General features: G+C 36.2%; 3 protein-coding genes across 3 annotated transcripts; 1 reads left to right on the top strand and 2 right to left on the bottom strand.

Moving 5' to 3' along the window:
- Window positions 1-13486: 13486 nt before the first annotated feature.
- LOC120185787 lies at window positions 13487-14755 on the bottom strand. The gene is made up of 4 exons (XM_039189902.1): window positions 14289-14755; window positions 13945-14169; window positions 13699-13812; window positions 13487-13505 (listed from the first exon to the last, which is right to left on the bottom strand). Exons 1-4 carry the CDS (start codon window positions 14753-14755, stop codon window positions 13487-13489), a joined length of 825 nt encoding a protein of 274 aa, XP_039045833.1.
- Window positions 14756-41854: 27099 nt separating this feature from the next.
- On the bottom strand, window positions 41855-43779 carry LOC120185786 (centromere protein C-like). Its single transcript, XM_039189901.1, has 5 exons — window positions 43718-43779; window positions 42916-43004; window positions 42712-42814; window positions 42476-42618; window positions 41855-42280 (listed from the first exon to the last, which is right to left on the bottom strand). Exons 1-5 carry the CDS (start codon window positions 43777-43779, stop codon window positions 41982-41984), a joined length of 696 nt encoding a protein of 231 aa, XP_039045832.1. The 3' UTR covers window positions 41855-41981.
- A 1439-nt stretch (window positions 43780-45218) lies between these two features.
- Window positions 45219-71443, top strand: LOC120185827 (N-terminal acetyltransferase A complex auxiliary subunit NAA15-like). Its single transcript, XM_039189934.1, has 26 exons — window positions 45219-45430; window positions 46256-46334; window positions 46802-46884; window positions 46973-47122; window positions 53587-53702; window positions 61352-61457; window positions 61987-62058; window positions 62160-62275; window positions 62864-62996; window positions 64961-65038; window positions 65140-65193; window positions 65330-65400; window positions 65639-65693; window positions 65849-65944; window positions 66457-66585; window positions 66689-66771; window positions 66878-67108; window positions 68214-68337; window positions 68410-68517; window positions 68636-68767; window positions 69417-69473; window positions 69607-69704; window positions 69829-69887; window positions 69976-70087; window positions 70180-70280; window positions 70816-71443. The coding sequence occupies exons 1-26, from the start codon at window positions 45380-45382 to the stop codon at window positions 71016-71018; spliced, it is 2697 nt and encodes an 898-aa protein (XP_039045865.1). The 5' UTR covers window positions 45219-45379; the 3' UTR covers window positions 71019-71443.
- Window positions 71444-72089: the final 646 nt, after the last annotated feature.

Raw genomic sequence — 72089 nt, 5'->3', positions numbered from 1 at the left:
GTAAGGTATTTATTATTATCTCTTTATTAGTCTTATTTTCGTTTTTTTATCTTTTTTTCATATGTTCTTGCATCTATTCCTCTTAACCAAGCTATATACACATCATCATATCACATATATAACTTCATACCATAAAGATTACAAACCAATCACATACTATCATGCAAGGTTCTTTTATATTATTTCCTTTATTAGCCCATGTACACATGTGAGAACCATAGATAAGTGAGTCTATAGAGGTTGTGCATTAAAGCTGTCACCACAGCTCATATAAATTGCACCGAAGTGTCGCATAGAGTTTTGCACCGAAGTGCCACGTAGAGTTTTGCACCGAAGTGTCGCGTAGAAATTTGTCCCGAAGGATCGCATAGAATTTGTCCCGAAGGACCACATAGAAAAATTCCTTTAGAATCATATACCTATTCCAATGACCAAATATGTGTCACAAAAGACCTCATAGATGTTCCAAAGGATACATATATGTCTCGAAGGACCGCGTAAACCCTCGACTCTTGGCATGCCAACTATACCCCTAGCTCTCAAGACACATAACATGAGCATTTTCTTTTATACTTATCATTTTACATAACACATAGTTCACTTTCACATATCACGTAGCTTATATAACTTTTTGTGTCATTTTACATTTCTTTACACCTTGCTTACATTCTATTATTATGACTTCTCATAATTACATATACATATAATCTTATAGTTCATTCACATAGCTCATCATAAATTTTCATAAGATCACACCCATTCACGTAGTTCATTTCCATATAATTCACCTGTACCTATTTTGTTTCTCATATAATCATATAGTCTTATAATATTTCATACGACCTCATACATCGCATCACCTAGATACATACTCAAATACTCATAGTTATATAATACTTAAATTATTCATATTCACATCATTCATATAGCTCATAAGTCATGGTTACTTTATATAATTTGTGATCCTATAACTTATATCCCATGTTCATATAGCTCATATAACAATTTTCCTATAATACATAAATCATTTTCATATAACACATATCATATAAATTCATACCACATAACATATAATACGAACAAAACATATTCACACAATATCAAACATAATCATACTTCTACTCCTACAATCATATTGGAAACAGACTTATTGCAAGTCCAATTTCCATATACAATACGTATATTATAATAATACGTACTCACCTGGCCTCACTAGTCAATACCGATCTCTTATCTTTTCCTTGGTCGATCTTACTTGCCAAATATTCCGGAATTGCTTTACACTTAGAATCTACATAAATGTACATTTTAAGGCAATTATTATATACCTATACATTGTAATTGGATACTAGCAACTTAAACGAACCTATTAAACCAATATTCACAACTTTCCTTTAGGGGGAATCGGTTCCCTACTGTGGGGGAATCGGTTCCCCTATGACATTCTGGAATTTCTGGTTCGGTTGAGGGGGTATCGGTTCCCCCTTGAATGGGTACCGATTCCCCTAGCCCAGAAATCACTGATCAACTACGAAAGTTCACTATTCCAACTTCAATTCTTCATATTTCAACCCCTTTATTCTAACAATTCATTTCTACACCCTTCATATAATTTCCTCTTTAATTAACTATTTGTGATGTTTAAAGCTTATATAAGCTTTCCTTAAGCTTATATAACACCCAAAGAATCAAAACCACTTATAAATCTAAGAATTAAACAACTGAATTATACTTACCTTTAACTGAGGCTTACGGGGAGAAGAAGAAGCTGAAGAAGAAGACTCTGGATACATCCCTCATTTCTCACGTTTTTATATCCCTTAAAAAGAGAATAAATATCTTCTCTTAGAAAAGACCATAATACCCTTGTTATTTCCAAACTTTACCATTAAATCCAACATCAAATTTCTTCAATAAAATCTATGAACTTTTAACTTATTTCGAAATCGAGCACATAATTTTCAAAATTTGCAATTTAGTCACTGACCCTGATTCAGGATGTTACAGATAAATCCCTCCATCTCTGTGCGTACTATCGGAAACTCTCGTTATACTTCTTCTCCAGGCTCTGCAGCATAACTCGGTCTGGTCTCATATCATTGATATGCTTGTACTGCTCTAAGAAAGACTTGGCTAAGTCTTTCCACGTCTTGATATGAGTTCGGCTAAGCTGGTTGTACCACCGGATAGCTGAACTGGACAGACTCTCCTGAAAGCAATGAATCATGAGTTGGTCATTTCCCCCGTATCCTGTCATCTTCCGACAGAACATAGTGATATGGGCTGAAGGGCAGCTATTCCCATCGAACTTCTCAAACTCTAAGATCTTAAACTTTGGTGAAAACACCAAATCTAGGACTAGACTCAGCTCTATTGCGTCTACTTCATAATAATCATGGTCTCCTTGGACCATCTTCATCTGATATTCGAGCATTCTGATATTCTCTTCCATCTTATTTGCCTTATTCTCATCTTCAAAATCTGGGATAGAGCAGTCATCCGGATGACTGTCAGGATTTACCGTAGAAGTCTGTAAATTTGCCACTGATACAACTTTCCCTTTGGCAGTAGATGAGTCACCTTGCAGTCCGGGTAAGATCCCGGATGAGACAACCACTTGTGGGGTCGGAGAAATGGTTACCCGGGTGCACTTGCTTGTGGTTGTAAACCAGAACACTTACCCACGATTTGGTCAACTAAGGATTCCTGGCTTTTCTTGATGGATTCCATAGTACTTTGACTGTTCTAAGCCATTTTGTCCTCCAATTCCTTCTGCAGTCTTGCCATGTTCTCTTCGATCTTCTCCATTCTGGCCTCTATTTGTTTCTTTTTTGCTCGAGTATTGTGCGGGTGATGCGTATCTAATGCTTGCGGTGGTAAGCTTGGTGTCTGAGACATGTTATGTTAGTTAATACGAATGTAAAAACATGGAAAAAAATAAACATGAAATATATCAAATGCAAAGTAAACATTGTATGATGTATGTAATTTGGAGGCATTGATCTAGAAAAGTGTTCATTATTATAAATAATCCTTATTCAGACAAAAATATTTTATCTTTTAAAGAGACATAAAAACAAATTAAAGGTACATTCGGACTAAATCCTCTAGACCCCGAACAGCTTCTAATAGGTTGACAAGTCTTCTGCCTTCATCTGTCACTGGTTGAATGCATTGTCGAACCACTCCAGCTTCCCTTGCTAGGCCATGAAGATGACGGGCTGCCTTCTGTACTTGATCTAAGAAATATCGGATGGTTGCGTCTCTGGCCCTCACCTTTCGCTGTGCTTGCTCCCAACGGAAACACCACTGTAATCCTCTGTCGAAGGGCATTATCTGAAGCTCGTTCGCTTGCCTCTTGAACTTATCTACAATAGCTTCTAACTCAGCTATTGTATTGCTATCCTTTTCATGTTGTTTCTCTAAGTCAGCCTCCCAAATTCTCAAGCGTTGGTTCTGATGTTGACTGTCTGCCAAGCGCCTTTGAGCAGTCTTCAGTTATTCCTTCCAAGTTCTTTCATCAGGCCCCTCGAACTTCCTTTTCAGACTGTGAGCTTCATCTTTCCAGTATTCAGAGGTTACTTTTAACTTGGAGTTATCATTGACTTTATCTTGATAGCCCTTTTTCAAGTATTCGAGCTCAAAACAGACTATTTTATGTTCCCTTTCCAATTTGTCTGCTTTATCTTTCTGAGATTCGGCATCGAGCTTCCATTGATAATGTTCAGCTTCAAGTTCCTTAACCCGCTGCTTCAGCTCATTATTCACAGCTTCAAACTCTGTCTTGGCTATCTCAAGTTCAGAAGGGACATGCCTGAGATGTTCCTCCATGGTCCGAGTGTCTTCACAGTCTGGCTCTGGAATGTTATCATTTTTCCTTAATCTTTGCCACTCCACATAATCTGGAGTAAGCATGTCTCTGGCAGCTACAACATCCATCCTGAATATTTTCTTCCATGAATCGACTGCTTCTTTGATCATTTTCTTATAACTATCACCGCTATACACAAACTCTGATTTAATTAGCCCGCACATTGCTGGGACAAACTGACGTGCCCCATACTGTCTAAGAGCTAACAACGGAGCATACCCAACTGCACCCCAAAGTCTGAGTAAGGTCATAGTGTCAGAATCGCCACACCGAGAAAGAACGTCACCGAGGAACAACCAAGGGGTTCTCCAAGTAATATCTCGATTCTGAAGATGTGTAAAGACTTTTATCCACTTTTCTTTTGAAATACCTTCATGCCATTTCCTAGTGATGAATTCTCCCAAAGGTGAATAGGTAGTGCTGAATCGGCGATAGGCCACCCCATTAGTCTTCCAAAATTGGATGTGAATCCAGACTTGAAGGAGCTGAGTACACCCAACGAACCTTCCTCCGACAGTTCTTCTGCAATGGTTGAGAGATCGAAAGGTTTCGGCTAAGATGGTTGGAGCTGGGTTGACTCACTTCGGGAGTTGTTCAAACAACTCTACCACATCAGCATCAATGTAACCCAAAGTCTTCGAGAATATAATCATACCATACAAACCCAGTGCAAACAGGTTTATTATCTTCCACTCATCGGGATGGTTCTTCATCAGTTGCTTGATATGAAGCCAAACAATTCCTTCCCCATTGCCTTTACATCGAGCCCGGTCAGTTACCCATTTTTGTCAACCCCGGTAACCTTGGCTAGTGCATTCTTGAAAGGCTGACTTTTGATGTGTTTAAGGTAGGCCCTCTCTAGTCTGATACTTTCATAGTGCAACAGTGTGGTGTACTCTTCAATAATGGGCACCATATCCTCCTGATTAAAAGTAAAGCAACTGTATCCCGAGTTCCAGAATTGAACCAGGGCTCTGATTAAGGGCTCATTAGTCTTGATATGAAGCAAAAGTGCAATGTCACCATACCGTTGTCTGAACTTCTATTTCTGATCATTCTTCCAATTATCCCAGATGTCTTGAAGCTCTTGCACGTCATTCTGTTTTAGGCTGATAGAGGCATAGCTGACCAGCTCTGACACATAGCTTCCTTGAAGACTGTCTCCCTTTTCCTTCCGAGTCTTCTCGGACCATAGTCGTACCTCAGGGTTTTTAATCTCTTGTATTACAACATCTTTGTTTATTTATTCAGATTATTTTGTGTAATATACACTTTTTTAGGGATCAATGGCCTCTTGTTATGATGCAAATGCTAAAAAAACATAGGCAAAAAGTTAGTACAATAAAAATAAATAAATAAATATAAAATGACGAAATGGAAAAAAACAAAAAAGAAACATGGTTAGGATAAAAATATTCTAGGTTTTGGAATGTGGTTTTGGGGTAGGCTCTAATTCTCCATAGTCTCTCGGTTTAGGTTCTAAAAAAAGGTACCCGAGTTCTCCTTACCGGCGCCCCCTTGGGCTTACCAGACCCTTAGTCCTAAACCCATCATAGGCTTGTGTGGACTAAGTTAAACTCTAGATGACACATTCCCTTATGTCTATGCGGAGAATAAATTTACACGAAGACATAAGGTATATGAATCCCGAAGGCTACTTGCTAGGCATATACAGTGAATAAATTCTCACGAATGTGTCGCTTTCACCCCCACTTAAAATGGGTTCGGGGCTCGGGTTTAGAGCCTTAAGTGAAAAATGAACTTTGATGCCTGAAATCATTAGAAAACGATTAATACAACTATTTATTCGAAAATATAATCAAAAGTAAGTAAAAAGGATCGAAATGTTACCTTAAAATTTAAACTTACATTTTCATTAAAAAAATAACTGGAAATTACCTTAGCCTGACTCACTTACCTGTATCCCCAGCAGAGTCGCCAAGCTTTCAGGGTCGTCTTTCGGGTGGACCCCGAATTTACCTTCGACTTGGGTTAAATGATTAGGAGTTACCACCGATAATTTATTTTATTAAAAATGGGTTGACCGGATACCTTATTTCTTACCTGATTTGCATCTTACCAGTGATGTGTCGGATTCGAGAGTCGCTTACAGTCAAGGAAGGGTTAGCACCCTTGAACTGCCCTTTCGGTACTACGTAATTTCCAGTTGTCTTAATTTAAGAAAATTATAAATTTAAGTTAAAAGGTAAAATGATGATCCAAATTACTTACCTCTAACGATTTTGAAAATGTACCCTTAAAGAATCAAGAAAAGTGTTAGAAATGAAAATAAAGTGAAAATAATGAAAACGAAATAAAGAAAAAAAGAAAAAAGATGAATAAATAATGAAAGATAAAATACATATGAAAAGTATATAGCATAATTAATGCGGAGATAATGAAGATGAAAGAAATAAAAATAAAGAAAAAACACATAAAATAAAATAAATAAGATGAATAAAATATATACATATATATGATGATAATAAAAAAATAAAGGAAGAAAAAGAAATCTTAAATATATATATATACATATAAACATTCATACGTTAATAGTAAGAAAAAATAATAATAATAGTGATAGCAATAGTTATAATAATAGTATATATATATATATATATATATATATATATATATATATATGTAATAACGTGTAGGGTAAAAAATAATAATAGTAAAAAGGCAAGTAATAATAAAAAACGAAATGAGCAAATACTTATATAAATAATAATAATAATAATGGGACTAAAATGAAAGGAATGAAAACGTGAGGTCAAATTTCAAATAAAAATATAAAGGGGAATTCGATTCGAGGGTCAAAGAAGTTCATTAAAATCGACGAGGGACCAAAAGGGTAGTTTACCCTATTGTAAAGCAAAACACGCGGGTCTGGAGTGTATCTGGGTCGGGCTAACGGGCCGTATAAAGACCAAAATTTGGCTAAAGATTTGGACATTTCCTTCATTCTGAACCGAGCCCCCCCTTTATTATATTTTCCTCTCAACTGTTCTTCCTCACGAAGAATAAGCGCTGGGTTCTTGAAGAACCCAGACTCCGACCGTCGCGCGTCGCCTCGTCTTCTCCGTTGATCGGCGACGACCACCGATCATCTGCGGCAAAAATTTTGTTTGATTTCAAAAAGCTTTTTCTTTGTTTTTTCGAAAATCAAAAGAATTTTTTTGATATTATGCCTCCGAGGTGTGTAGATCTAAGCAGATCTCTCGAAAGAAACACCCCCGTTCATCGGCCAAAAGGATTTTTTTGGGGTCCAAACTCAGAGAAGTATCAACATGCAGATCAGAGGGAATCGAAAGCAAGGTAAAAAAAGACTACCTTTATTTCTTTACGAACTGATTACAAATGCTTTGAAATCACTCACTTTTGTTGTTCGTGTTTCCCTGGTATTGTTCGTAATACTTGTGTGTATTCTCTCGGTAATCTCGTAGGATTTTTGTGGGTAATCTCTCCAATCTTGTGTAGTGTATTGCGTGTATCCCCAAATCGTGTGATTACATTGAATATTTATAGCCTAGAATTTTAAGTATTTGATTCCTATTATGACTCTAACTCAGGGATGTTTGTTGGTGATGGATGTTGCGTGTGTTTCTCTTGTGTCGGAGTATTCGGGGCTGACCAAAACAAATGGCCGATTGGAGAGTCCTCATACATGAGGGTTGCAGTGCTGGTGTGATAGAGTTAGGGTTCTAAAAAAGATGAAACCCTAAATAGGGTCTGGGTTACTTCACTGGGTCACGTAGGACTTAGGTTTGGTCCACTGTTTGTTGGGCTGCTGATTTTTATTTGTAAAGGGCTTGTATACAAACATAAAAAATATATATGTATGAGTATGTATATTATATAATATAGTTAGTAAATATTACATAATATAAGAAAATTATGTAAAACGGATGAAATTTAGTGTCTTCAAAATCGAAAGAAGGACCAACATGCTCTTTCGATAATTCAACAATGTTTGGATGACTCTACCTTTAAAAAGGTGGCCAATGCAACAACCTCAAATGAAGTGAATTTGAAGCATTTTGCATGAATAAATCATATTCCATATTTGATTATTTTTCTAGAGTACAAGTTGTTGTTAACCAATTAAAGAAGAATGTAGAAGAAATGCTCGACATTTGAGTAATTGAGAACATTCTTCGATCTTTAAATCCAAAATTTGAGCACATTGTTGTTACTATTGAAGAATCCAAGGACCTTGAAACTATGTCCATTGAACAATTAAGTGGTTCACTTCAAGCTCATGAGGAGAGGTTGAATAGAAATTAGACTGACTCTATATAGCAAGTTTTACAAGCGAAGTTATCCCTTCAGTCTAAGGGAGAAACAAGTGAACAAGGTGTGACGGTTCAAGAGGTCATGGAACAGGATATAGACGAAGTAAAGGACGCGAAAAAGGAACAAGGGGTGGTCAAAATTCATTCAAAAATCCCATGTACAACGTTACAATTGTTAGAAATTCGGTCACTACACTTCAGAATGTTGGGCGAGAAATGAAGAAACAAGTGAAAAGGCAAACCTAATTAATACAAAAAAAGACATCAACGAGGCTAGGCTTCTTTTAGCTCTGAAAAAGGAGGGCCAAAATGATGGTTATTGGTACCTAGATATTGGTTCTAGTAATTATATGTGTGGTGATAAAGAAAAATTTATAACATTAAAAGAGTACTATTGTGAAATCATATTTGGAGATTCTTCCAAAATTGAAATCAAAGACAAAAGTACTATCTTAATTTCCATAAAAACTGGTGACCAAATACTTATCACAAACATATATTATGTTCCAAAATTAAAATGTAATATTTTAAGTTTGGGACAACTCTTAGAAAAAGGCTATAAGATACAAAAGAAGACATCGACGAGTCTGAGGTATCACAATGACTTTTCAAACTTTGACTCTTGCCAAAATTCAAAAAAAATTTAAAACTTTCATTAAAATAAAAGCGGTTTATTTATATAAATTGACCAAAATAACCAAAATTGATCAAAATAACCAAAATTGATCATAGCATATTCAACTCAATCAATTAGTACATGCCAACTATATTAAAAAAACCAAACACATTTAAATCATCTATTTTCTGATCTGAAATTTTGTAAGGGAGATGCTGACTTGTCTTGCTTTTCTCGTTTCACTTCTCGCTTCTATAACCTACGTGTGAAACAATCACACGCTAAGTCTATGACTTAGTGCGTCATTAAACTTATAAAGGAAACTCTAAATGCTTAAACATGTATGAACATATCACTTCATGATATCACACAATCATTATATATAATATAATGTACACATATACACATCACACATTATTTCCATCATTAATCTTATTCTATTATCCATATTATTACCATTTATATCCTTTAATCATACCTTTTTATCAGCATATGACTCATTCAAACCATACACACATCATCATATCAATAATATAATACAGTTCATATCACAAAAGCATATACTTCACAAGTACTATCTTCATTGTTATCTCTTTGTTTAGCCCATGTACACTTTTGAGAACTATAGATATGTGAGTCTATTGAGGTTGTGCACTATGCTGTCACCACAGCTCGTATGGGATCCCACTAGGGGCTATGAAATTTGTCCTGAAGGACCACTATGAAATGTCCCGAAAGACCACTGTAAATCCCTCGACTCTTGGCATGCCAACTATACCTCTAGCTCTCTTTACACATAACATGGGCATTAGCAATATATCATGTCACATATTCATATAATCACATAGTTCACATTCACCTGTCTCTTATCTCTTGTGACCATATAATCACATCACTTTGTATCATATTCCACATATTCATATCACATAGTTCATGTCACTTGCATGGTTTCTCATAAACATATATATCATATCTTATTTACATATATTTCTCATATAACCTATATTATATGATTCATATCTTATTCTTATATAATCTTGCATATCATCTATGTTCATTCACTTAATCTCTTATATTCATATATCACATATGCATATTATTCATTATATAAACATATATTCATATAGCTTATGTAAATATATATATATATCACTTATATGGGTTTCTATATCTTATCACACTAACACATATTCATACCTACAACAACATATAATTCATAACAAACACATGTTCATGTTCATGAATTTATGCATAACACTATAGGAAATAGACTTGTCGCAAGTCTTATTTCCATTTTATATCATATACGATCTAATATGCACTCACCTTGGCCTCACTTGCTATTAATTACTCCTATGGCTTACTTTCTCTTCTGGATCAATTCTAATCTTTAAATCATTTCGGAACTTGCTCTCAATCGATATCTACACAATCATATATTTATACTATCAGTATCCAATCGATATACTATAATCTATCACTTCTTAGACTGAAAGAAAGATTTATTCCATTTCCCATTGAAGTGCATCGATACATTCTACAGTGTATCGATGCATCCCTTAACATGTGCATCGATGCACTACCCATGCATCGATACACAAATCACCTTCAATGTTTAATCTTAAGGGGGTGCATCGATGCACTAACTGTGCATCGGTACACTCAAGGCATTCGATGTTTCTTCTTTAAAGAGTGCATCGATACACATTGAATGTGCATCGATACACTTTGCCCAAAATTTATTTTTACGCCCGAAAATCATCAACTCTTCATTCAATTCTTCTATTCTAAGCCCCTATCATGTCATTAAACTGAACTACCATTACTTAAACCAACTTGTATTCATATAAACCATCTTTATCTTCAATATTTCATCATGATTCTTAAAATTAAGAATCTTACTAAACTTTCAACTTTGTTATTAATCCTTTCAAACTTTATAAATCTCTTATTCTTAGTGATGACAAGTCAAATTCCTTCTCAAATTTCACTTATTAACTCTTTTCCAGAAATTGATCTAAAAACTCATTTTCTTTAATCTCTTCTATATCTTTCATCTTGTTGTTTTAGAACAAATTAAGCTTTCCTTAAGCTTAATTATCATCTAATGATAATAACTCAACCTTAAAATCAACAATTAATCAACAAACAAAGAAACCCACCTTTGAGCTTGGAGATACGGGAGGAGGAAGAAGAAGAAAGAAAACTCTAGAGAATTCTCTCATTTCCCACGTGGTTCCCTTATCTTATAAAAGGAATATAAAAATTTTCCTTGTCAAATGACCATTTTATCCTTTAATTCCTTTAATAATTACTAAAAACTTTTAGAAAATATTTCCAGATAAATCATTGAACTATTCAATTATTCTACTTTAATCACCAAATTCTGAAATATTTCAATTTGGTCACTAACCCGGTATTGAGGATGTTACAAATCTCCCCTCCTTTAACGTCCTCAAATTTTCACTACATATCTTGATAAAAACATATCTTCTAATATTCTCATGTTGTTTTCTCAACTTTATTCCTTCGTAATTTATGATCAGTGATTTGACTTCAATTTCCCAAAAAACTTCATTCATTTCTGTCTTTTCTCTCCTTTGATTCTACATATTTCCTTTGTCCTTTTAAAAATCTATACAATGTCACTCATCATGTAGACAGTAACATCCTTTTTCATAACTCAACATCATAAATTCATCTCTAATTACTTCATAATAATAATCAAACTTTTATTCTATCATCATTTAACCAAGAACACAACCTTAAATCTTCTTCAAATGTGATTAAACATATACTTTACAAAATCAAACAATCTTTTCACATCACTTTGCACACTTTTCTTACTTTTATATTGAACATATCATCTACACTTCCATATAGTCTTTATCATATCTGATCCTTTAAACTTAACCCTTTTTCATTTCTTTATCTGTTTATCATTTTATAATCAAGATCTTATACATAACCAAACTATATATTGTCCTTCATACTCTCATACTCTTTTATATTATGTATACTCATCTCTGATTACCGATCTTCATCGTATCTTCTTAACTTTGATAATCCACTTTACTTATACAAAACCTTATTCTTTAACCTCCAATGTCACTTATCATATAAACAGTAACAAAAAATCTTTTTCCTTTCCCATCAAAATCATCTCAACAATAATTTACTTAACTTATCGAATCCCCATTCATTTTCATACACCATGTAATTTCCATTGTTCATACTTAACATTTTAACTTCCTTTTATCTTATAAACTGATCACTGATGTATCCATTCTTAAACTCTTTTTATCAATCCTTTTCTTTACTCAAACATATGAATCTTCACTTCCTTCACTATATCACATTACTATGATCAAAATATACAACTGTATCCAGATCCACTTTATATTTGGTTATCATAACCTAACAATATCTTGAAATCTTATAACTCCAATACATTTCATCACATAATCTTGTTAGCCAAAAATAACTCTTTCTTATAAGCAATACTATCCCTTTGTTTCAACCCATAAACTCTGGCTTCATACATCTTATACACTTGTCACTGATGCACTTATTCTTCAACTTTTTTACAAATTCTAACATAATCATTTGATCTCTTAACGTCCTTATGGTGACACTTGTTCACTATATTCTATCTTATCCACTTTATAACAAAACTTCCCCATATCACTTTTCCGATTCGAAACAGTGAAAACCTTTTATCACTATTTGGATATGATTTCAATTTTCTGAAATCAACCTTTGATCTTAAGAGGCACTTCCTGAGGTATTCGCTCTTCATCCTATCTGGCCAGGGAAGTTGAATTGCTATTACCATCAGTTTTGTCGCCTATCAATTCACTTCAACAATTCTTATAATCAAATTTCTACTATATCATACTAAACTTATTCTATCAGCAAGACAACATACTCCTTAAACTATCATATCAGAAATTTTTCACTCTATGTTGGCATGTATACTTTTTAAAACACTTTTGACTTCGATTTATGCCTAGAATCGGCTAAACTGTAGCTCTGATACCATTAAATTTAACATCCCAATCCGTACCCGACCCGAATACGAGTCTGAGGTGTCACATTAACTTTTCAAACTTTGACTCTTGCCAAAATTCAAAGAAAATTTAAAACTTTCATTAAAATAAAAGCGGTTTATTTACATAAATTGACCAAAATAACCAAAATCGATCAGAGCATATTCAACTCAATCAATTAGTACATGCCAACTATATTCAAAATAACCAAACACATTTAAATCATATATTTTCTGATCTGAAATTTTATAAGGGAGATGCTGACCTGTCTTGCTCTTCTTCGCTTCTCTTCTCGCTTCTATAACATACGTGTGAAATAATCACACACTAAGTCTATGACTTAGTGAGGCATTAAACTTATAAAGGAAACTCTAAATGTTTAAACATGTATGAACATATCACTTCATGATATCACACAATCATTATATATTATATAATGTACACATATACACATCACACATTATTTCCATCATTAATCTTATTATATTATCTATATTATTATCTTTTTTTATAAGAATTGAAGGCTTCGTTAAAAACCCCCTTCGTGATTAATGAAGCTTGGGTAAAGCTCCTTAATCATAGGAAGGAGGAAAAGAGTGCCTTAGGTATTTATTCAACAACATAAAATACATAAGAAACAACCAAGACAACACCCTCATCTAACACAAAGAAACCTACAACACCCATAAACAAATACAGACACTTAATCTAAACTGATAAAGCAGAACCCTAGATCAGAGGATGAGTCCTGTTTACCACATTACCAAAACTATTACAAGGATTTAACCATTACAAAACCCAAAGGAAAAATACAAAACCGTCCAACAATAAGCCTACAACACTCAACCAATCCCCTGCTTAGTTAACCTGTCAGCCTCCACATTACAACTCCTAGGAATCCATCTAAGAATGACACCCTTAGCAGTAACAAGAGCTCCAATTTCCTCTACCAAATTAGTGAAAAATAGGGGCAGGTTGCAGCTTTAAAATCCAATCCACAACACATTTGCAATCACTCTCAATAATAAGTCTTCCCTTCTTAGCCCAAACGGAAGAGTAGAAAAAAAAACAATCCTTCTTTAATAGCTTTCAGTTCAGTCAAAATAGGAAGACCAGGCCCTACTGCAGAAGAGAAAGAAGCTAAAGAGCTGTTGAAAGTCACTCAAAACACCACCAATACCACCATGCATCCCATCTCCAGTCACTGCCCCATCAACATTGAGTTTGAACATATCCGATGGTGGATGAGACCAACCAATAGCCTTCTTAGTACTAGTACTTATGTGAAATTGATCAGCCCGCGTAGGATCCCCTACTAGAGATCTGTCTGAATCCGAACTGAAGGGTGTTTAGCTAAGAACCATTTCGCTAATCTAAATCTAGTGATAAAGAACAAAACAATACTGTCACACTCTCCATTTTAAAAAACCACCAGATTCTTTGTATTCCAAATTGACCAGAAAATGATAGCCGCAATGAACCTCCAAATAATAGAATTATGTTTAAGATTCGACCACAAGCAAAGAATAGAAGAAGGATCATGAGACAAAACAATAGAGATATCCCATAACCTTAGAAATTTACACCACAATTCCGAAGCAACAGAGCACGATAAGAACAAGTGAGCTATAGATTCATCCTGGGAATGACATAAAGGACAAAGAACATCCGTTAAAGAAATCCTCCTTTTCTTCAATTCCACTATGACTGCTAACTTCTTATGACAAATCTGCCATAAAAATGTTTGAACCCTCGATGGGGCCAAACCATCCCAAGCCCACTTCTTCCACTCAAAACTCCCTTCAGAGTTACCATATAACGAATGTCTGCAAGATCTGACCGAGAATATGCCATCCCCCTTTCCCGACCATCCCAGAAAATCCTCCATAGAATATGACAACGAAATCTTGTCAATTAACGACATTAAAGCGATCCACTGGTCCAATTCCCAATCACACAAGTTTCTTCTAAGTTGTATGTTCCAAACCCAAACATTATCTTCATACCCACCAAACTCTGATATCTTCCCCCATTTATTCGTTGACAACACAAAAATTTTGGGGAACTTATTTTTTAAAGGCAAATTAGTAATCCAAAAAGCAATTGACTGACCATTTCCCACTTGGATCTTAGAATTGTCTCTTAAACAGTCACCAATCTGATCATTCTCGCATAATTACTAAGGATACCTCTCCGAATCCAAGAATCTGAAGGTGAAATCGCATTTGAAAGTGAAAGAGACAGGGTACATATTAACTGTTTCCATAAACTATTTTTCTCATTAGCATATTTCCACACCCATTTCCCAAGTAAGACTCTATTTATCAACCTTAAGTCAACGATTCCCAAACCACCCTCATCGAAAGATTGAAAAACCGATCTCCAATTAACCCAGTGAATTCGTTTCTTATCATGGTCTTCACCCCAAAGGAAGTTAGCCATCAAAGAGTTCAACTTCTGAGTCACTTTGAGAGGAATCTTGAAAATAGAGAGAAAAAAGATAGGCAAGGATGATAACACAGATTTAACCGAACCAGTCTACCCGCCAACGACAACGATTTAGCTTTCCAACCTGCTAGTCTCTTATTAAAATTCTGAAAAACAGGATCCCACATCCCCTCTGAATTTTTCCTAGTGCCAATCGGTAAACCAAGATAAGACATTGGAAACGATCCCACTCCACAGCTCGCTTTCATAGCCCAATCTTTAATCATGTCAACTTCTATATTAACCCCAAATAATGAACTCTTAGTCAGGTTTAAATGCAGCCCAGACATAACACCGAAAACCCTTAATACTCTCATAATGTTCAAAATTTGCATTGAAGAATCTCTGCAAAAAGGGATTAAATCATCTACAAACTGCAAATGTGTCAAATGAAAGGAATTCCCAATCCTACAAACGTTGAACCCTTGAAAAAGTCCTATACCGACAGCCTTAGTCAACATATGATTTAACAATTCCCCCACTAAATTGAACAGGAGAGGGGATAGACTGCACCCTTGCCTCAACCCTTTACTATTGCGGAATTCCTCAGTAGGAGAACCATTAACTAACACCGAAATAGAGGTAAAAGAAACACAATCCTCAATCCATGAGATCCATTTTTCCCCAAAACCCATAACCTTCAATATTCTGAATAAGATAGGCCATTCAACCGAATCATAAGCCTTACGGAAATCAACTTTGAATACAACTCCTTTTCTCCCTAATTTTCTCCAATAGTCAATGCCTTCATTTGCCAAAAGAGTACAATCTAGCAGTTGTCTACCCGAAATAAATGCAAACTGTGAAGGGCTTACCAAGCCATTAATAACAGAGACAAGCCTTTTGGAGAGCACTTTAGAAATAATATTGTAAAGGATGCCAACAAGACTAATAGGCCTGAAATCTTCAATTCTCTCTGGATTCACTATCTTAGGGATTATAGTAATAAAGGAATGGTTCACTCCATGCTCTTATTTTTTTCCTCTATGAAAATCTTGAACAAATTTCATAATATGTTCCTTCAATATAGTCCAGAATTTTTTAAAGAAACCTATAGTAAACCCATCCGGACCAGGTGCCTTAGCACTGTTCGAATAAAAGACTACTTCCCATACCTCCTGTTCAGAAAAGTCAACCTCTAAACCAACATTTTATTCCTCTATCAATTTAGCGAAATTCAGATTATATTTATCCACCTCCAGAGATGTTTTCCCATTGTAGTTGACTTTAAAAAAATCAGAGATAATTGATCTAATCTGACTTAGATCAGCAATATCTTCCCCAGCCACTTTCAAAGACGATATGGTATTCACTCTACTCCTATTAAGAGCACATATATGATAAAATCTGGTATTACTATCCCCACCCTTCATCCATTTTATTCTTGATTTTTGAAACCATATACTCTCCTCCTTCCTATGCAAACCCCACAATATTCCTCCAAGTCAATAGTTAACCCCAATCTTGTACAGAAATCCCCCCACCTTGACACCTCAATTCCAAATCATTTATCCTGTTTTCCAGATCAGAAATCTGTTCGAAAATCCCCAAATTATTATTGTTTGGCCACTTTTTAATCGCTTTCTTAGTTTCTTGAAGAATACTCAGCATACCCCTACAGGCATTCTCCATCTTTAAATCATACACATCATTCTGAACCACCCCAGCAAATCCATCATCCTCAAGTAAGTAGTTAAAAATCGAAAAAGTTTAGGACCCTAGTTATTGGATTCTTCTTCAAGTACTATAGGGTTATGATCAGATAAGGATTTTGGCAATAATTTCTGAATAACTTTTGGAAATACCTGAAAAAATGCACCACTTAATAGAGAACGATCTAATCTAATCCACGTGGAAACTTCTCTATTATTGCACCATGTAAATCTCCCTCTAACTAAAGGTAAATCCATAAGATTTAAATTTCAGACAAAGTTGGAAAATAAGTCCAATGAATGCCAATTCTGAGCCACTCCAATTTTCTCCTCGGGATCTATATAAGCGTTGAAATCCCCCCTAGAAATACAGGCAAGTCAAGATTTTGTATAAAACACATCAACTCTCCAAAAACCTCCTCTTTATCAGCCTCAACCGACGGACCGTACACATTAATAACAACACATTCGAAGTTAACCATAATAAACTTTCCTGATAAAGCAATGAATCTATTATGCTTAATTTCCCTGCTGGCTTCAAACAGATTTTCATTCAAAAGACAAATTAAACCCCCTGTTGAACCTGTAGCTGGATGAAAGCTAATACCTTTCATAAAATTACCCCCAACTTCCTCATTAATCCGATTTGACATTTATTCAATTTAGATTCCTGAAGAAACATAATTACCAGTTTGACTTTTGATGCTACTCTTGCAACTGCTCTTATTTTTTTCTTTCTTCCAAGCCCCCTAACATTCCAAGAAATCAATTTGATTTGTGACATAATTAACAATATCAACAAACCATTACCATCATGAAACCAGCACTCAAGAGCTCCTAAGAGGCCCTTTCAGCTCCATCTTCAAGACCTCCTCTTCCAAAACATGATTTCCCCCTTTGAAAGAGGTCCCCAACATATCACAAACTTCTCTCGTAGCAACAACTTCCAATCATGCTTCCATATATTTGTGTGGAGACTCAGAAGTAACATTGTTTTGCTCCAAAGGTTCCCTGACCAGACATCTATCTATCCTTTCATAAGCTCGGTCACGGAAAGTAATTGACACATCACCCTCCGAGCAAGCTGTAGATGCTCGTTTTTGTCCGAAGGCTTTGTATCTAGTACACGATATAAATTTGGACTAGGGAAAGCCCAAATCAGCCCAAACAACATGTTATCCTATCCTCTAGTCCACGTGAGTTCCTTCAAAACATAAACGAATATCCAGCAGGAAGGAGAGAAGCAGTTTTGATCGTGGGTGGGGTACTAAATCGTAAAGTATCGGTTTCTATTATCAATTAACTACCAGAAACATGGGGCACGGACAAAAAACAACAAAGGGAAAGACACGCAGAAAAGAGAGGGGAGAACGACTGAAAATGAAAAAAAAGGGGAGACATCATAAAAACACAACAGAGGGCTCTCGGTGGAAAAACCAGAAACCAACACAAAAATTCACCAACATATATAAAACAAAGTAGCCCTTCGAAACAGAAATCATCAATAACAGGGGAGGAAAACATTTGTAACGGAGGGTATTCGGGGATATCAAATAACAAAAAAAAAGAAGATTTGTAAAGGGCTTTAGATCTTTACCTTGTTTTCGATAAACCAAAGCAATCAATGTAAGGGTTCCTACCCATTTTTCGAAAAGAAAACAACAAGGAAATATCCAATTTTCAGAAGGTATTCTGTTTCTTTTTTATAGTCAAATTATTTTGCATGTAAATTTATATGAGTAAATAGAATAGAAATAGAGAGATAAGGAAGCATTTACCTTAGAAGAGGAGAGTTTAGAGACCCTTAGCTTGTGAACTATTGGGAAACGGTGACCCATGGTTTTGTGGGTTTGGTGGTCGTTTGACCCCTCGGGTCGTTATTAGCAGTGACTAGTGTGATGGTGTTTTGATTAGGATTATAGGCTTACCAGTCGGGTCTTGTGGCGGTCGGAGCAGGAGCGACCATCAGGGTGCGATGAGGGCCTCGCTCGTGAGTGGAGAAGAGAGTAGATCAAAGACTTGAGGGACTGTTGGAGGTCGTTTGGCTTGCTCAGTCGTCGTTGGTGTCCGGGGTTTTGAGTTTGAAGGCTCGGTTTTGTGTGGTGGTCTAGTTTGTTTTAGGTTTTGGTCTTACATTCAGGTTGGTTTTGGTCACCGACTTGCGGTGGCCTGTTGAGGTTGTGAGACCCTTGGAAGCTCTCGTTGGGGCTGTCTGCGTCGGGAGAGAGTGAAAGAATAAGAGAAACGGCTGGGGGGTTTGTTTAAGCTAAGATGAGAATGAATTAGGGCTATGAAATTTACCCTAATATCCTATATATTCGTATGCCAAAACGGCGTCGTTCCAGAGGGTCAAAACGGCAGCGTGTTGTTGTCTGGAGGAGATGAACCGCGTTTTAGAAGTTGGGGTAATATTTATATAGGTCCTCGCAGCTTTGAACCGTATCGTCTTGATCCCTAAATCGAGCTTTGCTAGTATATTAATGTTGTCTCTTAAATTTCTCCGTGTTTCATTTCAGTCCAGTGTTGTGTTGGGGCTATTTTCTTACTGTTTTTACATTTGATATGTAATTTTGGGAACTTGCATTTTGGTCCTATGTAGCACTTGGGTTATATTAGGTTTGAGGTGCCTAGAAATGAAATTTTTATGGAAAAGATCTGTTGTTTATTTTCTTTACACTTTGGACCTATGGCATGTTCGTTTAGTTTATTGTTAGATTTACATTTTTGCATGCCTATCTTTATTTTATTTTATTTTGGTCCTTCATGGTAATTTTGAATATGAAATCGAGTTATTAATAGTATGTTTTATTATATAATTTTTTGTATGTCACGTTGTATGATATTTTAAATTTTGTTTAATTAATTTTGACATGACATTTTTGCACGATTCGCATGGTAACCTCATTTGCATAACTCGACATATTACATAATCGGACTAAGGGTAATACCCTTTTAATTTAAAATTGTTTTAAGTGGGCAGTCATAACTGATTTAAGGTCCGCTTTTAATTATTTTAAAATAAAAGTGTATCCCGAAAGTGAAACCAAAAAAATCGATTCGTCACCTAAAATTTGGGAACGAGAGAAAAGGAAATGTTCGTTTATTTAAATATATCGAGAAAAGGTTGTTATATCTTTAAGATCTGGTCTCGATATTTGTAAATAATCGAATATTCTTTATCTTTCTAAAACGACTTGGTAATTTTAATTTAATTTGTTTGAGTGCTTTTGAATGTTTTTAAATTTACGTCATTGTTTTATGGGATCAAAAATTAAATTAAGTTCGAATTTGTAAAGTTCATTGCAAAGACGTTAATTAATCGACTAGGTACCGATTTAGGGCGTTATGGGGGTGCTAATCCTTCCCCACACGTAACCGACTCCCGAACTCGGATTTTGGTAACGCAGACCTCAATTTGTTGTTTTAATTAAAATTAATTTTTATTTGAAATGACAAAGCATTTTTGGGTGCCCAATCACACCCTAATCAAAGATTGGTGGCGACTCTTCGAACCGTATTTTTCGATCGTAAAGGAAATTCAAAATTTTTCGAAACGAAAGATCTTTTAAATCGCTTATGTTTTTAAAATAAAAAAGAGACAATTAAGAATTAATGTGGTTTTCGAAATCTCACATTTTTCACCTTTTGAGGGAAAAATCGTTTCAACAGCTTGGCGACTCCGCTGGGGACTTTTTTTAGAGAGTCAAGCCGATAGTCGATTAATTAATTGTCTTTACAATTGAAAATTACAAATTCATTTTAATTTGATTTTTGATCCCTTGTTTGGTTTTTAATAAGTTTTGTTTGTATTTTGATTTTTTTAATTTAATTCGATTAACAATTAAATAGTTATACTAATTTGTTTGTTAATGATTTCAGATTAATTGTGTGAATTTAGGAAATTTTGAGTGTTTTTATTGTGTTTTTTCGCTTTTCCTCACACACTGCACAGTTGCATTTTCATGACATGAGCTAAAACCCCGCTCCGTCCTAATTAAGTAGGAGTGAGAGACTATGCCCTCGTGTGGTTTTCACCTCCGCATGGGATAGTGGATCGCTCCTGGAGCTCACGCCTTATGGTCCTCGTGATGGTAATCACCTTCGCATGGACATAAGGAGGTGTGTTCCCTCGAAATTGAACTCGATCCCCTAAAGCCTGTGATGGGCCAGGATTGAGGGCTCGGCATCCCAAAGGGGCACCGACAAGGACAATTCGAGAACCTATTACTTTAGAACCTAACCCAGCATATAGTGAACGTAGAGCCTGAACTTAGGTTGAGCCAAACCCGAACCTTAAGAATCCCGTGAGGAGGGTACAAAAGGAAAAGCTTTTTTGAGTCATTTATTTTCGTTTTTTCGAATAAATGCATGCGAACTAGATATCATGCGGTTAGGTTTATTTTTTGAACAAGCATGCGAATTAGATATCATGCGGTTAGGATTTATTTTTGTGAATAACAAAGCATGGGGGTAGATATCATGTTGGGTAGGATCTGATAAAGCATGATTGGGTAGCTAGCATGTGTGGGTAGGATTCTTGAATAAATTATTATCCCGACTTAATTGCTTTATGTTTACTAACCGATCTTTTGTTATCTTTGCCTTGTTTCTTTTTTGTTTTGCATTGCACAATCCATTACATGGTGTTGATTTGGGATCGATGTCCATATAGAAGGCCAGTAATATGGAACGAATGGTTCAGAAAGAGGTTGAAGACAATGCAGATGTTTTGAGGTGGTCGGAACAGTCTCAACTGACCAATGGGGATAGCGTGATGCTTGTATACGTGTCGGAGTTATTTGGTTATACTCACATCAACGTGCGTCAGAATGATCTAAGTGAGCTAAAGGAGATATGGGGAAGATGGACAATAGCCGATAAGGAGATGTTTTATCAGTTGTACGACGATATTCCTTATCTTCTGGATGTTCCTATTGATCGAAATCTGTTTAGGGAATTGGCACAGTTCTGGAATCCTGCTTATAGCTGTTTCACATTTGGTAGAGTGGATATGACACCAACAATAGAGGAGTATCAAGCTTTGATCTGTTGTCCGAGGTCCCAGATAGATAGAATATATACCAAATTGCCAGTCACTCCTTCATTTAAGAAGAAATTATTATTGATGACCGGGATGAGTGAAGATTGGGTAGTTAGAAACATCAAGAAGAAGGGAGACAGTGAGTGTATCTCTTGGGCTGCTTTGAAAGAAGTAATTGATCATCACCCTGATAAGAGAAAGAAGCTTGACTTGTTTGCTTTAGGGATTTATGGGCTCGTTATTTTTCCAAAGGTGCTAGGATATGTAGACGTATCAGTCGTTGACCTGTTTGAAAGATTAGACAATCACGTGGATCCTGTTCCAGCCATTTTAGTTGAGACGTTCCGGTCTTTGAGTTCTTGTAGGCGCGAGGGAGAAGGATGCTTTATAGGATGTGCGCCTTTGCTGCTAGTGTGGATTCTGAGTCATTTCAAACATGTCGAAAGAGCACCAGGACGAGTGTTTCTAGAGGGGTTTTCGCCTTTGAAAGATTTTCTTTCTAAAGAATGGCCTGGGGGCTTCACCGAAGAAAAATGGATGGTCATCTTCAAGGATATCAGAGATGGAGATATTTTGTGGCGAGCTTCGTGGAATACCTCTTCGGATATACTTTAATGATGTGGAGAGCGAGATTGGGTTTCTTTACTAGGTATATGGGGTTCTGTTGGGTATGCACCGCTACTAGTTTCCAGACAGTATGGATCGAGGCAGTTCATTCCAGCCACGTGGGACTTGGTAGAATCAGATTTTGCATTCAAAGGAGATCAATATAAGGGTAAAGTTAAAGGGGTTGCTGAGGCCTGCAAACAAACTCGTCGCGTGAATTTGTTCACCTATGATCTCGAGTTATCTCAAGAGTACGAGCAGTGGAGAAGCGGTCGAGTAAACGACAACATCCCGATAGTGAATCCTGAAAATATTCAGCCGGTTGAGGAACAGTTGAGAGTGGTGCCATCTCTATTAGAGTTAGCCAAGCGCGATTTCGAAGAAGAACGAAGACAATGGAGAATGACTTTGCAGAAGCTAGAAGATGAAGTGTATCAAAAGGGATTGGAGATTGACATTAAGAAGAGTGGAGCAGATCGAATTGAAAAAGTAGAGAAGCAACTTCGGCTAGACTTTGACGATCTTCGGTCAACTTATCAGCGAATGGTAAAAGCTCAGGCAGGTTCTAGCTCAAGTAAGTCTGTCGAATTGAGGCAAGAGGTGACGAGCCTCAAAAGAGTAGCCGGAGAGAGTCAAGAAGAGCTCAAGCAAAGCAGGCACCAAGTGAAGATTTTATCGAAAGAAAAGGATTCTTTAGAGCAGCGGTTACAAAAGAGTCAAGCTCAGAATGAGAAATTGAAGGAGAAAATTTCAAGTTTAGAGACTGCATTACGACGATATCAAAACATGGAAGATAGCTCAAGCCATGGGGAAGTTAAAATTCTGAAAAAAAACAAGTGAGTGAGCTTGAAGCCATGGTTCAAGATTTTCAGAGGCAAGCAAGTGAGCTATCGATAGTTCCTTATGAGGGGGATATACAATGGTGTTTTCGATGGGAGCGAGCTCAGGCGAAAGTTAAGCAAAGAGAAGACCTTATTGCTTGTTACATAAGACACGCGCGGAGAATAGCTCAATATTTGGTCATTTTATCCGAGGAAGCTGCTGATGTGACTGAAGAACTGGATCCCGAGGCTGAAGAAAACCAGAAGATCGTGGAGTTGCTAGCACATGTACAGCAAATAGGAGAGATTGTGCAGATTTATTTGTGATATGTTTCAACTTTGTAATTGAACGTCGTTCTAATATAAAGAGTTGTTCTAAGGAGTCGTTTCAGGATCAACACCCTGCATTTTGCATATGCATTTTTAATACATTTAAATTTTTGCATCGCATTTTATTCATTCATAATCATGTATTTCATATTCATTAATAAATATCAGTGATAACAAAATGACTCTGTGACAGAGTAATACTGGAAAATCCCAAGCATATCTACAGAACCAGGAAGAAAGTTATGGAAGACAAACTTGCCCAAATTGAGAAGGCTCAGTTGGAGTTACAAGATAATATCAAGAAAATGCAAGAAGATATGATGAATGCCCAAAAGCAGATGTTTGCCAAGTTTGCGAGTATGTTGGAAGGAAGAAATCCAGAACATGGGAAAAGCCCTATGCCAGAAGGTGTAACTGAGGACCCACTTCATCATCCAGGGTTAACCCCAGAACAATCTCAGAACGTTCAAGTGACCCCTGTTCATGTCGGGAAGGTGCACATTAATCCAGTCGGTGCTTCTGTTAACGTACAGCCTGGATCTAGTTCATATCAGGAAGAACATCAATATCATCAAGTTTCGGACCTTGATGAAGAAGCCAAGAAGGACCAAAACAATCTGTTGGAAGAGAAATGGAAGCAGTTAGAAAGAGAGGTCAGAGCCATTAAGGAAGATACCAATGTCTATGGATTTGACGCAAAGGAGTTAAGTCTAGTTCCTGATCTGGTCTTGCCTCCAAAGTTTAAAGTTCTTGACTTTGAGAAGTTTGATGGTACCAGGTGCCCCTCTGCGCATATCACAATGTTTTGTAGGAAGATGACCGGATACATAGGGGACGATTAATTGTTGATACACTGCTTTCAAGAAAGCTTAACTGGCTCGGCAATCCGGTGGTATAACCAGTTGAGTAGAGCTAATATTAAATCGTGGAAAGACTTGGCTAAGTCCTTTCTTGAGCAATACAAACATGTAAAAGATGTTAGGCCCAACAGGATGATGTTGCAAGGAATGGAAAAGAAGTCTAACGAGAATTTTAGACAATATGCTCAAAGATGGAGGGATGTAGCGGTGCAAGTCCACCCGCCATTGGAAGAGGAGAAAACAAATATGCTTTTTGTCAACACCTTAAAGGCTCCTTTTTTCTCGCATCTTATCGGTAATCCTTATCGAAGTTTTGCTGATGTAGTTACGGCGGGAGAAATGATTGAAATGGATGTTAAGAGTGGGAAGCTCGAGGGAGGAGAGTTTAGTAAGAGGCCACCAACGAGGAAAAAGGAAAACGAAGTTAGTAATGTGAGGTAGTACGATTCTAATAACATCACTGTTTCCCGTCCTCAAGGAGCAGGGTCGTCAACACAAAATGATAATAGGCAAGGGTCAATGGACTAGAGGAGAGAGAGGCCTCAATTTGACCCCATCCCGATGACTTATAAGGAATTGTTTCAGATTTTGTATGATCGGCATGTGGTTTTGCCGTATCACGTGACTTCAATGCTAGGGCTTAGTGTGAGTACCATGCAGGGAACCCTGGGCATTCAATTGAGAATTGTACTGCTTTTAATAAGGTTGTCCAAGCTTTGAGAACGAGGAATGTCATCAACTTTGGTGACAGTGAGCAGCCAAATATAGCTCAGAATCCGTTGCCAAGCCATGCAGGAGCAGGAGTTAACGCAATTACTGAAGAGAAAGGAAAGAGAATTGTAAGGAATGTTAGTGAGGTGGTATCACCCATGAGTTGGGTGTGGTGCCAGATGGTCAAGGTAGGATTGTTGAAGCCCAGTTTGATGGGTGAACAGTTTAACAGTGGAGAGGTATGTCAATATCATAACAGTGAAGGACACAGTATTCAGCAATGTCCTGACTTCCTATCTTTGGTACAAGACATGATGGACAGTAAAGAAATTGAGTTCTTTAGAGAGATTGCTGAAGAAGAGGAAGCGGAAGTTTGCGCTTCTGAAGGATCGTCTAAAGGGGTATACAATGCCAGTTGTCCCCTAATTATTACTCCCAAGAATCAAGTTGCCGAGAAGCTAGCCCCGAAAGTGGTTATTACACCTCCATCTTCATTCCCGTATCGGGATGATAAACAAGTGCCTTGGAGATATGATTGCCAGATGGGAGATGTAACAAAAGAGAATGAGGAAATAGATGAGGTGGGACGCTTTACTAAAAGCTGTAGGTGTTATTCTCTTAATCCACCTAAAGAGTCTGAGAAGAAGGTTGCAGTTGATAAGGGGAAAAAGGTTGATGTGCATATAGAAGAAGATAAGCCTGTTATCAATGAACCAGTAACCGAGAATGAAGCGGTAGAATTTTTGAAATTTCTAAAACACAGTGAGTACAGTGTTGTGGAACAGTTACACAAGTTGCCTGCCCGTATTTCTATTTTATCATTACTTTTGAGTTCAGAGGCCCATAGGAATGCTCTGTTAAAGGTTTTGAACCAGACTTTTGTTCCGAAAGAGTTGCCCATTGAAAAGTTGGATCGGTTAGTTTCTAATGTACAAGCTGATAATTTTTTATCTTTTTCTGAGGATGAAATCCCTTCTGGGATGATGGGTAGTCAAAAGGCTTTGCACATTACAGTTAAATGTAAAGGGCATGTGTTGTCCCGGGTCTTGGTTGATAATGGTTCAACTTTGAATGTGATGCCCTTAGTGACTCTAAAGAAGCTTCCATTAGATAGTACACTTATGAGAACCTGTCAAAGTGTGGTTCGAGCTTTCGATGGGACTAAAAGAGAAGTGTTGGGCAAGATTGATGTTCCTCTGAATATTGGTCCAGCAACTTATGAAGTAGAATTTCTCGTAATGGACATTATGCCTACGTACAATTGTTTGTTGGGAAGGCCTTGGATTCATCAAGCCGGTGCAGTTCCGTCCACATTGCACCAGAGACTGAAATTTGTGATTGATAGAAGGTTGGTATGTATTCATGCTGAAGAGGACATTATTGCTTCTGTTTCTACTACTGCGTCGTACATTGAAGTGGATGAGTAAGCGGTCGAGTGTTCTTTCAGATCGTTGGAGTTTGTCAATGCTACGTTTTTGGCCGAAGGCAGGAAGATACCAAAGCCTCGATTGTCAAACTGTACCAAGATGGGGCTCAAATTGACTCTTGGAAGAGGAGCGAAAGTTGGAAAGGGGTTAGGTCGACAGTTGTAAGGACCGGTGAATCCAATATGCCCTGTTACTAAAAGAGATCGATTTGTTTTGGGGTATCAGCCAACTCCGAGGGATAAGCTGAGGGGAATTAAGAAGGGTCAGGAAATGAGAAAGGCCAGACTAGCTGGTGAAGACCTTAGCTGGGAACCCATGATCTTCCCGCCGTTGAGCAGCATTTTCATATCTGGGGGACATATGTTTCAAGGGAATTCAAGGAACATTGAGGTGATGGTTGAAGATGCCTTGGGAGATTTAGGCATTAACGTTATAACTGATGATGAATTAGAGGAAATGAGAGTTATGGGCATTTATCATGTACCGCCAGGCTTCGTGTTGGACAATTGGACCGCGGAAGAACTGCCTGTAGTTTACAAATCTTTTACAGAGTAATGCACTGGAACTTTCTCCCTGTTGTTCGTACCCTGGGGCAATAGGTGATTTTATGTAAAGGGTTAAGCTGTTTTTTTTTTCTTGCTTTCAATAAAAGATGCATTCTGTTAGTTCCAAATGGCAAACATTTTCCCATGCATTTCATTCATTCATTCTTTGTTGTATATATGTATGTATGTATTTCTTTCTTTCTATTTATTTATATGGGAAAAGATCTTCCCATATGTATATATGTATATATATCTTCTCTTTCATTATTTTTTCAGGAGCTCAGATATCAATAATATGAATGTCAATGACTCTGACCCGGAGATTGATTTCGAAAAGCCTATATGTCAAGGAGAAATCGAGGATTTGTGATGATGATGAGGGATGTGAACTACCTTCTGAATTGCTGAAAATGGTGGAGAATGAAGATAAGCAGATTCTGCCTCATAAAGAGCCTACTGAGATTTTGAATTTGGGGACAGATGAGGATAAGAGAGAAGTAAAGATTGGTATCACTCTGTCAGTTGGAGGTCGACATGATTTGATATAATTGCTTCAAGAATACAAGGATGTGTTTGCTTGGTCATACGAAGATATGTCGGGTTTAGATACATAACTGGTTGTTCACAAACTGCCAATAAAGCCTGAATGTAAACCGGTACAACAAGAACTGAGAAGAATGAGACCTGAGATGCTGCTCAAGATTAAAGAGGAAATGAAAAAATAATTTGATGCCTGGTTTCTTAAAGTGGCCAAATATCCTGAATGGGTGGCGAATATTGTCCCAGTACCGAAGAAGGATGGGAAAGTTCGAATGTGTGTTGACTACAGAGATCTCAACCGAGCTAGTCCAAAAAATAATTTTCCTTTGCCACATATAGACACATTAGTGGATAATACTGCTGGAAATTCTTTGTTCTCTTTTATGGATGGTTTCTCTGGCTACAATCAAATCAAGATGAACCCTGAAGATATGGAAAAAAATGACGTTCGTTACCATGTGGGGAACGTTTTGTTATAAAGTAATGCCGTTTGGATTGAAGAACGCCGGGGCAACATATCAAAGGGCCATGGTGACGTTATTTCACGACATGATGCATAAAGAAATAGAAGTTTATGTTGATGATATGATTGTCAAAGCTAAGACAGAGGAAGAACATATCGAGAATTTGATAAAACTTTTTAAAAGACTAAGAAGATGCCAGCTAAAACTCAACCCAAATAAGTGTACTTTTGGGGTGACATCTGGGAAGCTGTTGGGTTTCGTAGTAAGCCAAAAAGGAGTTGAAATAGACCCAGATAAAGTAAAGGCTATTCAAGACTTGCCACCCCCACGAACACAAAAAGAAGTCAGAGGATTTTTGGGGAGATTGAATTATATAGCTCGGTTTATTTCACAGCTGACGGAAAAGTGTGATCCCATATTCCACCTTCTTCGCAAGAATAACTCAGGGAAATAGAGTGAGGATTGTCAAAGAGCTTTTGAAGCAGTGAAAAGATATTTGTCGAGCACTCCAATCTTAGCGCCACCCATCTCAGGCAAACCCTTGATTCTTTATTTGTTAGTTTATGAAAATTCAATGGGGTGTGTGCTGGGGCAACGTGACCAAACCGAGAAGAAAGAAAGGGCTATTTATTATCTCAGCAAGAAGTTCACTGAATGTGAGACAAGATACTCACCCATTGAAAAGTTGTGTTGCGCTTTAGTATGGGCTACCCGAAGGCTTAAACAATATATGTTGTATCATACTACTTGGCTTATATCCAAGCTTGATCCCTTGAAATATCTAATGGGTGTGCCTGCATTATCTGGAAGATTAGCTCGTTGGCAGATCTTATTGTCCGAGTTTGACATCCAGTATGTAAACCAAACAGCAATTAAAGGAAGTGCTATAGCGGAATTCATTGCAAGCAGGGCTTCGGAAGAATATGAGTCATTGAGCTTTGATTTCCCAGATGAGGATTTAATGGCTATTTCGGTAGAAGAAGCAGTGTCATCCACTAGTAAATATTGGAAGTTGAACTTCGATGGTGCTTCAAATGCCATGGGACATGAAATCGGGGCAAATTTGGTCTCACCACAGGGAGGGCATTATCCTTTCACTAGTCGGCTTAATTTTGATTGTACTATCAATATGGCCGAGTATGAAGCTTGTGTTCTAGGTCTTAGAGCTGCTGTTGAACGCAAAGTAAAAATTCTCAATTTGTATGGAGATTCAGCTTTGGTAATATACCAGCTCAGAGGAGAATGGGAGATAAAAGATCCCAAGCTTGTAGAATACCGTAAGTTAGTTATGGAACTTGTTGAAGAATTTGATGAAGTAACTTTCAATTACCTCCCCAGAGAAGAGAATCAAATGGCAGATGCCTTAGCCACACTGGCAGCAGCGTTTAAGATGAGCGAGTATTCAAATATGATGCCCATTGAAATGAAGGCTTATGAGTATCCAGCCCATTGTTTTAATATTGAAGAGGAAGAAGATGGAAACCCCTGGTATTATGATATCTTGCAATATATAAGGTATCAGAGTTATCCAGAACAGGCCACTGAGAATGATAAGAGAACCATTAGAAGAATGGCATCAGGGTATGTGCTTGATGGTGAGACTCTATACAAGAAAAGTCTGGATCAGGTATTGTTAAGGTGTGTGGACGCGAAAGAAGCCAAATTGATTCTTGAAGAAGTGCATGAGGGAATATGTGGTACCCATGCTAATGAGCATGCTATGGCCAGGCAGATTATGAGATTTGGGTATTATTGGTCAACTATGGAAACAGACTGTATCAATTATGCCCGAAAATGTCACAAAATGTCAGATTTATGGAGATAGGATACATACTCCTCCTCACTCGTTGCATGTAATGACAGTTCCGTGGCCATTCTCAATGTGGGGCATGGATGTTATTGGACAAATTTCGCCCAAAGCTTCAAATGGTCATCGCTTTATTCTGGTAGCCATAGATTACTTCACTAAGTGGGTAGAAGCAGCTTCTTACGCAAATGTTACCCAGTCTACAATATGCAAATTCTTAAAGAATGAGATCATTTGTAGATATGGTTTACCAGAGAGGATTATCTCTGATAATGCGTTGAATTTAAACAAAAAGATGATGGACTCGGTCTGTAAACAGTTCAAAATAAAGCATCATAATTCCACCACTTATCGCCCGAAGATGAATGGGGCAGTAGAGGCGGCTAATAAGAACATCAAAAGGCTCATAGAGAAGATGACTGAGACCTATAAGGATTGGCATGAGAAGTTGCCTTTTGCTCTGTTTGCTTATCGAACTTCAATGCGGACTTCAACTGGGGCAACTCCATTTTATCTGGTATATGGGATAGAAGCTGTCTTACCTATTGAGGTGGAAATTCCCTCACTTCGGATTTTGTCAGAGGTAAAGCTCAATGAGGCAGAATGGGTCCGGGCTAGGTATGACCAATTGAATCTGATTGAAGAAAAGAGATTGAAAGCTATTTGTCATGGTCAGATGTACCAAAAATGTATGATACGGGCACATGGTAAGAAAGTTCGCCTTCGAGAATTACATGAGGGAGATTTGGTGCTTAAAAGGATTTTGCCTATTTAGAAGGATTTCAGAGGAAAATGGATGCCCAATTGGAAAGGACCTTATGTTATCAAGAAAGCCTTTTCTGGAGGAGCTCTAGTCCTAACTGAAATGGACGGATCAGAATTACCATATCCAGTGAATTCTGACGCTGTTAAAAGATATTTCGCTTGAAGAAGAAATAAAAGAGAAAAAAAGAAAAAATGAAAAAAAATAATAATAAAAATGAGAAGAAGAAAAAGAAGAAAAAATGAGAAAAAAAGAAAAATGATGGAAAAAACGAAAAGAAGAAAGAAGAAAAAATGGAAAATGGAAAATGAAAAAAGAGAAAAATGAAAAAAAAAGAGAAATAAAAGGAGGGTTCAAGATGAAAACCTGAAAATGGCGTCTTGGAACCAAATGAGGTCTCAAGTTGAAAACCCGCAAAGGGCAACTTGAGTTGAATTTGAAATTCAGAATTCGTGCATGGTGGAGGTTCTGAATCAATTTTGGAAGTGGAAAGAGCTCCTGATATGGATAGTAACAATGACAGTTGGTGATCAGGGTTAAGACCAAAGATTAATGAGTCTCGATTGAAATAACCAAGAGAAATTGAATGCACATGAGATTCAATACTGGTTTAGGGCATCCAATGATAGAGATTTGGGAGTTTAGAAGTAAATTCATACTCTTAAGCATCATAATTTTGGAGATCTTTTTGACAGAAGACGTGCCAGTTCAAAAAGACGCATTCTTTTGTTACCAGTTCAAAGCTTTAGTTGCCTAAAATTCTCTGTATTTATAAAAAAGAGATGTGTTTCCTTGTTCGTTTCCCTTTTGTAAGCATCTTATTTTGAAAAGTTAAAACATATAGCTTAACTTGAAGTACATGAGATCATTTTGTATTATTGTGCAAAAGGTTTTGGAAAATGCAGGTATTCTGAAGTTGACAATGGTTTAAACATGTAAGCTTGTGTGGCTACGGGAAGCTAAAACTTTGGAGTTCGTAAAAAATTTCAGCCATTAAAAGATGACCCTAAGAGATTGTTGTTTGTCGAGAAGTTGGTCAAGGATACTGGCGGGTTTCAAGAAAGAAAGGAGTCAAGGTCATGTTAAGCCGAGAGATATGGAATTGAGATTGTCAACTGGGGTGAACTGGTCAAACGTTCTGTGCCCAAGATGAAGCCGAGTTCTATCAAGATCAAAAGGAGATAGAGTTCATTTGAAGAAGAAAATGCATCAAATTGCATATTTGCATACATTTAGGCATGAATAGGATCATGACACTCATAATTGCATGATGACTTAAGCATTTGCAGGTTTCCCAATGATAGTTGAAGATTGAAGATATTGAAGCATCGAGATGAAGATAACTGGTCTTGAGATTTTGACAAGAATGATGTTCAGACGAAAATTGAGTCAAAGCAGAATCAAATATCCAATGGCTTTCAGACAAGTTTTCATGATAGAGATGAATTTTTAGAAATTTTCTTAAATTCTAAATTTTTGAATATAATATTTCCAAGCATATGTTCATGATTGATAATGTTTGATTTTCAGGTTTGACCTTCAAAATAAGTAAATTTTAAGCCTTCACGAAAGAGCAGTGAAGCAATTAAATCTATAAGCCTTCACGAAAGAGTAGTGAAGCAAACTCGTTTGTTGAAGATTGAGTCCTATACTCTCTGAAGGAATAGGGAGCGGACAAGTTCGTTGAAGATTGAGTCCTATACTCTCTGAAGGAATAGGGAGCGGACAAGTTCGTTGAAGATTGAGTCCTATACTCTCTGAAGGAATAGGGAGCGGACAAGTTCGTTGATGATTGTTCGAGTTCTATACTCTCTGAAGGAATAGGGAGCGGATACGTTTATTGAAGATCGAGTCTTATACTCTCTGAAGGAATAGGGAGCAGACCCGTTTGTTGAAGATTATTCGAGTCTTATACTCCCTGAACGAATAGGGAGCAGACACGTTTGTTGAAGATTATTTGAGTCTTATACTCCCTGAATGAATAGGGAGCAGACACGTTTGCCAAGGATTGTTCGAGTCTTATACTCCTTGAAAGTAAAGGGAGCAGACCCGTTATTTGAAGATTTTTCAAGTATCACTTCTCTTGAAGTAACATTGGAATAGTTTAATCTTTTGAAGTTCTCATGACCGGACAAACTCGATCATCTTTTGATCTTTGCTCTATTCTCGTTACATGACAATGAGTAAAGAGGGGCAGCTGTAGATGCGTCCGGAGGGTATCGTACACGGTTGGACCAGGGAAAGCCCAAATCAGCCCAAACAACATGTTATCCTAGCCTCCAGTCCACGTGAGTTCCTTCAAAAAATAAACGAATATCCAGCAGGAAGGAGAGAATCAGTTTTGATCGTGGGTGGGGTACTAAACTGTAAAGTATCGATTTCTATTATCAATTAACTACGAGAAACGTGGGGCACAGACAAAAAACAAAAAAGGGAAAGACACGCAGAAAAGAGAGGGGGAAACGACTGAAAATGAAAAAAAAAGGAGACATCATAAAAACACAACAGGGGGCTCTCGGTGGAAAAACCAGAAACCAACACAAAAATTCACCAACATATATACAACAAAGTTGCCCTTCGAAACAGAAATCATCAACAACAGGGGAGGAAAACATTTGTAACGGAGGGTATTCGGGGATATCAAATAACAAAAAAAAAAGATTTGTAAAGGGCTTTAGATCTTTACCTTGTTTTCGATAAACCAAAGCAATCAATGTAAGGGTTCCTACCCATTTTTCGGAAAGAAAACAACAAGGAAATATCCAATTTTCAGAAGGTATTCTGTTTCTTTTTTATATTCAAATTGTTTTGCATGTAAATTTATGTGAGTAAATAGAATAGAAATAGAGAGATAAGGAAGCATTTACCTTAGAAGAGGAGAGTTTAGAGACCCTTAGCTTGTGAACTGTTGGGAAATGGTGACTCATGGTTTTGTGGGTTTGGTGGTCATTTGACCCCTCGGGTCGTTATTAGCAGTGACTAGTGTGATGGTGTTTTGATTAGGATTATAGGCTTACCAGTCCGGGTCTTGTGGCGGTCGGAGCAGGAGCGACCATCAGGGTGCGGTGAGGGCCTCGCTCGTGAGTGGAGAAGAGAGTAGATCGAAGAGTTGAGGGACTGTTGAAGGTCGTTTGGCTTGCTCAGTCGTCGTTGGTGTCCGGGGTTTTGAGTTTGAAGGCTCGGTTTTGTGTGGTGGTCTAGTTTGTTTTAGGTTTTGGTCCTACAGTGAGGTTGGTTTTGGTCACCGGCTTGCGGTGGCCGGTTGAGGTTGTGAGACCCTTGGAAGCTCTCGTTGGGACTGTCTGCGTCGGGAGAGAGTGAAAGAATAAGAGAAACGGATGGGGGGGTTTGTTTAAGCTAAGATGAGAATGAATTAGGGCTATGAAATTTACCCTAATATCCTATATATTCGTATGCCAAAACGGCGTCATTCCAGAGGGTCAAAACGGTAGCGTGTTGTTTTCTGGGGGAGATGAACCGCTTTTTAGAAGTTGGGGTAATATTTATATAGGTCCTCGCAGCTTTGAACTGTATCGTCTTGATCCCTAAATCGAGCTTTGCTAGTATATTAATGTTGTCTCTTAATTTTCTCCGTGTTTCATTTCAGTCCAGTGTTGTGTTGGGGATATTTTCTTACTGTTTTTACATTTGATATGTAATTTTGGGAACTTGCATTTTGGTCCTATGTAGCACTTGGGTTATATTAGGTTTGAGGTGCCCAGAAATGAAATTTTTATGGAAAAGGCCTGCTGTTTATTTTCTTTACACTTTGGACCTATGGCATGTTCGTTTAGTTTATTGTTAGATTTACATTTTTGCATGCCTATCTTTATTTTATTTTATTTTGGTCCTTCATGGTAATTTTGAATATGAAATCGAGTTATTAATAGTATGTTTTATTATATAATTTTTTGTATGTCACGTTGTATGATATTTTAAATTTTGTTTAATTAATTTTGACATGACATTTGTGCACGATTCGCATGGTAACCTCATTTGCATAACTCGACATATTACATAATCGGACTAACGGTAATACCCTTTTAATTTAAAATTATTTTAAGTGGGCAGTCATAACTGATTTGAGGTCCGCTTTTAATGATTTTAAAATAAAAGTGTATCCCGAAAGTGAAACCAAAAAAATCGATTCGTCACCTAAAATTTGGGAACGAGAGAAAAGGAAACGTTCGTTTATTTAAATATATCGAGAAAAGGTTGTTATATCTTTAAGATCTGGTCTCGATATTTGTAAATAATCGAACATTCTTTATCTTTCTAAAACGACTTGGTAATTTTAATTTAATTTGTTTGAGTGCTTTTGAATGTTTTTAAATTTACGTCATTATTTTATGGGATCAAAAATTAAATTAAGTTTGAATTTGTAAAGTTCATTGCAAAGACGTTAATTAATCGACTAGGTACCGATTTAGGGCATTGTGGGGGTGTTAATCCTTCCCCACACGTAACCGACTCCCGAACTCGGATTTTGGTAACCTATATTTCTCATATAACCTATATTATATGATTCATATCTTATTCTTATATAATCTTGCATATCATCTATGTTCATTCACTTAATCTATTTCTATTCATATCACATATGCATTATTCATATATTAAATTATTATATATATATATATATATATATATATATATATATATATCACTTATATGGGTTTCTATATCTTATCACACTAACATATATTCATACATACAACAACATATAATTCATAACAAACACATGTTCATGTTCATAAATTTATGCATAACACTATAGGAAATAGACTTGCCGCAAGTCTTATTTCAATTTTATATTATATACGATCTAATATGCACTCACCTTGGCCTCACTTGCTATCAATTACTCCTATGGCTTACTTTTTCTTCTGGATCAATTCTAATCTTTCAATCATTCCAGAACTTGCTCTCGATCAAGATCTACACAATCATATATTTATACTATCAGTATCCAATCGATATACTATAATATATCACTTCTTAGACTGAAAGAAAGATTTATTCCATTTCCCATTGAAGTGCATCGATACATTCTATAGTGTATCGATGCATCCTTTAACATGTGCATCGATGCACTACCCATGCATCGGTACACAAATCACCTTCGATGTTTAATCTTAAGGGGGTGTGTCGATGCACTAACTGTGCATCGGTACACTCAAGGCATTCAATGTTTCTTCTTTAAAGAGTGCATCGGTACACATTGAATGTGAATCGATACACTTTGCCCAGAATTTATTTTTACGCCCAAAAATCACCAACTCTTCATTCAATTCTTCTATTTTAAGCCCCTATCATGTCATTAAACTCAACTACCATTACTTAAACCAACTTGTATTCATATAAACCATCTCTATCTTCCATATCTCATCATGATTCTTAAAATTAAGAATCTTACTAAACTTTCAACTTTGTTATTAATCTTTTTTAACTTTATAAATCTCTTATTCTTAGTGATGACAAGTCAAATTCCTTCTCAAATTTCACTTATTAACTCTTTTCCAGAAATTGATCTAAAAACTCATTTTCTTTAATCTCTTTTATATATTTCATCTTGTTGTTTTAGAACAAATTAAACTTTCCTTAAGCTTAATTATCATCTAATGATCATAACCCAACCTTAAAATCAACAATTAATCGACAAACAAAGAAACTCACCTTTGAGCTTGGAGATACGGGTGGAGAAAGAAGAATAAAGAAAACTCTGTAGAATTCTCTCATTTCCCACGTGGTTCCCTTATCTTATAAAAGGAATATAAAAATTTTCCTTGTCAAATGACCATTTTGCCCTTTAATTCCATTAATAATTACTAATAACTTTTAAGAAATATTTCTCGATAAATCATTGAACTATTCAATTATTCTACTTTAATCACCAAATTCTGAAATATTTCAATTTGGTGACTAACCCGATATTGAGGATGTTACAGAAAATGCCAAGCCTATTGCAAAAGTTGTTATGACAAGAAATCAAATGTTCTTGTTGAATCTTAAAATTGACACATCCAAGTGTTTGAAGTCTTATGTAGAAGATTCTTCTTGGCTATGGAATATGAGATATGTACATTTGAATTTTGGTGGTCTTAAGTCTCTTGGAGAGAATAAGATATTCATAGATCTTCCCCCCATCAAACATTTGGAGCAACTTTGTAAAGCTTGTGTCACTAGCAAGCATCCAAGGAACAGCTTTCCAAAGCAAACATCTTCTAGAGCAACGATGCCACTCCAACTTATCCATGCAGATTTATGTGGACCTATCAAACCATCTTCTCTTGGTAAAAGTAATTATTTCTTACTTTGTATTGATGATTTTAGCAGGAAGTCATGAGTATATTTTTATTAAAAAGAAATCTAAAGCTTTTGATGCATTTAAAAGCTTTAAAATAATGGTGAAAAATTAAAGTGGCTATTTGATCAAAGCTTTGAGAACTGATAGAGGAGGTGAATTCACATCAAAAGAGTTCAATGTATTTTGCCCGATGTCGTCACCGTTTTCCGGTCGGGACGTTGAAAAATATATTGTTCGACACGACTTTCGAGGAATATATGCTGAATACCTAGAAAAGTCCTAAAAATGATTTTTTTTAAATATTTAAAGGCAAAAATTAGTCCGCATTTAACCAGAGATTCTTTTTTAAAGATTCAGAAGTCGGTTACGCATTGGGAAGGGTAAACACCACTACAGCGCCCAAGATTTGTACCTCTATATTATATGTTGTCAGAAATGATGAAATTTTACAAATTTGAACTATAAATTTAAATTACGATCATTTTCATGTGTGTGATTTTTTAGACTGAGTGAATTTATTTTTAAAATGTTTGACTCGATGAAATATTTAATTCACTCAATTTTATTTAAAATGGATATCCTCTTACTACGTGAATTAACCAAAATTGAAATCCAATCATGTTGGACTTAGTTTTGTTAACACACAATGTGAGATAACATTGCCTTTAATCGTTTTAGGAAACAAGAAATCGAATATATTTCCCCTAAATACAATAATAGATAACATATAGAAGGTTGATGAAATAAAACATTAACAAAATAAAATAATAAAACTAAACAAGGGTGAACAAATAATTAAACAATAATAAATAAATAGGCTCCTAAAATAAGTGAAAAGGAAACATTTATACTTGATAAGGTGATTATGTAAAAATAACACATATAATATATCTACCAATTATTAAAAAAATTAAAATGAATAGAAATATATAAATAATAACATTAAAAATATTTTATTCGAATAGCCCTAGGAATGACATCCTAGGTGTTTGGGGGTCTTCCATAGATTAGTCGAATAATTAAAAAAATTTAAAGATATTAAAATAAATTATATCTTTAATAATAATATATACATATGACAATCATTATAAAAACCAAATTTGGTGATATACAAGTGCATGTGTAGATAAAAAGACATCATTAACAAAAGTATAATTTTATATAATATTATGTATTATATATTTACATAGAGATATGAGATAAATATGTACATAATAATAATTGTTAAGATCGAAGAGGCTCAATTGAACAACCGAAAATATTTGCCAAGAGAGGTTGAATTGTTTTTTGTGTTTAGGGAGTAAGGAGATTAGAAAGATAGATAAATTTTGCACAACGATTTATAGTTGTTCAACTTCTCAACTAAGCTACTTCCACTACCTTAGCTCCTCACTAAGGATTTTCTAACAAATTCACTAATTTGTTCTTTCTTTTTCAAGGATCAAGAGTAAACTTTACAACTCCCTAGTTTTTTACTTGTCTAAACTAGAACCAGCCTCCTTTACAAAAGGAAAAAAAGAAGTAAACAATAAAACCTCTCAAAGGTAGGGTGTTTACAAATTTAACTCACTAAAAACACAAATATTTACAAGAGAGATAAAATAAGATTGAAAAACTCTTCTATTGTGTTTGATTGCTTGGATAGGTGTTCTAACACTTCTTCAAGTGTCCTCAACTTGTATTTATATGTTGGAATGAAGTTGTGGTCGTTTATAGCAATTTGGATGATTTCTAGTTGTTTGGGGATGAAAACTCTGCAAAATAAAACTGCCCAGTAAAAAGGGTATCGATACTCTTAAAGGGAGTATTGGTGCTACCTTTGTTATTTTTAAATCAACTAGCCGTTGAGGCCTTATGGTATCGATACTATGACTATGGTATCGATACTAGTATACAAAGTAGTATCTGTACCCCTTTGGGTATCGGTACCATTTTTACATTATAGAATTTGAGCATTGCTGGTAGTATCGAAACTACCAAGTGAGTATCGATACTTCCCTTACCGTTGGTATCGATACCATATGAACAATATCAGTACTGTTCATGAGACATCGATACTGCTTGTCCAAAAAAAATATTTTGTGTTCAATTTCAAGTTAAATGGACTTTGAATTATTTTTGAAAACTTTAAAATTTTGAACAAATTCAATTCCAGTTCAAAAACATTTTACCTTAAATTGTTATACCAAAATATAGTTCAACAATAATAATATAAAAAACAAACAAATTACAAATACAACGACCAAATAGTTTAAGGCTAATTTGAAAGAAATTAAAGTTACAAGGTCTAAACATGCAAATAGTTGATAAAATTATAAAAAGGGGACTAAAATGTGACACGCGTAAAACTTGGAGGCTAGGAACGTAAATAACCCCTAACAAACCATATTAATTAGAGCAGTGACAGAAATGTAAGCATGACAACATCAAATGACTAAAAAACATAATTAACCCATATGTTTCATGATCGAAATAATAAATTACAAACGAAAAAGGACTGAAAGAGTAGTTACCCCAAAAGCCCAAAACGCGCAGTTCATAAAGGGTAAAACGACGTCTTTTTAAAGCTGGTATAAAAACCCCTTTTAGCCATTCTTTTTCATTCTTCTCTTTCTTTCTTTTTCTTTTTTAGAGAGAAAAGCTCTATCTTCTCTCTAAATTGTGGTCGTCTTTCGACTGTCTCGACCACCGTCGGCCGCCATACCGCCAGCCTCTCTAGTGGTCGTTCAGGCCTAAAAATTATGGGTTGGCTCTCCTAGACGTCGTGGTCACAGATCCAGGCTCTGTTTCACACGAAATAACCTCCAACACCATGAAATAAGCCGTAACCTTTTCAGCTTCAACCTCATCGATTTGTCTTCTCCACCGTTGGATCGGGCCAAGATTGGAGTATGTCACTTCCCAGGGCACGATGAACCTCCTCATCGTTCCAATTAGCCAATGAAGGTCTTTAACGCCAGTGGAAGGTTCAGCCGGATGGTAACTTCCCCTATCCTCTTTTTTATGCTTTTTTGTGACCTTTTTTTAATGCCCCTTGTTATATAAAATGATGACTTAGTCTGATGAGTTTGATTTGATTTTGATTTTTTTTTATTTTTATGTTTTGATTTGATTTTGTGGTTAGTTTCTTGGAATAATGACGGTTTGGTTACCGATGACATGACCAACGACAATAACAACGGTGGCGACAGAGGAGAGGTAGTGCTGACAGTTAGGGTTTTTAGGTTTGGATTAGTTTTTTTTGGGTTTGTATTGGGCTTGGAGTATTTGGGCCGGTTCTGGTTTTGGGTTTGTAATAATAATAATAATAATAATAATAATAGTAATAATAATAATAATAATAATAATATAGCACAAAAAATGGTGATTACACCAGAACCATGGAATTCATCGTCCTCTAACAATTGATAGATCTCCACAACAAAATGGTGTTGTAGAAAGAAAGAATAGAGTAATTCTCAATATGGCTAGAAGTATGTTGAAAAGTAAACAAATGCCTAATGAATTTTGGGCAAAAGTTGTTTCTTGTGCAGTTTATCTTTCTAATAGATGTCCCACAAAGAGTTTGAAGGATAAAACACCTCAAAAAGCTTGGAGCAGAAAGAAGCCTAATGTCTCTCATTTACGAGTCTTTGGGAGTATTGAATATGCTCATATTCCTAAACAAAAGAGATTCAAGCTTGATGACAGAAGTAGGAGATGTGTCTTTATTGGCTATGACTCAAATTCAAAGGATACATATTGTTCCAACCATATACGAAGAAGGTGATTATCAGCAGAGATGTTGAGTTTTATGAACAAAGTACTTGGGATTGGAATGTTCAAAGAGAAGACATGTATGACTACTTTCCGTAATTTGACACTGAAGGTGATGAAATGGATGATCAACCACTACCACCTCCTACACAAGATTTAACAGAGAATCTCGTACTAGATCCAAATGAAGGAGGAAAAACTCCAGCTGTTCGAAGATCAACACGAGAGACAAGATTTCTAGAAAGATACAAGGATTATTATTTAGAATATAATGACAATCATTCACTTTTCTGTTTATTTGCAGACAATGAACCATTAAATTTTAAAGAAGCTGTGAAAGATGAGAAATGGAGACATGCAATGAAGGAAGAAATCGATGCTATCAAGAAGAATGAAACTTGGAAGTTATCATCTTACTTGAAGGGCACAAACCTATCAGTGTAAAGTGGATATTTAAAACAAAGAAATCTGCTAATGGGGAAGTAGAGATGTATAAAGCAAGACTTGTTGCAAAAGGCTACACACATAAACAAGGTGTAGATTATGATGAGGTATTTGCTCCTGTTGCTCGAATAGAAACAATCAGATTACTTATTTCTATTGCTGCTCAGAAATAGGAAATTCATCTACTTGATGTTAAGTCAGCTTTTCTAAATGGTTTCCTTAAAGAAGAAATTTATGTTGAACAACCAGAATGTTTTGTAATTAAAGGAAAAAAAGATAAACTCTTGAAGTTGAAGAAGGCTTTGTATAGCCTAAAACAAGCACCAAGAGCTTAGAATAACATAATTGACAAGTATTTCCAAGATAATGGATTTAAAAGGTGCACTCATGAGTATGCACTTTATGTTAAAATCTATGAACATGATATTTTGCTTGTTTATCTCTATGTAGATGGTCTTATTTTCTTAGGGAGCAACCCAACAATGATTGAAGATTTCAAAAAGTATGTCGAAAGAATTTGAAATGACTGATTTAGGGTTCATGTCTTATTATTTGGGCTTCTTGAAATGACTGAGTATGCCAATGGACTTCATGATGGAGTGGGATGAACTAACTGATTAACTGGTTTTTGTTTTAGTGTCCTTTTACTGAACCCTTCCATCAAACTATGTATGTCTGATAGCAAGTTTTTAGGCTTGGCCAAGCTTTCTCTAGAAGACTTCAAATCTACCTTTCGAATATCTTGCAATTCGAGAAGGCATATATTCTCCAGATCAATAGGTTTAATCTGCAACCTCTCTTGGAGAAGATTGATTGTGTCATCTCCATCACAATTACTGGTAAGCAAGTGGTCCAGAAGTTCACTAACCTTGTTCTCTGCATTGGCCACTAAGACAGAGAGCATATAGCATTATGTTATTGCATGCACGTTGGGGGTAACTTGCAACATGATGAAAAACGAACACGTACAAAATCAAGTTATATGGCAGGTCAATTTTAGTTTTGTAAATGAGACATCAAGAATGGGATAGCAGGGACGGAAGAAAGTAACACCCTAGGCTAAATGAACCTTTCCCGACTTACCACTCAATTCTGTCTCTTGCAATTCAACATTCTGGTCAGAATTTTCTGATTTTGAATGGCAAAGGGGACTGCGAATTTCCTCTTCAAAGCTTTCTACAGGGGAGAAAGCAGTATAATAAGGATGTTTATATTTAACCGATCTCCTGACCATAAATTCAAAGATTATGTCAGATACATGTATGCTTAAGAAAAAACTGAATACAACGGAAATTTGATAAGGGGAACACTAATCACACCGCAACATTCCAGGACGACGAGGCCTTGCAGACATGGACCGAATATTTTGATCCAAATCCATCAGAGCAGTACCCATCAGCTTCTCTATTTCTCTTTTGGCATCTATAAAACAATACATAGATTCATGGAAAGCTATGTTCATAGAAATAATAGCAGATTGTATTTACCAATAAAACAAAAATGAAATCAAGCAGCAAACTTACTTTCGGCCCTTTCAAATGCCACAAAGAATTCCTCGGGATCTACCAATTCATCAATGTCTAAGTTCGGTTCCAAATTTACAGTAGGCTGACTATCAAAAATTGAAGAAATGAAATGAAAATCAACAGATATTACCACAAAAGTAAAGTGAAATTAAGTAAAATAGGCAGTTTCAAGTAGAACTGACCTTGAGTTAGGTTTCAAAGAGAAACGAGGTCGTTTACGGCCTAATGCCGGTCTTCATTCTCGAGGATTTTCCATAATTTCAGCATCAGAATTTAACATATCCAAGTTCAAGAGCTCTGAACTATTATTATCTACAATTCCTTTGGCTTGCTCTATAAGCTTATTATGACTTTGCACTGGCTGAAAAATTATTGGAAAAAAATCAATACTAAATTAGTATTTTTCTCATAGTACAAAACAACAGTAATGAAATTTAATAGAGAAGAACGAAAATTCAAATAAAGAAGGAGGGGGAGGGAAACGATGGATTTGAGAAATTCGTGAGAGTGCTAAAGATATTCGGCGTTATGAGGTGGCGGAGGGTTTGGAAAGGAAGCGAAGGTCCGAGGGAAGAGCGCGAGACCCGAATAGGCCTCCAGCGGATCAGAAGGGAGAGTTTGGAAAGACATTTGCTTTGTTTCTATGGGATTGAGATTGGGCCGCGTGTTGACTCGGTCGAATCGGAAGAGAGGGGAAGACTGCAACTTTGGAAAGGTGAGTTTTGAGTTTGCAATTCGAAAAAGGAAACTGAGTGGGAACCCAGCGGAAACGGATTGGGTTGAGACGATCTGTGGTTACCGTGGGTCTACTGCGCTCTTTTGTTTTTGCAAATGTATCCCTGTATCCTGCTTGTCTCGCATCAGCTACCCCTCTTACTTGAAAACTGCAACCCGTTATCCGTGGACCGGTTTCATGGGTGGATGTATAAATTCTTAATTCATTTTAGGGTCCGAGTCGAATGTTAATAGTATAATAGATACACTATACTTAGCATCACTTAATTATTGTTTTTTTATTTTAATCACTATTTTTTAAGTTTGTCAGATTTCACTATTTAGTTGGTGTAATTAAATCATACGTCGTTAATATTTAATTAATTAGCTGACGTGATTGTTAAAATAATTAATACAATTATATATTTAATTTTTATATTTATACATTTTATTAAATTAGTCATAGTTGTAATTCATATTATTAACTTTAATCTCAAATTAGACGACGGCATGTGTCCTAATATGATTGAAGGATATCTTTTTAATCTTAATTAATTTATTTTTTACACAATCAATGATAGCAAGTTTATCATAAAAAATGACATTTTCGTAAAAACAAAAAAAAAATCACTAATGTAAAGTTGAGTGTGTAAAAAATAATAGATTTAATTAAAATATTTAAATATCTTAAACATATTTTTATTTTAAATCAAATATTAAGATGCTAATTTGAAGTTTGATTTCAAGCACCACATACGTGTATGTAAGTTTATTATCAAATAATTGAAAATATTTGAATATATATTACATTTTATTAACTCTAAATTTATCAAAAATAAAATAAATCAAGTATTATATATTAATTATATTTTTAAGGCTTAAGGGTCACCTTTATCTCTATACTAGACCCAATTTATTACTTTCGCTCTTATCGTATTTTCGCATCAATTCAACCCTTCAAAATTGTTTAATTGCATCATTTTATAACCTACCCCTAACTTAAAACCCTTAATTATAAACCATAAACCATAAACCATAACCATATATCCTCTGAATCGTAAACTTTAAACTATAATATTAATTTAGGGTTTATAATTTAAGATTTTAATTTAGGGGTAAGGTATAAAATGATACAGTTGAACAAATTTGAGGACTAAATTAATACGAAAATAAAATAAAAACAAAAGTAATAAATTGAGTCTACCAACGAGGCAAAAGTTACTCTTTTGTCTATTTTAAAATATATTTAATCGTGAATAAAATATTAGTAGTTTAGGTGATCGTAAACTTCTCTTTTGATCTAAGTTCAAAACCTTATTTAACACGGAAGAGACCAGTAATCTATTAATAATATTTAGATATATTATTAAAAAGTTATTTAAAATAATGTATACCGATGAATGATTAACACTAAATTAATCATTATCATTAATTCAACCATATTATTTATATTTTTGTCAAAATTACAAAAAGCGGAACCTAAAATATTGAAAATGACAAAAATATTCCTTGCCTTTTTTCTTTTTTCGGAACAATAGATTATTTATTTTTAAATTTACCTTTATTTTTACGCTTCTTGTTCACAGTAGGGTTGAAGAAGCAGATAAACGCCACCAGTCCACTCTCTCATCTCTTACAAACCCCTAACTCTCCCCTTATCTCTCTCAATCTTATAACCCTTTTTCTCCGTCGAACGAATCTTAATTCTTCTTCAACGAGTTTCTAATTTTCTTCTTCAGAGAAAGCAATGGGAGCTTCCTTGCCTCCGAAAGAAGCTAATCTCTTCAAACTCATCGTCGTAAGTCTTCGATTCTCTTTTCTCTCTTATGGTTCAATTAGTATTTCTAATCGGCATCGATTTCGTATTGATTTTCCTATGCAGTGTTTATTCGATCGCACTTCTTTTATCATCTTGTTCTTTGCCTGTAAAACCCTAGCTGTATGATGGTATCTTTGGTCGTCGAAGAAATATCTGGATATCGAATGATCAACAGAAATTTGGACTAGATGTGCTTGTTTTTCAATTAGTTTTTAGCAACTTTATTTATTTATAATTAAGTTCATTTTTTTCTGGTTTAGCTATTGAAGCTTAATTAAGTTAATCGGCTTTGCTTAAACCGTGTCAATGAGGTCATTTTTTTTCAAAAAGCAAATGTAAAAAAATAAAATTTCTTTTGAACGTTTTTTAAACAATGTTCCTCATTTTTGGCTTTTAACACAACTATTCAAGACATTACATGACCCTTGAGAAGCAATCTATTTGAGCATTTGATAACAAGCTGATACTTGGATAACTTTTTAGCTTCACAGGTTAAAATGTGAATATTTATATATTTTAAGAACTTTGTTTATGTTTGATATAAAACAGCTACATATGAAAGTTCTCCGGATTCCACTTTGAGTCCCTCTCTTCCTCTCTCTTCGATTAGTGAAAACTAGAACTGTTTGGTGATTCCTTCCCCTTTTAACTTCCTATGGTAAATAAACTCTCGACAGAGTTTTTTCCTTTTAGCACATTTTGATGCAATTAATTTTTATATATTATTGACTGGATTTTATATTATTGGCTTGAAGGTTCACGTGTTCTTGCTAAAGCTCGTGTATAATTTTTTTGTCATTGCAGAAATCATATGAAACTAAGCAATACAAGAAAGGACTGAAGGCTGCTGATCAGATACTGAAAAAGTTTCCCGATCATGGAGGTAGTTTAATTGATGCACCTTTTTGGTCCCTATATTCTGATGTACCCGTGTAAAGATGCAAGAACTGTAAAAAAAAATAACTTTATACTTACAAGGCAAAGGGGTTATTTTTTAGATAGATATTGCTGGTGTCCATGTTATCAGTTTGGATTATATTTACAGTTATACCCCATAACTTGACATGATTGTTTCTTACGTCTTGTCATAGCTATCACTTGCATTTTTTTGAAAGCACTAGCTGTATAGTGATTATTCCATGATGTATGATGCTTTATCTTGGTTGGTTTTTATTAGCTACAATAATGTATTATTGCTAGAGTATATATTGTTTTCCCATTCTGCATTTTATGAAATATACCCATCTATTTAAATAAGCAGCTTCAAAGTAGAATTTTGCACTCCATAGTCTAACTACCTGTTATTTTTAGTGTTTGTATATTTTTATGGGTTTTTTTACTTTTTGTCAGAAACATTGTCGATGAAGGGGTTGACTTTAAATTGCATGGATCGTAAACCTGAAGCATATGAACTTGTCCGGCTAGGTTTGAAGGTTGTCTTGTTTCTTTTCTTTCAATCCATGTAATGTCACAGCACTGTCATTATTTCCTAACATTGTTTTCTTGTTTATCCTACTGTAGAATGATTTGAAAAGTCATGTTTGCTGGCATGTTTATGGTCTTCTCTATCGTTCTGATAGAGAATACAGGGAGGCTATCAAATGCTATAGAAATGCTCTGAGAATTGATCCAGACAACATTGAAATACTACGGGACTTGTCACTCTTGCAGGTATACCTGAGTTACCTTTCTTCCTTTTGATTTTTGTGCTTCTAGACTCTGTATTTAATCCAAGAATCATGCCTTCATACCAAAGAACTCCTTCTTGCATAAGTTCCCAAGATCTATGCTTAGCATGGAATTTTCTTGAATAGTTAAAGGAATTTCTATTGTATGCTTTGTGGTTGGCCAGAAAGGTTTCTTGAATTCGATTGTGGAATTTAATAATCTTAAGTATTCAATTTTAATATGCAAGTTAAGATTGCAACTAAAATAGCTTGGTGCTAGCATTTTTAAAACCATAATGTCCGTGGTAAAGGCAAGCTCATTGTGGCCACTTAGTATAATTGGATGAAAACCCAATTACCCAAGATCAGACAACAAATACTGGTGAAAAAGTTTTCCATATAAAGTTGGGAGTTAAAACAGAGTTGAGGGTAATGAGGGTGAGGAGGGTAATTGGGAGAGGCATGTTTGGGCAGGGGTTGCTCCTCCACTGGTAGAAGCTTTTGTTTGGCAAGTTGCACATCAAAGAGTAGCAGTGAAAGAGGAGCTGTCGAAGAGAGGAGTGGTTGGGATTGAGGACCTCTTATACCCGATGTGTGGGAAGGGAGAGGAGTCAATTTCACATTTTTTTTGCATTGTGAGGTGGTTTGGGTTTTGTGGTCTAGATTTTTGAGGGGCTAGAATATTTCTTTTGTGGTTCTTAATAAGGTGATTGACTTCTTAATTTTGTGGGATGAGTTAATTCCGAGATCTACAATTTGGAAATTCATTCCAAGGGCGGTGTTGTGGTCGGGTTGGAAATGTAGGAATGAGATTATTTTCCAGAAAGGGAAAGTGGATTCTGCACTGCTGTTCTTTCTTGCTAGATTCAGAACTGTTTCTTGGTTTGGGGCGAGATTCAAGGATATTAATATTCCTTTTGATTCTCTAGTTGGGGATTTAAAATTGGCAGACTCGATTGGAAGACAGAACCATAGAAGCGTTCCTACTTCTTGGTGGGTACCTCCGCCAGAAGATTTCATTAAACTTAATGTTGATGGGGCAATGGTTAAGGGATGGGACAAAGGAGGAATTGGCGGTCTGATTAGGGATGATAGAGGTTTGAAACTAGGAACTTTCTCTGAAAAAATTGGAGGAGGTCCTCCTATTCTTGCAAAGTTGCTGGCGATCAAAAGAGGTTTTAAGTCTCATTGAAGAGTTGGGATCTTTTCCAACTCAGAGGATTATCTTGGAATCAGACTCGACCACGACTCTCAAGTGGATCAAAAATCCAGATTTATGTACCCCGTTGTTTCAGTCCTTGGTAAGAGGCGTAGCTACTTATGTGGAAGGAAAGGGTATCATCTCAAGACATATTGTGAGAGCTGCTAACTGGGAAGCAGATGAGTTGGCAAAAGCTGGTATAGGATGATCAGTGGTTATGAGTTATAGTTATTAAGCTGGGGTGTTCTGTTTTTTTAAGGGGTTGGTTTTTAGTGCTGCAGTTTGTGTTTATGATTGTTAAGTCTTATGTTATAAGCAGACCATGGTTATGGATTGGTTGTATGTTATGTTCAAGATTAATACAATTCAGAGGTGCTCTTTTCCTCCTTCCTTTGTCTTTCATGTTACTTATATAACATGTAGGATATGAAGGAGATTTTTAATGAGGCCTATATTCTATAAAAAAAAACAGAGTTGATTAAACGTGGAGTTCCTGGGATTGTGTAGAATTCAGAGTAATTCTCTGTAATTTCTTATTCTTTTCAATATGACAGATTACATATTTATATACAAAATATCTCTCTAAAGTAGGAAACTCTAAGAAAAGAAAAATAATAATCCTAGGATATGATCCCTTAAAATAAGGGATTGTAGAAATCTATTTACAAAATCATATCTCTATAGGAATGGTAACAAACCATATCTTTATAGGAATGGTAACAAATCATCTCTATAATTCCTACACTCCCCCTCAAGTTGGAGAATATACATTGTATAATCCCAGCTTGAATAGTAATTTATTGAAAACAGGCTTTGGCAAAGCCTTAGAATGTCTGCAACTTGTTCTTCTGAAGGAATGTATGAAAGTGTGACTGTCTTTTTGTTAACTTGATCAACAATAAAATGCCTATCAATCTCAACATGCTTTGTCCGATCATGTTGAATCGGGTTCTTGGCAATTTGAATAGCAGATTGATTATCACACAAAACTTCAAAGTGATCCTCTTGATTTGTGACAAGTTCTTTCAGTAGTTTAAGTAGCCAAATTCCTTCGCATATTCCCAATGCTAGTGCTCTAAATTCAACTTCAGCACTACTTCTTGAAACGAAAAATTGTTTCTTACTTCTCCAAGTTGTAAGGTTTCCCCAAATAAAGGTGCAGTAGCCACTAGTGGATCTCCTTTCAGTAAGGTCTCCGACCCAACTAGAATCTGTAAAGATCTTAATAGTTCTGTCTTCTGTCTTCTTAAACATTAAACCGTGTCCTGGAGTTTTCTTCAAGTACTTGAGAATTCTATTTGCTGCTGCCATATGCTCTTCAGTAGGATTAGTCATGTGTTGACTTATCACATTTACAGGAAATGCTATATCTGGCATTGTCAAGGATAAATAAATTAGTTTCCCAACTAATCTTTGAAATTTCTCTTTGTCTACCAAGGACCCATCTTCTGTGTTAAATTTCAAGCTTGCCTCTATTGGTGTATCAATCGGCTTACAACCAAGAAAACCAGTTTCTTTGAGTAAATCAAGTACATATTTTCTTTGGTTGATCACAAGTCCTTCTTTTGACCTTGCCACCTCCATTCCTAGGAAATACCTTAGCTTTCCCAAGTCCTTGGTTTCGAATTCCTTATTTAACAACTTCTTCAAATTGCAAATCTCTTCTTCATCATCTCCGGTAAGAATTATGTCGTCCACGTACACAATAAGGATCGCTTTCTTATTTGTAGAAGTTACCTTGATGAAAAGAGTGTGATCGGCGAGGGATTGCTTGTAGCCGTTTTTTAGGATGACTTTAGTGAACCTCTCGAACCAAGCTCTGGGTGATTGTTTTAACCCGTATAGAGACTTGTTGAGCTTGCACACCTTGTTACTTCCTTCAACAGACTTTAAGCCAGGTGGCAACTTCATATAGACTTTTTCTTCTAGCTTGCCATTAAGAAAAGCATTTTTTTACATCAAGTTGGTGTAATTTCCAATCGCAATTTACAGCCAAACTTAGGAGTACTCGAACAGTATTCAGCTTCGCCACAGGTGCAAAAGTTTCTGTGAAATCTATCCCATATGTTTGTGTAAAGCCTCTGGCCACTAGTCTCGCTTTGTATCGTTGGATGCTACCATTTGAGTTATACTTTACAGTAAAGATCCATTTACAGCCAACAACCTTTTTTTCCTTGAGGAAGGTCCGTAACAGTCCAAGTAGCATTTTTCTCCAGTGTACAAATTTCCTCTTCAACAGCCCTTCTCCATTTTGAATCCTTTAGAGCTTCAGCTGTGCTTGTGGGAACCTGTTCTTTATCCAAGTTTGCTGTAAATGCTTGAAAAGACGGCATCAATGAATTATAACCAGCAAATTTTTCAATAGGATGCTTGGTGCACTGTCTAACCCTTTTTCTAATAGCAATAGGGAAGTCATCTAGAGTAGGGGAAGTGGACTTACTGATTTCTTCTTCTATTTCGGCAGTTGGACCCAAATCCAATTCTCGGCAAGCATCAGATTGCAAAACAGCCTCAGGAATATGTTTTCTTTTCCTTGTATAGAAACAAAGCTGTTTGATTGGTGTTGTTTGTGGAATATTTTGAATGGGAGTAGGTGTATTTTCAGGAAGGGTATTTAAAGTGGGTATGGGTGAAGTAGTGATAGGTACTACCGGTGGATCAATGGGAGTAGTTACAGGTGACAAATCTGTTGGTAAGGACAAAATTGGTGGCAATTCTGAAGGTTGAGAATGAAGAGTAGGAGGAGATACCTGATGTGGCTGAAAATCCTTCCATGTCTCCCCCTGAATTTCAGCCTGAGTGAAATAGGGATCCTGCTCATAAAATGTTATATCCATAGTGGTAAAAAATCGTTTTGAAGGAGGATGATAACATTTATAACCCTTCTTAAGTGAAGAATACCCAACCAGTACATACTTTAATGATTTAGGATCTAACTTGGACTTATTAGGAGCAATGTTTTGGATAAAAACAGTACAATCAAATATTTTAAGTGGAAGAATGGAGGAGATAGGTTTAAAATGGGGAAAGTATTGCAGAAATATAGATTGAGGTGTTTGAAATTGTAAAACTTTACTAGGCATTCGATTGATTAAATATGTGGCAGTTAATAAGGCTTCCCCCTACAAATATTTTGGAACATTGGTGGTAAATAGAAGAGAACGAGTAACTTCAAGGAGGTGTCTATTTTTTCTTTCGGCAATACCGTTTTGTTGTGGGGTGTCAACACAAGAACTAATCTGAACTATGCCCTTTTCCCTGAAAAACGCACCCAAAGACTTAGCAAAAAATTCACTGCCATTATCAGATTTAAAGAGCTGAATTTTAGACCCAAATTGAGTGAGAACCATGTTATAAAATTGGGTAAAAACACCTGCAGTTTCAGATTTATCTTTTAGCAAATAAGTCCAAGTTATCCTATTGTGATCATCAATGAAAGTGATAAACCACTTACAATTATCAGCATTCTTCACCCGAGAAGGACCCCAAATATCACTGTGGATCAAAGCAAAAGGGTGAGAAGGCTTATATGTAGAAGGAGAATAAGTTGATTTAGTATGTTTGGCAAGAGAGCAAACTTTGCAAGAAAAAGAATTTGGCCTTTTATGAATGAATAGAGCAGGAAAAACTTTTGCAAGATAGTGAAAACTAGGATGACCTAAACGATAGTGCCATAACATAACATTATCAACTTTTTTTAAAGCGGTGAAAGATTTCGAGATTTCGATTTTAGTAGAGGCAGAAAGAATGTAGAGACCATTCTGCAAGCTGGCCTTACTAATCATCATCTTCGAGTTCAGTGCCTGCAAAGTACAATCAATATCATTAAAAATTGAAGAGCAGTGCAAGTCGGTGGAAAGTTTACTAACGGAAACGAGATTGCAAGCCAGATTTGGTACGAAGAGGACATTTTTAAGTACAATCTAGTCATTGAGAATAACAGTGTCATGTCCTATTTTGCACAAAGAACTATCAGCCTTTTTGACAGCTTTACCAAAGTTTGGAAAAAAATTGCAAAACAAATCTTTATAACCAGAATCGATTGTCTTGTGGGTAATCCTGCCTTGGCAGACTCTTACTCGAGCAGAAAGGAAGTGTTAATTACTCCTGTGTCTTGGCGCCCTCCACCTTTGGGTTTCTTCAGATTGAATGTGGATGGGGCAATGGATAAGCATTGGTGTAAAGGAGGAATTGGAGGTATTTTAAGGGACCATGATGGTGCTGTGCGTGGGACTTTTTCTGAAAGTATTGGATCCGGTCCTCCTATTTTGACAGAGTTGCTGGCAATAAAAGTGGGTTTATTGTTCTTCTTCGAGTCTACCTGGGCATTGAGGGGAAGCCTCATTTTGGAGAGTGATTGCTCCAAAGCTTTAGATTGGATTAGGAAGCCGGGTTCTTGTTCTTCTTTATTTAATTTGATTGTGAATGAAATTGTGTCTATTGTTATAGATAGGAATGTTATCATGAGGCATATTCAGCGATGTGCGAATTGTGAGGCGGATGAATTAGCTAAGATAGGAATTGATTAAGGTGGTGTTCTGGTTCAGGTTTTCCTAGGAGTGAGCTTTCGGGCTAAAGCTATGTCTGTTAGTGCTGTTTTGTGTATTTTGTATTTCTGTTGATTGGTAATAAAATTTGAGGCACGCTTTTCCTCCTTCCAATGTCTTTCGAGATACTTTAGTATTTTGACGGTTATGAAGGGGTTTTTTAACGAGGCCTCCCTTTCTTATCCAAAAAAAAATTCTAAGAACTTGAAGCTGTTTAAGTTTGCTTGAAGGAATTTTCTAGTAGATAGATAGATAGATAGAACCATGTTATATTGAGACATGTAGAGATAAAATTAACCAGTCTGTATTAGACTGTAACAATCTTCTTAAGCTTAAAAAAGTTGGCTTGTTTTTATTAACTTTTCAAATTTGGACAATAGTTTTTATAAAAAGGTTTATTGCTTTAGTGGAAGGAAAAGGTCTGATGGACATCGTCTGATATTTGGTGGCATATTTTTGAGTGATGGCTCAGATTTAGCATCTTAATGGAATGTTTTGTTTCGACCTAATCACAAAATAAAGTAGTTTGAAGAAACAACCAGTTTGATTTTAGCTTTTCATTCTTGTTATACTGCAGATGTCTTTATGCTAAGATATGATGTTTGATAGAATTATTATTATTTGTATTTGGTCATGGTTTTGTATTCCGAATTTTCTTATATTTCTCATTTCATGTTGTTTCAGAAATTATTATATTTTTATTTTATCATTTTATTGCAGGCACAAATGCGAGATTTGACAGGATTTGTTGAGACGAGACAACAACTTTTGACTTTGAAACCAAATCATCGCATGAACTGGATTGGCTTTGCTGTAGCCCACCATTTGAACTCCAAGTACTTGTCATTCTTTTATTTTTCTTCAAATAATAGAAAAAAGATCCATGCTCATGCTTACATTCTGTGTATGTGACTTATTTTGTTAAACATGTTTAAGAAGATTATTGTTATCCGATATGTGGAGGTTGAAAATGAAGGGCCTGTTATTATTGAAGCTTTGAAACATTTCTTCATATAATTAAAGTCTTCTTTAGATTAAATTTGTAGGGATCAGAATTCTATGTTTATAATTACGTAGTTAAAAGGGTGCCAACATGGGTGGGTTTACTGCCAATTTTAAAATATAGTTCATGTGGTTTATATGATTTTAGCTAAGCATTCAAAAAGGTTTCATGAAAGGTTAAAAAATACTAGGTTCTTTTGATGGAATCAGAATCTTTTTCTGGCATTATATGGCGAGTGTATATCATGTTGACGGTGTTAATAATATTTATGATAGGATATGCACCTAAAAAAAGCTATGAGTGTCAGAGAGAAAGGGAGAGTGAGAGAGAGTGCCATAGGCGGCCAGTCCTCCGGTGAGGAATGGACGGCGTTTGTCAACTTTCTGAGTAAGAGGGTAACTTGGCGAACACTAAAGGAAATCTTTCAACAACATGGTAGTGTTATTAGGGTCTACATTCCGAGTAGCTCCACCAAGCAGAATTATAGGAACTACACTTTTGCTTTCGTTCAGTTTGAGAAGGAAGATGGGTTGATGAAAGCGATAGCAAATTTGAATGGTATTTGGATAGATGGTAAGAAAGTCTCAGTTGGTGTAGCTAAGTACCAGAAGCAGAGGTCCAGGCAAGAGGATAATAGAGATGTCAGAAGGGTAGAAGGTAAATGGAAAATAGGAACGACTTTGAGAAGAAGACCAAGGTCAGTGTCGATCAGCAAATTGAGGGATGAAAGAACATATAAGGATGCGCTGGTCTCTTATGACGAGCAAAGGGAAGTTCAGGGGAACAAAGAGTTTAAGGAGGGTCGTCCAGGAGAGAAAGAAGGACTGAGAAATGTATGGGAGATGCATATCCCATTAGATGAGTATGATTGGGTTAAAAGATCATTGACTGGAATTATAAAATCCCAGTTTGATTTGGAATTAGTGGAGAAGGGGCTGGCTAGTGATGGAATCATAGTCAGGGGAGCTAAATGGGGTTATACATGGAACTCTTGTATCTTAACTTTCGACTCAGTAGAAGAATTAGAAAAAGCAAGGACGAGCAGAGGGGAGGAACTGTTGTTCTGGTTTGATTGGCTTGATCCGCTTATGAGCGAAGAAGGTGTTCCGTTGGCTTTTTGCTCAGTTGAACTGGTTGGAATCCCTTTATTATGTTGGAACGAATCTTTCTTGGAAAAGTTACTTTCAAAGTGGGGGAAGTTGGTCTGTATTCACGAGTCGACAATCAAAAGGGAGGATATGGCGGTGGCAAGAGCTTTACTGAAGGTGGCCAGTCCGTTCGACATACAAGAATTTGTTAATATGGGTTCGTATGGGCGTTCTTTCAAGGTTAAAATTAACTTGGGATCGGTTAGTATTAAACAGGAAAGCTTTGCAGTTAAAAAATCTATGGTGGCCGGAGAAGGTGTGTACAGTAACGACGCTCAACCTGAGAAGGAAGATGATAACCATTCAGTTGGAGTTGGTAAGCTGGATTTGATAGCTAAGGATTCTAGGGATACAGATGTCAGAGGGTTGGTAGGGGAAAACTATACATCTATGGTAGGCGGCAAAGGTGAAGAGCATTTATTGTCGCAGGAACTACAAAGTCAAAATAGTGGTGCTATGATGTCAGAATTACCAGATGGGATTTTGAATTTAAAAGGGGATTATCGAGGGCTGGGTTTAAGAGATGATTTTATAGTTGAAAGTGTGGCAGCCCAATCTGTGGATTCGAGTGAGGACCATCCAATTTCTTTTATTGGGCCTGGGGTTAATCTAACCAATTTGGGGTTTGGTAAGGGGAATGAATCCCGGTTGGAAACTTTGGTGGAGCCGCAACAATCTGGTTCGGATAAATCAAATGTGCAAAAAAAGGCTAATGATCCTTCTTATCTATTCCCAAAGCCAATTCCTGGTGGGGTCGTCGTTAGGTTACAGCCAGTACATAGAGAAGATTCTAACAAATCCAATGAGGTTTTGATTAATGAAGGAACATTCCTGAACAAAGAAGCTAGTAGTGAGGAAGGTATAGAGGAGGTTAGGGAAGAAAAGTCGATGCACATGGGCAGGAATCAAGAGAGTGGATGTTATAAGGAGCCTCATACTATTGGCCTTAGTAGCTGGAGTCCTTTCAATCACCTGCCTAGGAGTCTGCATTTGGGAGGGTGGAAGAGAGGGCCTGTCTCCAGAGTGTATAGAAGATCCAGAGGTAGAAAGGTGTGGTTTAATCCACGCAGAGAAAATGGTTCAATGTTTCCACTGGAGGTGTCTGATCACAATAGGTCTAGAAATATTCCTACCTCGAGTATTTTATCTATTACCAATATATCGGGGAGAAGCCCGATTGAGACCCAGGATGATGATGGTTCTAGTCAGAAAGCAGATGTAGTTCGGTCACAGCTTCCTCGGGGAGATGGTGAGGGTGTTAAAGGGAATAAATATGGATCAGAAGCAAGGACTGGTATTAGAAGAAAGAAAAGGATTCTGATTAGGGAAGCACTAGACGTGGCTAGTATCCCTACTGTGTATTCTCCAAATTTTTCCTTATTTTTAGAAGAAGCGCTGGCTACATGGGAAGTCAGTAAATTGCTTGGGATCTCATTCAAAGAGGGGAAGAAGGCCTTTTTGGATAAAATAATTAATATGGAGATAGGTTTGGCTGATCGTGGGGAAGGGGTGGTTTCGGGGGAGTAGGGATCTCTCGGCTACTTTGTTTTGAGGTTTTGTTTCCATAGATATATACATGGTAAAGATGAAGATTATTTCTTGGAACATAAGGGGTATCCGAAAAAAGGAAAAATCTAGAGCAGTAGCTACTATGGTCAGGAATTATAAACCAGGCATTCTTCTCATTCAAGAAACAAAGCTGGAAAAATGTTCTCAGGCTATTAGGAGAAGGATAGGTGGAAGTATTCTTAATAGTTGGACTGTTGTTCCAGCTGTGGGGTCTGCAGGAGGTTTAATGGTGTTGTGGAATGATAAGGATTTTGAAGTTACAAATAGTCATTTAAGCAGCAGGTTCATAGCTGTCTTTGGAAGTTTTAAGAATTCATGTGATAAATGTGTGATTATTAATGTATATGGTCCAAGTATTGATGCTGAAAAGGAGGACTTTTTCAGGGAATTGCTGAATTTTGTCACTGCTCAAACAGTATCAGTTTGCATTGGGGGTGATTTCAATGTGTATTTTGATCCGACAGAGAAGATAGGAATGTCACAGAATTGGTTTTCTATAGCTATTCTAAGAAATTTCCTGAATCATACTAATTTAATCGATCTACCTATGGTTGGGGGAAGGTTCACTTGGTGTAATAATAGAGAAGCCTCTACTTGGGTCAGATTGGATAGGTTCCTAATTTCTGGGGATTTTCTGATAAGTTTTCCTAAAGTTCTGCAAAGCCTGTTACCGAGATCTTTATCTGATCATAATCCCGTTTGTTTGGAGGAAAAAACTGTTGATTGGGGCCCCAAACCATTCAGATTTTTTAACTATCTTCTAGAGGAAAAAGGGTTTGAGGATATAGTTAAATCATCCATGGATGTTTCGAGGGGGAGTAGAAGGAGTAGGGGCATTTTCAGCATTCTACAAGAAACTAAAATAGCGATCAGAAGTTGGTCGGGCAGAAAGTTCAATGGAATTTCTGAGTCCATAGCAGATCTGGAATTGAAGATAAATAATCTTGAGTTTAAAGCTCAAGCTGGGGACCTCTGCCAACAGGACTGGGGGAATCTGCTACAGTTCAGATCGGATCTATGGAGGTTGTATAGGATTGAAGAAAGCATCTGGTTTCAAAAATCAAGGGCGAAATGGATTAAAGATGGAGATAGAAACACTAGATTTTTTCATTTAACTGCTCTAAACAGGAGTAGGAGAAATGAAATTACTAGTTTGAAGATCAATGGTTCTGAAGTTGTAGATCCGCAATCTATTAAGTTGCATATTGCGGCCTTTTTTAAGGAATCCTATAGTTCTATGTCAACGCTGGGAGTAGAGGATTTATCCCTGGAGTTTGCTATGCTATCAGAGTTCCAATCTTTAAAACTTGAGGAGCAGTTCACGGAACAAGAAATATGGCAAGCGATAGCTTCTTCGGATAGTTCTAAAGCACCAGGACCGGATGGCTTTACCATGGGCTTCTTCAAGAAATGTTGGTCGGGTTTAAAGGAACATGTATTGAAGTTTTTCCAGGATTTTTTCATAGGTAGAAAATGGGAACACGGAGTTAATCACGCGTTTATTACACTCATTCCGAAGAAGACTAATCCGGAAAGTGTGGAGGATTTTAGACCAATCAGCCTTGTAGGTAGTTTATATAAGATTCTCTCAAAAGTATTATCTAAAAGGTTGAGTGACTGTGTTGGCGACATAATAAGTCAATCCCAATTTGCATTTATTCCGGGGAGACAGTTATTGGATTGCGCCTTCATTGCGAACGAAGGTATTGATTTCTGGAGAAAACAAGGACTGCAAGGGGTAGTTTTTAAAGTTGACTTCCGAAGAGCATACGACACTGTGGAATGGCCTATTTTGTTTAGAGCAATGAAAGAAATGGGATTTGGAAACAGATGGTCATCGTGGATTACTCAATGTCTGTCTACAGCCTCTATTTCGATTCTTGTTAACGGGTCTCCTTCTGAGGAGTTTGCAATGGAAAAAGGTCTTAGACAAGGCTGCAGTCTTTCTCCACTTTTGTTCAACATTATAGGCGAGATGCTACATTTGATGCTTTCTAAAGCAATCGAGAGGGGTTTATTCCAGGGTATTATTATGGGGAATGCTGAAAATTCTACCAGGCTGTCCCATCTACAATTCGCCGATGATTTAATAATTTTTTGTCAAGCCTCCATTAATCAGATCAAGAATGTAAAAAGGGTGCTGAGGATCTTTAGCATTATGACAGGTTTACACCTCAATTTAGCAAAGAGTAAGCTGTTCGGTATCAATTTGGAAGAGGGAGTGTTATCGGATTGGGCAGAACAAGTGGGCTGTTCGGTTGGTTTTCTACCTACAGATTACTTGGGACTTCCCTTGGGAGCAAGGAAAAACACAGAGGCTCTATGGGATCCGGTCTTTAAGAATTTTAGTTCCAAACTTGCGGGGTGGAAAGCGTCTTGTCTGTCTTTGGCTGGGAGGACAGTCCTATTGAAGTCGGTGCTAACCTCTTTGCCGATTTTCTTTCTTTCTCTTTTCAAAATGCCGTGCAATATCAGAAAGAAGCTTAATTCCTTAATGGCTAACTTTCTTTGGGGTGAGAAGGGGGATAAGCGGAGGATTCACTGGGTAAATTGGAACACGGTTTGCAGGCCTTTGAACTGTGGTGGACTAGGAGTCCTTGATTTGAATCTTACTAACCGGGCTTTACTAGGCAAGTGGGTGTGGAAATTTGCCAATGACAAAAACTCTCTCTGGAAATCGGTGTTGTGTAGTAAGCAAAAGATCAGTTGGAACACTATGTCTATTGGAAAGGTTACTTCTCCGAAATCTTCATGGATCTTGAGAGGCATTGCTAATAATTTTTCTAAGAATGATTCGGTAGGGAACTTTCTTAGATTGAACTCGAAGCTGCAAGTGGGTAATGGGAAATCAATTTCTTTTTGGAATGATGTTTGGGCGGATGAGGTCCCTCTAAAAATACTTTTTCCTAGAATCTACGTGCTTTCCATTAATAAAGGGGGGGAGATTGTGGAGTTTGGCAGCTATGGACCGAGTGGTTGGGAGTGGAATGTCCAAACTAGAAGGAATCTGAGTGATTGGGAATTGGACCAGTGGTTAGCTTTGATGATAAAAATAAAGGATGTCAAACTGTCAGAGCTGGTGGAGGACTCTCTTTCTTGGTCTGCTAGTGGAGATGGACTGTTTTCGGTTAAATCATGCAGGGAAAACATTGGCTCGGAGGTAGGGAGTAATGATGTGTGGCTACAAGGAGTTTGGAAGGGTTTGGCTCCACCGAGAGTGGAAGCTTTTCTGTGGCAACTTGCACATCAGAAATTGGCAGTTAAGGCTGAGTTGGTTAAGAGAGGAGTTTCTTTAGGGGAGGATATACAGTGTCCTTTCTGCAAGATTCACGAGGAAACAGTTCAACACTTATTTATTTCCTGTTTTGTTGCTTGGAAGTTGTGGAATAAAATAGCTAGCTTCTGGGATATTTTGTTTGTTCTTCCTCAAGACCCTCCTGCTTTGCTTAGTTCCTGGTGTGATTTGAGGGGAAACTCGACGATATGGAAGTTTATTCCAGGTGTTATCTTCTGGTCAATCTGGAAAGCCAGGAATGCTATAGTGTTCGAAGGTTCTAACCTGGACAGCATGTCTTTGTTCTTTACAGTTAGATTCAGGTTATCAAAATGGTTTTTAGCAAAGTTTCCTATGGTTAATATTCAGGAGGATTTGCTGATTGGTAATCCATCTCTAGCAGATGGGTTTTCGTTAACTTTAGACAGAGTTGGTCATAACCTGCGTTGGATCCCCCCCCCTGTTGATTTTCTTAAGATGAACGTTGATGGTGCTGTTAGGCTTGGAGGCTCGGGTGGAGGTATAGGAGGTATATTGAGAGATTCGGAGTGTTGCACGCTTTTGACTTTTTCAGAGAAGGTGGACCAAGTTACTCCTCCGCTAGCTGAATTAAAGGCTATTAAAAGGGGTATTGATATTTTTCTGGCTTCAGTTTGGGTTTCGGTTGGAAGATTGATTGTTGAGAGTGATTGCAAGTCGGTAGTGGAATGGATTAAATCACCGGCTTTGGCTCCTGTTTTTTACTTGTCTTTGGTTAATCAGATTTTGACTCTTTCAAATGGCAAGGTTCATTCAGTGAGGTGGATTCCAAGAGCGAGCAATGGGGAGGCTGATAGCTTAGCTAAGAAAGGGATAGGTTGACTGTAAGGACCTGTCACTGGATTTTCTGGTCCAGCGATATGGTCTATTATAAAATTGTTGTTAAGTTTTATGGGATGTATTCTGATGTAGTGTTTAAATCTTATGTAAGATTATATTATCAATAAAGTTCTTAAGGCACTCTTTTCCTCCTTCCGCTGATTAAGGAGCTTATCACTAAGTTCCTTCAATCAAGAAGGGGGTTTTTAGCGAGGCCTTCCATTCTTATCAAAAAAAAATAATATTTATGATTAAGTGGGCATATCGCAGGAAGCTGAGGACCTGTCCATCTATAAAGATTTGTTGCAAATTAGCTTTTTACAAACACTCCTTAAACAATACCTTCATATCTTCAATTGCTAGTTAACTGCAGAGTTCTGTTGTTTCCAATGGTGGTACCTGTAAACAATGATTATGCTATATTTTCTTTTGGCTTTTACCAGTTGATATCAAATGACTCTATTTTGGGTATTTGATTGAATTATTGCATTTGGCATTTGGCAGATCAGTTATAGATCAGTTGATATCAAATGGGTCTTTGCATTAGCTAGATCCAAGTGAATGAAGCTTTACTTATTAATTTCTTATCCTTTAGATTTATATGCTAAATGCCTTTTTATTGGTCAATATCAGTGTTGCAAAAGCAGTTGAAATTTTGGAAGCATATGAAGGGACATTGGAAGATGATTATCCACCGGATAATGAACGTTGTGAGCATGGTGAAATGCTTTTATATAAGGTATTTCTCGTTACTGCTTGTATGTTTTTAATGCAGATGGATGTGGCTGGCTGACACATGTCCATTATATGGACATCCATAACCAATTAAAGTAATACACATACAAAATCAAATGATACTAATGTCTTTCTACCTTTTTTATGAACGGTTTCTATTTTCAATTAATTTTGTTGTTCACATGCAAGCGTAGAAAGTACCTATTTCTTATTGAATTCGTTTTTCCTTCTGCTTATATTTCTTCCAAATATACTTTTATGTAAAAATGACCTAATAGAAACAAGTCCAGCCTTTCTACTTTTAGCAAGGCTTTTCATGTTTCGTTTTATAGAAGATAACTAAAATTAAGTTGCTCTAAGTTTACTTTATTCTATGACAGAGGACTAACTTGCCCTTTTCCTTTTTGGACTCCTTTTCCGTTTAACATCAGTAACAAGAACTGTAAATATTTATTCAATTTGATAATTCACTGGTATCTAACAAGAATTGGAGTCTATTTTTGGAAATTTATCGTTTTGGTATTTTTCTTCAGATCTCCTTGCTAGAGGAATATGGGTTTCTTGAGAGAGCACTTGAGGAATTGCACAAGAAGGAGCCAAAAATAGTAAGTGCCAGCATACATAATGCTAGAACACTTTAAGTTCTGAAATTTTAGAAAGTTTTTAAGTCTTGGCTTTTAAAATCCAACAAATTCTGTTCTTCTAGGTTGATAAATTGACTTACAAAGAACAAGAGGTTTCTCTCCTGGTGAAGCTTGGACGTCTAGAAGAAGGTTCCAATCTTTACAAGGCTTTGCTAATCATGAATCCTGACAATTACAGGTGAACCTTAAGCATTTTATATCACTTCGATAGACCTAGTTAAACTCATTAATGAATTTTTCATAGCAAATGATTGTATTTTATTATCTAGCTCTTCTCGAGGATATAGACTTCTTTTCTCATTGCCATAGTGTATTATTATTCTAGGGAGGAATTATTAATTTTTCTGAATATTGGATGTACTTTGAACGTATGTCTTCTGAACTAAAAGCTTGTGCCCATCCTTCTTGTAGGATTGCTCACAATTCCTTTACCTTTAGAATTTTTTATCTAAGATTCTAAGGACTAGAAAAATAATGTAATTTTTGATATTCTATAATTGGTGTTGCTGTAAGCTTGAACCTAATTAGTATATATCTAATGTCTCAGCTCACACATTCAATCGTTTTTTGTCTTTTAACTTTGTTTCATCAAACTGTTACCAGTCTCTTCTCAGATTGGGAAATGAACGAAATTCATAAGATAAATTTGTTAAATTTCTTCTCCTAAATATAACCTTGTATATCAGTGTAATTTATTGCTTTTAGGGCTGGTTAGCGGGAAGCCCAACCAATTTACAACTTCTATATTGTATATGTATATTTCCAGATATTATGAAGGCTTGCAGAAATGTTTTGTCCTGTATTCTGAAAATGGCAAATATTCTTCTGATGAGACTGATCAACTGGATGCATTATACAAATCGCTTGCAAAAGAGTACACTTGGTCATCCGCAGTTAAGGTGATGCACTTGCGTCTTGCTTCCATTTTCATATATATGGATGGTTATGCTATATTCATATTGCAAAATCTTTGCAGTTCTGAATATGCTAGTATCAAATGCTTTATTTTCTCCTAGTTGTTAATCTTTCCAGTTCTGAGTATGCATCTTTTTATTTTACAAGTTCCAAATTTTACCTTTGGATGTTCTTTGCATGATATATTGATCTAGGTTGCTTCTTTTTCTTTTTGCATTCTCTTTACATTTATTTATAGAATACTAGTATGAATTTGAACGAAAACCTTGCTTTTCTTCTGAGGACCTTTCAAAATTTCTCCGGTCTTAGAGAGAGGTGGGGTAGCTATGTTTACTTATGGTTGTATTAATTGTTTCTTCTTGAAGGCTTGAATAAGAACCAATGTGATGAGACAAATCTAGTATATTATTTCTGCGAAATCTTTATTCAAGACGTGTGATATTCTTAAATAATGCGGAAACAAATGGTTGTGTAATACTGGAATATTTAATTGATATGTTGGCATGACGACGGTAAGAACTCTAGGTTATTAAAATTCTACTTTCATATGCTTCACCCTTAGAAGTTCATGTGGTGGCAGCATTGCAAATTTGATAGCTAAATCTTTTTCTAATTACTATCTTTGCTTCGTTCTTCAGTTAAGCCGCCAATTTGTTTTCTTATATCAACCTTTAAGGGTGGGAACATGACCACAAGTTGACAAGGCCTTGTTACTGCATAGTGGAAATAAAGTGTGTTTAACTGTAGGGATTGTAGAAAGGCTTAATACAAAAATAAGTGCCTGAACTTTGCCTTAAAAAACGTTTTAGTGCCTAAAGAATTTTTCTTTAAAAATAGGTGCCTAATGTTTCTAAAGTTATAAATTTAGGTGCCCGCCGTTAAAATTCACTGTTAAGTGACACATGTCAAGTTCTAGTAATTTTGAGAATTTAGTTAAAAATAAAAAAAATTGTAAAAAAAAACCCCATATCCAGCAGAACCCCCCCAACCTTCACCCCCACCCCCGTGCCTTCTCCCCTACCCCACTTCCCCCTTTTATGCTGGTCAGCCGGTGTTCCACCATGGTAACGGGCTGAAATGAGATATTTTAGTTTTTTTGAGTTTTTTATAATTTCATTAAAAGTTTGGGGTTCTTTTGCAAATAAATTAAGTTTTTTATTAATTTTTTTCTTTTTTCATTAAAAAAATAATATTTTTTATTATTAAAAATTAAAAAAAAATAAAAAATATAACGGTGGGCACCTAAAAGTGTAACTGAGAAAACGTTAGGCACCAATTTTTAGCGAAAAATTATTTAGGCACCAAATTGCTTTTTTTATAAGAAGAGGAGGCCTCGTTAAAAACCTCCTTCATGATTAGAGGAACGCTTACTGAAATTCCTTAATCAGAGGAAGGAGGAAAAGATTGCCTCAAATTTATTAATAAAAAAAGGGATTACAAAGAGTAGACAACATCCAAGATCATCCCCCCTTACAACTGAAAGCCCGGAAATCAAAAAGAAAAAACAACCCAAACTGAAACTCCCTAACTTAGCCAATACCAGATTTAGCTAAACCATCAGCCTCTATATTAGTTATCCTAGCTACCCAGCGAACTAGACCCTCTAAAACTCTTAACCTATCAGCAATATCCTTAACAATAGTAACAAACACATCTGGACATTTATCCAGATTCTTTACCCACTCCACTGACAACTTGCTATCACTTTCAATAATTAAATTGTTTTTCAAGGTAAAGTTTAGGTGCTTATTTTGTATTAAGCCTTTTAGAAATTTGATTCTTGCACTGAGGACGATTAAATTTTTTTTATCTTGTATATATTTTTTATATGTATTCATGTGTGAGAATTGTATTATGTGCATCATTGTCGACGAATGCCTACTTTCATCATGATTTATGATGAATTTTCCATGACTTATACTGGAATTTTGTTTTTCCCAAATTTTAGAGGATACCACTTGATTTTCTGCAAGGAGACAAGTTCCGTGAAGCAGCAGTTAATTATATAAAGCCTCTTCTAACGAAGGTATATATGCTAGTGATAATCTATTTCTTTTTGGAGCTAGTTTGACTGGCACTTATATTTTCTTGGGGTGAAATAATGATACATTTTCTCTGCATTCTTAGGGGGTTCCGTCGTTATTCTCGGATCTTTCTCCTTTGTATGATCACCCTGGCAAGGCATGATTTCTTATGTACATTTTTCCTAAATGTAGAACTGAGTCTATAAACATAAATTCTCCTAAACTGCTTGGCAATAGGCTTGGAGCTTGATTTAATTAGGTCTGATTTTCCTGCCCTATTTTCACTTAAACAGGCAGACGTGATAGAGCAACTTGTTCTTGAGTTGGAGCATTCAATTAGGAACAATGGCAGATATCCTGATAGGTACTGTATGCTTTTAACCCTAATTACACTATAGTAAGTCTTAAAAGCAAATCAAAATCTAGATTTGCCAACCCTTGGAGGTAATGTATACTTTCAGGCCTTGTGTGGTGTTGGAGGAAGCCTTGACAGTGTCAAAATTTTTGAAGTTTGTGTTTTTGTTATGTCTTTGCTAATACACAAGCATACATTTGTTATTATGCTGAGTTATTTGTTTCCTTGTGTTTCCTATTGAGGATAGGACAGAGAAGGAGCCCCCTTCAACATTTTTATGGATTTTGTTCTTTTTGGCTCAGGTAGGTATCATCAGTTTTCTGTATCCCACTGGCCTTGGTCCTTTCTTCTTCTTTCCTTGTATTAAATATTTGGGTTTTCTTTGCATTTTTTTTGAGTAATTTTCTTTCTTTGCATCTTAATTTGAGCAACTTGGGCTTATTGCCAACTGCTGCAGCATTATGACAGAAGAGGACAGTATGATGTTGCTCTTTCTAAGATTGATGAGGCTATACAGCACACACCAACCGTAATTGATTTATATTCTGTCAAGGTTTGTTCTGGTCATCGATCTTAAAATTTTCACATTGGCTTAATCTGCTGGGTTTTATATTTGTGTTTGCTGGACCTTTTTTTCTTCTTCTTCTTGCATAAGATAATTTTATAAAAAGAAACATTGTTCGTGTATTATTGAATCTGTATCGTATAGATCATCTCACATCTAATGAGACATAGCATTGCCTGAAAACTCTTCAATATATATATCCTTGGGCATATTACTTGTAAAATTTATCAGTTACTGTATTGACTTTGAATTTTTTGTTTCATGCAATAAATTTTGCTAAGTTGATAATGCATATTCATATAAAATGATACTGATTTTTTTTTAACATAATTCTCGATGGCTATTGGGGAAGTAAATGATCTCCTTTCATAGGTTTAGTATTTTGATACATGGCTATTGCTTCTTTTGTGAAACTTTTTCCTTTAAATATCTTTCGGAAAATTCTTGGACTTTTCTCAAAGCTGGATCGGGTTTCATATTAGCTGCTTCTTTGGTGACAGAGCCGAATATTGAAACATGCTGGTGATTTCTCAGCTGCGGCTTCATTGGCAGATGAAGCTAGGTGTATGGATCTTGCAGATCGTTATATTAACAGTGAATGTGTCAAGCGCATGTTGCAGGCTGATCAGGTGCTAAAGCTGTGCTCTCCCATCTTTTTTCTTATTTGTTATTTGTCACTGGTGACACTTTCACTAATTCTGTATTCTCCCTGAATATTTTCCACTCTTGAAGGTAGCTTTGGCAGAAAAAACTGCTACATTATTCACAAAAGATGGGGACCAGCACAACAACCTTCACGACATGCAGTGCATGTGGTAAATCTTTTTTTTCCTTTCCCTCTATATATGTTTTATTTCCTTAGGCATGCTATCTCTTATTGTATTTTGGATACTCCCACGGAGCGGTTTTCATCTTTGGAAGGTATGAACTTGCTTCGGGTGAAAGTCACTTTCGACAAGGTGATCTTGGACGGGCCTTGAAGAAATTTCTAGCTGTGGAGAAGCACTATGCTGATATTACTGAAGATCAATTTGATTTCCATTCATATTGTTTACGGAAAATGACACTCCGTGCATATGTTGAAATGCTAAAATTTCAAGATCGGTTACATTCACATGTTTATTTTCACAAAGCAGCAGCTGGTGCCATCAGGTGGAGCATTTTTGTTAGGATCTGCAAGCACTTTTAAATAATTCACAATAGATTTATTCTGTTTGATTGTTGTTGGTGTAGAATGCTATATAATCTCTGTTGTCTCCTTATTAGGGTGCTTTTGTGTCTTGCTGCATATTGTTGATCGATACATGCATGTGGTGCTTCGTTTTGGGTTGGGTTATCTTTGTTACCCTTTTTTCCATTTTCTTTTTGGGGAAATGATTGCATAGGTTTCAGGTGTATTCATTATGTGTAAGTTGAGGATCATTTGGTAGAGTGCTTAGCTCTTAGTTCCATTGGCCAGAGGTAAAACACTAGCAACCTAAAAAATAGAATAAAAACTACATGTTAGTTGAAGTTGCAATTATGCTTGCTGAACATTGCTTTAAATGTATGCAAAATTTTCATTATGTAACATTAGAAAGTAAATATTTTTCTTGCTTGACACATACCTTAGTTGCAAAAACTCCAGTTGTTCGGTAAAGAGGTCTCAAGATCAAATCCGCCTCCCTCGATATTTTTTACTGTTAATTGTCGAAAGGTGCAAATATTTAAATTTGCTTAAAAATGTGTTCTGTTGATGACTGGTTCAACTTTAATATAACTACTATTATTGACTGGTGTCTGCTTTTATCAGACATTCTGCTTCTATACTTTGCTGAGTGTTATGTTGTCTTTGGAAGATTCACATGATGGCAAGACCTAGTGATATATGTCGAACAAAATAAAGTATTTTGCTTGATAGGCTTAATTTCTGTTGATCTATTTTTTTGTATGTTTATATTCTCATAATATTATTCGTGAAAGTATTGTATGTCCCTCGTGTGTATCATGTAATTTGAGATTGTGGCTAGTTAAATGAGGGGACGGTGTTTCCTGTTTTGCTATTGGGTTAAGGATAGAGTTGCATGTACCGGGGTATTTGTTGGTGCAGCAATGAGCAACTCGACAATTAAGTTGCATACTTTCTGTGAGTAATCCATTGTAGAGTTTACATGTCAGGGTTTTCTATTTCAGAAACTCTTTCCTTGAAATTGGTAATTACTTACAGTTTCAAACTTATTCTCTCTGCTTTCTGATAACTACTGGATTTTGAATGCAGATGCTATCTAAAGTTGTACGATTCTCCGTTAAACTCGCTGACTGAAGAAGAGGACAACACATCAAAGACTCCTTCTCAGAAAAAGAAAATGAAGAAGCAGAGAAAGGCAGATCGAGCTAAGAAAGTATATCAGCTTGTTTCGATGATTCTTGGCTAACACTTTCTTGATTTCTTCTAATACTCTGCTTTCTTTCAGGAGGCAGAGGAGAAAAGTGAAGAATCAAGTGCTAGTGGCAACTCCAAGTTTGGGAAACGACATATTAAACCTGTCGATCCAGATCCTTATGGAGAAAAGTTATTGAAGGTTACCTATTATTATTGTTTGTTGTGTTTTAGATACCTGATGAAGGCCTTTTGTGTTGTAAAGACATTCATCTTTACTGCCTATTAAGCTATGGCTCTGTTGAATGTTATTTTTATAGACAGAGGATCCCTTGTCAGAAGCAACAAAGTACTTGAAACTGCTTCAGAAGCACTCAGCTGATTCTTTGGAGACACACCTGCTCTCTTTTGAAGTAAACATGAGAAAGCAGAAGATTTTGCTTGCCTTTCAGGTATTTCCCCCCCAAGAATTGGAACGGTCTGCCTCTCTTCGTTGTGTTTGACCAACTAGGGAACTAATATTTAAATGCGACTTATAAAAAATACTGACAATAGTTTTTGAGTGATGAATTTTGCGAGGCAGCCCCATCATCTTGTTTTCCCTTGCTGCTTGATATTTGGCTTGACCAACTGTACTGTTAAACCAATCATCTTTGTCGTATTACTGTGTTCATTCTGGTTGTGTTAGGTAACTTGAATTCAGAGGAAGGGGCTTTTATTTCAAATTTGGGAGAAGTCATGTAAATATAACTTCTTATTATTTTCAAAGTTATGGATTGTTGAATCCCTTTTTAGTAGTAGGAATAGCTAGATAGGTCATAGGTTTCTGGATTTAAATTCATCTTTTTAACTTGAATTTTAATTAATTTAGTAATTTGCATACAATGTTTGCATTTCATTTGCATAATTTATTTAGTAAACTATGTTCAATTACACTCTCATTCATGTTCCAAAACGAAGTGTCAATGATTTTGTGTGTGGATTAGATAGTTTGTGGAATATATCTTTGAGTTGAACTACTGTTTTGCTCAGCTTTACTTCTATTAGTTTATGATATCATACTAATATGTTTGTGTTGTTTTTATTTTCTTTTTCGTGAAGGCTGTAAAGCAACTGCTAAGGTTGGATGCTGAGAATCCAGATTCACATCGCTGCTTGGTATTTAGCATTTGCTATTTTGCATTACCAGATTGGCACTATCATGTGCAAATACATTTTTTCCCCTTTCTGACTTAGTTACAAAGATCATCCAGTCTGTACGCTGCTTATTTGAATTTAATGCACTGCACAGATTAAATTTTTCCACAAGGTGGACTCGATGCCTGTTCCAGTGACTGATGCAGAAAAACTTGTTTGGAGTGTCTTAGAAGCCGAGCGCCCATTCATCAGGTTCTCTTTGAAATGGCTTTATGATAGTTATTCTGCCAACTGGAATTTCATTTTATTAGTAGTATTACCATTTTGAATTTTTGATCCCTGACGCATTAATTTCCTTTATTTTCTTTTTCTGCAGTCAATTGCAAGACAAAACTCTTAGTGAGGCAAACAAAGTTTTCCTTGTTAAACATGAAGGTGATTGGGCTTTTACATAATATGATGCACTTTAAGCTTCATGAGGTAGTTTGAATAGTCGTTCAGTTTACACTTCTCTGTTATGCAGATTCTTTGATGCATAGAGTGGCAGTTGCAGAAATGTTGCATGTCTTGGATCCCACTAAGAAACCCGAAGCTGTCAAGTTAATTGAAGATTCATCCAATAAAGTTGTGCCAAAGTAATGTTTTTAGCGTATCAACATTTTATGACTTCTTCATGTTGGTTCCATGCATTGCAACTTGATCTTGATCGTTTCTCTTACTTATCCAGGAATGGAGCACTTGGACCAGTAATGGGGTGGAAACTCAAGGACTGTATTGCAGTCCATAAACTCTTGGACAAGGTTCTTACTGACCAAGATGCTGCATTGAGTAAGTATATTTCTCCACATAAATTGGGGTTTACTAAAATTTTGGCTGTGCCCTACTGACAACTTCTGAAATTAATTGCTCTGTTATTTTTACAAGTGTTTTTCTAATAATGATAGACATTTTGGCATATTCTTATAATATTTTGTAGGAATAGCTGTCAAAATATAATACATTAAATTATTTCTTTTCTTATATAAATGGTTTAGCATTATTTAGTGCTTTTTTATATGGTTTCAAAAGTATCCCCTAATTAAACCCTATTTGTTGGTGTCTTATTAGACAATTGCCGTAGATTTCTGTAGGCAATTTGTAGTAATAGTAGTCTGTGCTTAGGTTTTGATATTTTTTGTTTTCGTTCTCATGTGCTGGCTCATATTTTAGTGTGCACCCTTTAGCTCATTCTCATTAGAAGAGTTGTCAGACTTTGAGTATATGGCAAACTGTCCTACGGATAGTGGGAATTTGCATATCTGGTGCTATTGATGATGTCTTCTGCTGTTGGCGAAAGGGCTTGAAATTGTTCTTTACATTTCAGGATGGAAAGTGAGATGTGCGGAGTACTTCCCTTACACCACCTACTTTGAAGGTAGCCACAGTTCTGCCCTGCAAAACTCATCGAACAATCTGGATGGAGAAACCACTGTGAATGGTGATGCAAGCCATCCCGGAATCAGTGGAAGTGAAAGTTTAGCCACAGCAAATGGAAAACTGGAAGCATTTAAGAACCTTACTATTTGAAGATGAGCTCAATGTGTTTGTACTTATGGATTGGATGACATGAATTTTACACTGCAAAGAGTGCCTTTGCAGCTGCTGCTGGGGAAAGAGAATATTGTGAACATAGATTTTAGTTTCGAGAACAGAATTTTCTCTGACGGTGCTGGCTGTCAAGGCATTCCTTTGCAAATGGGTATAATTCATTCGCAGTTATGGTTCTAGGTTTGAAGATATATATATATATATTTATATACACGCTTTTTAATTTCCTCACCCATTTGGTTGAGATGTCTGGCTCCATGGCTGTGCTCCAAAACTTTGGGGGTGGGGGGTGGCCGGCCATATAGAATTTTTTTGGGTAATGGTTCTGAAATCTTGTGGTTTATCCTTATATTTTTTTACCTGTTTTAGAGCTAATATTCGTAGCATGTTGTTTCATTAGTTTTCTTGTCATGTATAAACACTCTTCATTTCGTTGTCGAAAAGGGTTCCATCATAATCTCCCAGTTTTTTCCCCCTTTTATTGACTGCTGTGTCGTTCACGTATAAAAATCATGCATACTTTTTCTAATATTTATGATTCACGCCAAGAGTTACATCATTATCTACATAGTTTCTGCCGTTATATGTTAGGGGTAAATTTATAAAATTTTAGCAAATGAAAATAAATACTTAAATTATATGATAATTTAGAAATTTTAAAGAGACGATTCTGTTCCTAGCTGTCTCAGTTTTTTTAATATGTTGTAATATAACATACGTATTCATATATATTGGTAAAAATGAATCTTTAGGATTCTTTTATTTACATTTTAAAGTGCGGTTAGAAATAGGGTTTCTTGCATGATTTTCAAAGTGTTGGATTGATCAAGGCCGAGAGATCTCGTGGTAAAAAATAATCAAGGTCAAGGGGATGAAGAACACGTGAAACGATGTGTTATTTATGTTGGGCTACAAACTTTTTTTTTTTGGTTTAAAGAGTAGGAAGCTGCGTTTAGCGGTGGTTGGAGCTACTCCTTCACAGGGTCATATCGTGATGATGGAGGCTTTGCATTTCATCAAGTGGGTGTTGCAGATCTGTAAGGTCCGCTG

The sequence above is a fragment of the Hibiscus syriacus genome, unplaced genomic scaffold (assembly GCF_006381635.1).
Source record: "Hibiscus syriacus cultivar Baekdansim isolate YM2019G1 unplaced genomic scaffold, ASM638163v2 tig00113124_pilon, whole genome shotgun sequence".
In the NCBI taxonomy this organism is placed as follows: Eukaryota; Viridiplantae; Streptophyta; class Magnoliopsida; order Malvales; family Malvaceae; genus Hibiscus; species Hibiscus syriacus.
Note: the sequence above shows the minus strand (reverse complement) of the source record. Positions and strands in the feature narration are given on the sequence as shown.

Bases quoted from the DNA above. Each gene is read 5' to 3' on its own strand.
- LOC120185786 (XM_039189901.1), bottom strand. From the start codon at position 43,779: ATGCGAGACAAGCAGGATACAGGGATACATTTGCAAAAACAAAAGAGC. The intron at 42,815-42,915 runs GTAAGTTTGCTG...ATTGTTTTATAG, and splicing joins GGCATTTGAAAGGGCCGAAA to ATGCCAAAAGAGAAATAGAG. The intron at 42,619-42,711 runs GTGTGATTAGTG...ATTTATGGTCAG, and splicing joins CGTCGTCCTGGAATGTTGCG to GAGATCGGTTAAATATAAAC.
- LOC120185827 (XM_039189934.1), top strand. From the start codon at position 45,380: ATGGGAGCTTCCTTGCCTCCGAAAGAAGCTAATCTCTTCAAACTCATC. The intron at 53,703-61,351 runs GTACTTGTCATT...GGTCAATATCAG, and splicing joins GCCCACCATTTGAACTCCAA to TGTTGCAAAAGCAGTTGAAA. The intron at 65,694-65,848 runs GTAGGTATCATC...CAACTGCTGCAG, and splicing joins TTTTGTTCTTTTTGGCTCAG to CATTATGACAGAAGAGGACA.
- LOC120185787 (XM_039189902.1), bottom strand. From the start codon at position 14,755: ATGTCGTTAATTGACAAGATTTCGTTGTCATATTCTATGGAGGATTTT. The intron at 14,170-14,288 runs GTCAATTTGGAA...AACACCCTTCAG, and splicing joins ATTGCGGCTATCATTTTCTG to TTCGGATTCAGACAGATCTC. The intron at 13,813-13,944 runs GTCTTCCTATTT...TGGATTTTAAAG, and splicing joins CTCTTCTGCAGTAGGGCCTG to CTGCAACCTGCCCCTATTTT.